The following is a 66,730-nucleotide window of genomic DNA, read 5'->3' on the forward strand; positions in this document are numbered from 1 at the left end:
TGAAGAAGCTCTATAGAGTCAGCAAAAACAATACCGAGAACTGACTATGGCTCCCCCATCAGCTCATTATTGCAAAATTCAGGCTCAAATTGAAGAAAGTAGGGAAAACCACTAGGCCATTCAGGTATGACCTAAATCAAATCCCTCATGACTATACAGGGGAAGTGGGAAATAGATTCAAGGGATTAGATCTGACAGACAGAATGCCTGAAGAACTATGGACAGAGGTTCACAACATTATACAGGAGGTGGTGTCCAAAACCATTCTCAAAAAAAAGAAATATAAGAAGCCAAAGTGGTTGTCTGAGGAGACCTTACAAATAGCTGAGAAAAGATGAGAAATGAAAGGCAAAGAAGAAAAGGAAAGATATAGCCATATGAATGCAGTGTTCTAGATAATAGCAAGGAGAGATAAGGAAGCCTTCCTCAGTGATCAGTACAAAGAAAGAGAGGAAAACAATAGAACTGGAAAGACTAGAGATCTCTTCAAGAAAATTAGACATACCAAGGGAACATTTCATGCAAAGAGGGGCTCAATAAAGGACAGAAATGGTATGGACTTAACAGAAGCAAAAGATATTAAGAAAAGGTGGCACGAATACACAGAACTATACAAAATAGATCTTCATGACCCAGATAACCATGATGGTTCAATCACTCCCCTAGAGTCAGACATCCTGGGGTGCAAAGTCAAGTGGGCCTTAGGAAGCATCACTACGAACAAAGCTAGTGGAGGTGATGGAATTCCAGCTGAGCTATTTTGAATCCTAAAAGATGATGCTGTTGGAGTGCTGCACTCAATATGTCAGCAAATTTGGAAAACTCAGCAGTGGCCACAGGACTGGAAAAGTCAGTTTCCTTCCCAAAGAAAGGCAATGCCACAGAATGTTCAAACCACTGCACAATTGCACTCATCTCACACGCTAGTAAAGTAATGCTTAAAATTCTCCAAGTGAGGCTTCAACAATACATGAACCAAGAACCTCTAGATGTTCAAGCTGGCTTTAGAAAAGGCAGAGGAACCAGAGATCAAATTGTCAATATCCGCTGGATTATAGAAAAAGCAAGAGAGTTCCAGAAAAACATCTATTTCTGCTTCATTGGCTATGCCAAAGCTTTTGACTGTGTGGATCACAACAAACTGTGGAAAATTCTTAAAAGAGATAGGAATATCAGACCACCTTACCTGCCTCATGAGAAATTTGTTTGCAGGTCAGGAAGCAACAGTTAGAACTGGACATGGGACAACAGACTGGTTTCAAATTAGGAAAAGAATATCAAGGCTGTATATTGTCACCCTGTTTATTTAACTTATATGCAGAGTACATCATGAGAAATGCTGGGCTGGATGAAGCACAAGCTAGAATCAAGATTGCCGGGAGAAATATCAATAACCTCAGACATGCAGATGACACCACCCTTATGGCAGAAAGGAAGAAGAACTGAAGAGTCTCTTGATGAAAGTGAAAGAGGAGAGTGAAAAAGCTGGCTCAAAACTCAACATTCAAAAAATGAAGATCATGGCATCCAATCCCATCACTTCATGGCAAAGAGATGGGGAAACAGTGGAAACAGTGACAGACTTTATTTTCTTGTGCTCCAAAGTCACTTCAGATGGTGACTGCAGCTGTGAAATTAAAAGACACTTGCTCCTTGGAAGAAAAGTTATGACAAACCTAGAAAGCATATTAAAAAGCAGAGACATTACTTTACCAACAAAATCCATCTAGTCAAAGCTATGGTTTTTCCAGTAGTCATGTATGGATGTGGGAGTTGGACTATAAAGAAAGCTGAGCACTGAAGAATTGATGCTTTTGAACTGTGTGGTGTAGGAGAAGGCTCTTGAGAATCCCTTGGACTGCAAGGAGATCCAACTAGTCCATCCTAAAGGAAATCAGTCCTGAATATTCACTAGGACTAATGCTGAAGCTGAAGCTCCAGTACTTTGGCCAACTGATGGGAAGAGCTGACTCACTGGAAAAGACTCTGATGCTGGGAAAGACTGAGGGCAAGATGAAAAAAAGGTGACGGAGGATGAGATGGTTGGATGGCATCACTGACTCAGTGGACATGAGTTTGAGCAAACTCAGGGAGATGGTGAAAGGTAGGGGAAACTGGCGTGCTATAGTTGATGGGGTTGCAGAGAATTGGGCACAACTTGGCAACTGAACAAAGACAAAGCAATTGCTATGTAGATAAAATCCAAAAATATAAGAATACATGTTTTATAATTCTAAATAGAAACTTCAAAAGCAGATTAACTTAGATGTTAGAAGTCGAAATATCGGTTAGTTTTAGGGAGAAAAATGGAGTCACAGCGGGGAACATAAGGAAGGCTTCTGAACGCCTGGTGATATTTTGTTTCTTACCTGCTTAGTGGTTATACAACCAAATTCTCTTTGTGAAAATTCATGATTTGAGTATTTTTAGCAATCATAGGTCAGTTAAAATTATTTTTGAAAAATTAACGGTGTCCAAAGCATCCCTAAAAAAGCCAGCTTTATAAAGATAAGGAAAAGCACATTCATAGGATGAATAAACTGCTAGTGCAAAGGCCCTAGGCCGAATAATTCTGAGGAATAGAAGGAAAGCTGCTGTGAGCCTGGGTTGGGGGAGAGGATGTATAAGATAAAGCAGGCAAGATCACCTCTACCAGCGTAAGGAGTTGAGATTTTGTATTAAGCACCATGTTTTCTGTCTCCAGAACCAAGGGTTATATTACTGTACACTTGAGAACCGTAAGACCTTGGAAGGAAATTGAAGTTAAAGGGATTGAGGCTGTGGATGAATTTATGAAAATACAACAAATATTTTATGTTCAGTTACAACAAAATAAAATTGATCAAGAACCAATCCCCCCATGCCAAAAAATTAATGGGTCTTTTTCTTTTCAGGCTTTTGTAATAGAACTGTATCTCATAAAGACCTTATTGTTGTCTCCTGGTTAAAATGATGATCCTAAGAATCTGGTCCAGTTGAGCAGGAAACATAAGCTTAGCTTAATCGTACGACCTTGGTCAAGTCCTAACTTCCTTGAGCTTCAGCTCTCTTTATAAAATGAAGGGGTGGAAGGGGTAGTGTCCAGATGGAGGAGAGGGAGCACATGGAGCCCACATCTCTGCAAAGCCAAGACACTGCCAGACGCTTGTGGGGACTTCAACACCCAGGTGGATGGGATAAATCCTGGAGCAACAGGACAGGACTTTGGGGGGAAGGAGGGGGAATAAGGGGAGGCTGAAGGCGGTCAGGGCCCCTGGGGGAAGCTGGAGGAGGGGAGGTATCCATACACCTGAAGAGGCACACTTACCTTGAGGGGCCAGTGGGGGCAGGAAGGGACCTGGGCATTGGAGGATCAGAGGGGAATGTGGCTCACATCCCCGCACCAACTCGGCCTGGGGGACCTGCTGAGGCCCTGCACCTGATCCACCACCTTCCAAGGCTCCTTCTGCTCACAGAGGAGGAAGAGACAAGCTAGATGGGGAGGGACCTTCAGGGAATAGATATCAGGAGAAGTTACTGGCAGTCCCCCAAGCATTCAGCCCAGAGCAGCCTGTGAAGGACAGAAGCACTTTTTTGTTTTTGTTATCGGGGTTCTGTTTTACCTTCCAGTTGTTTCATATACATATTCTCTAACATATGTTAATATTCTGAATTTATTTGGTATTCTTTGTTACTCTTATTTATTTATTATTTTTTTTCTTTTTGCCACACTGCACAACCTGCAGGATCTTGGTTCTTAGGCCAGAGGTCAGGCCTGAGTTCCTGTACTGGGAGTGCCAAGTCCAAACTACTGGACTAACAGAAAACATCAGAACCCAGGGGATATTAATCAAAGTAAGGTCTCCTGGAGGTCCACATCTCACACTAAGACCCAGCTCTACCCAACTGCCTGCAATTTCCAGTGCTAGAAACTTCAGGCCAAACAACCAGAAGACAGGAATCTATTTAAAAAAAAAAAAAAAAAAGACATGACAAAAAAATATGTTACAGATGAAAGACCAAGGTAAAAATCTATGTGACTAAATACATGAAGAGGAAATAGGCAATCTGCCTGAAAAAGAATGTAGACTGATACTTGTAATGATTGAAAATCTTAGAAATAGAATGGAGGCATAGATTGAGAAAATACAAGAAATGTTTAACAAAGACCTAGAAGAACTAAAGAACAAACAGAGATGAACAGCAAATGGAATGAAAAATACAGTAGAAGTGTTGGGGTCCTTTAATGGATCGGAACCTGGTGGTCCGGAGTCGATGATAAGAAAGTGAAAGAGAGGGCCAGAGGGAGGGAGGGAGAGAGAGAGAAAGAAAGAAAGACATGGGGACCCAAGCTCTGATGGAGCAAAGGTGCTTTAATGATCTTTCTGTGATTATATATAGGCTGTGGTACAAGAAATTTCTTTCGACAATGATAAAGATAAGAAAACCAAATGTATGGCAACTGTTACCTAGTGAACAAGGGATCAATAATGGCCACAAGGTCAGGAGACAATCCACATCTCAAGAAAGAGGATCGAGACTAAGCAGTTTTGTCATAAGGAGAATGTTTACTGAAGGAGATTCAAGCCTGTCTCATCCTATGATCTCAGTCCTGGGAGCGGCTTGCCGTTCCACTAGTTTCTGACAATAGAAACTGATAAGGAATAGAGGATTTATGAGAAATAGCACGTAGGAATCCTCTTGTTAAACATTCCCTGACATAGAAGGAATTAATGGCAGAATAAATGAGAAAGAGGAACAGATAAATGAGTTGGAAAATAGAATGGTGGAAATAACTCCCAAGGAGTGGAATAAAAAAAAAAAAAAAAAGAGGGAAAAAAATTGAAGACTGTCTTAGAGAACTCTGGGGCAACACTAAATGCACTAACATTAGAATTAGAGGAATCCCAGAAGAAGAGAAAAGGAAAGGATATGAGAAACTATTTGAAGATATTATAGAAAAAAATTTCCTAGCATGGGAAAGAAAATAGCAACCCAAGCCCAGGAAGACCAATGAGTCCCATAAAGGATAAACCCTAGGAGAATCACATCAAGACATATATTAATCAAACTAACAAAAATTAATTCAAAATTAAATTCGAAGAAAAAATGCAGCAAGGGAAAAGCAAAAATAATATACAAGGAAATCCCCATAAGCTTCTTTAGAAGCTCTGCAGGAGAGAAGGGGGTAGCAGGCTATATTTAAAGTGATGAAAAGGAAAAACATACAACCAAGATTACTCTACCCAGCAAGGATCTCATTCCGATTTGATAGGGAAATTGAAAGCTTTACAGATAAGCAAAAGCTAAGAGAATTCAACCCAAGCAAATCAGCCTGAAAAAACAATGCTAAAGGAACTTAGGAGAGACATTACTTTGCTGACTAAGGTCTGTCTAGTCAAGGCTATGGTTTTTCCAGTAGTCATATATGGATGTGAGAGTTGGACTGTGAAGAAGGCTGAGCGCTGAAGAATTGATGCTTTTGAACTGTGGTGTTGGAGAAGACTCTTGAGAGTCCCTTGGACTGCAAGGAGATCCAACCAGTCCATTCTGAAGATCAGCCCTGGGATTTCTTTGGAAGGAATGATGCTAAAGCTGAAACTCCAGTACTCTGGCCACCTCATGTGAAGAGTTGACTCATTCGAGAAGACTTTGAGGCTGGGAGGGATTGGGGGCAGGATGAGAAGGGGACGACTGAGGATGAGATGGCTGGATGGCATCACCGACTCAATGGACGCGAGTCTGAGTGAACTCTGGGAGTTGATGATGGACAGGGAAGCCTGGTGTGCTGTGATTCATGGGGTCGCAAAGAGTTAGACACGACTGAGCGAATGAACTGACTGAACTGACTGACTGACTAAAGGAACTTCTCTAGGTAGGAAACACAAAAGAAGAAAAAGAATCATGTAAACAAAACAATTAACAAAATGGAAGTAAGTACATATTAATAATTACCTTATATGTAAACAGATTAAATGCTCCAACCAAAAGAGACACACTGGCTGAATGGATTAAAAAACAAGATCTGTGTATATGCTGCCTAAAAGAGACCCGCATCAGACCTAGGGACACATACAGACTGAAAGTATAGTGATGGAAAACGCTATTCCACGCAAGTGGAAATTAAAAGAAAGCTGGAGTCGTTGTGCAGTTGCTAAGTCGCGTCCAAGTCCTTGTGACCCCGTGGACGGCAGGACACGAGGCTTCTCTGTCTTCTACTGTCTCCCGTAGTTTGTTCAGATTCATGTCCATTGAGTTGGTGATGCTATCTATCTCATCCTCCGCCCCCGCTTCTCCTTTTGCGTTCCATCTTTCCCAGCATCAGGGTTTTTCCAGCGAGTCAGCTGTTTGCAGCAGGTGGCCAAAGTATTGGAGCTTCAGCTTCAGTATCAGTCCTTCCAATGAAAACTTAGGATTGATTTCCTTTAGGATTAATTTACTGGTTTGATCTCCTTGCTCTCCAAGGGACTGCAATCCAAGAAGACACGAAGACACACCAGCATCATAATTTGAAAGTATCAATTCATCTGCACCCAGCCTTCTTTATGGTCCCACTCTCACATCCATACATGACTACTGGGAAAACCATAGCTTTGACTATGCAGACTTTTGTTGGCAAATTGATGTGTCTGCTTTTTAATACACAGTCTAGGTTTGTCATAGACTTCCTTCCAAGAAGCAAGCATCTTTCGGTTTCATGGCTCCAGTCCCTGTCCACAGTGATTTTGGAGTCCAAGAAAATAAAATCTGTCACTGTTCCCACTTTTTTCCCTTCTATTTTCCATGTTGTTGTTTTTTTAATATAGAGTTTCAAGCCAGCTTTTTTACTCTCCCCTTTCACCTTCATCAAGAGGTGATGTTCCTCTTCCCTTTCTGCCATTAAAGTGGTATCGTCTGCATATCTGAGGTTGTTGATATTTCTCCTGAGAATCGTGATTCCAGCTTGTGATTCATCTAGTCTAGCATTTTGCATGATGTACTCTGCGTATAAGTTAAAAATACTGACAATATACAGCCTTGACATACTCCTTTCCCAATCTGGAACCAGTCTGTTGTCCTATGGCCAGTTCTAACTGTTGCTTCTTGACCTGCACACAGGTTTCTCAGCAGGCATGTACGGTGGTCTGGTATTGCCATCTCCCGAAGAATTTTCCAGTTTGTTGTGATCCCCACATTGAAAGGCTTTAGCATAGTCAATGAAGCAGAAGTGAAATTCGCTCAGTCATGTCCGACTTTTTGTGTCCCCATGGACTATACAATCCATGGAATTCTCCAGGCTAGAATACTGGAGTGGGTAGCCTTTCCCTTCTCCAGGGGATGTTCCCAAACCAGGAATTGAACTGGGGTCTCCTGCACTGCAGGTGGATTCTTTAGCAGCTGAGCCACAAGGGAAGCCCAAAACATGTTAGTCATTCAGTCATGTCCAACCCTTTGCAATCTCATGTAATTCCAGAAAAAAAAATTAGAAGAACTGAAGATAGTTACATGGGAAGACAGCTTTGGAGTGGGGATTTCAGTGTACTCTTTCCTATATAAATTATATAAACAAATTACTTTCATAAAAAAAATAAAGATTAAATGAAAAAAGGCAAAAAGTTGAAAATAAACATACCAAAATGTTAACAGAAGTTTGCTTTAGGAAGTTAACTTTCAATTTTTTTATTCTTTCATATTCTCACATTTTCTATGATAATAACTTCTTAAAAATCAAAAAGTAGAAAAACAGAAGGGCCTTTTCTTTCATTTGCGTGCTTGACACTTAACATGGTGTTTTCAGTTCTCTCACCTAATCCTCATAACAACCCTGTGAAGCAGATATTGCAATTTTGAATTTTATCATGAAGAAAATAAGAGTGATGAAACTTACAAAATTCATTTATGCAACTACTGTCACTTTTTTTCCCTACACCATAATAAGTATTGATAATTTAAAAATAAAGAAGAAAGATGTGGATAGAAGAGACGAAATGGTTATTTTTAAAGGTAAATGGAGATAGGTAAAAGGTAAAAGGCAAAATTATCATACATGTAAAGGATACAAATTCGAAGCCATTTATGTACACAATTTAATGTAATTAATGCATATAATTAACATCAATGTAATAAGGATTTGTATATCAGGTTTATAGTATATAAGTTCAAACAGAAAAACTAGATTCTTTTGCAGGAGGTAAGATGGAAGCTGCTGGTGCCCTCTCTTAGTAACTTAGGCAATAGGGAAAGTCAGTCTGCCGAGCATATAATGAATGATTCCTAAATGGCAAGCCACTCCAGTATTCTTGCCTGGGAAATCTCATGGATGGGGAGTCTGGAGGGCTATACAGTCCATGGAGTCACGAAAGAGTTAGTCATGACTTAATGACTAAACAGCAATAATGAAAGCAAAATACTTTTCTAAAATATAAACTCAAAATTATATCTATATCAACTTGAAACTGTGGATTTTTTGTTATTTGATTCTTAGAATGACAAATTAGTCAAATTAAATATGGAATAAAATGAAATCATACACAAAAAGATTTTATAAGCTTTGTTCATCTTTTCTACATAGAGAATACACACTTAATTTTTTTAGCATTTCCTATTCTAGTAATTTTATTTTTTTCAAAACAAGCATTTTATTAAAAAAGTTTTTTTCTCTATTCTTTTCCAAATTCTTTTCCCATCTAGGTTATTATAGAACATTGAGCAGAGTTCCCTGTGCTATCCATCCTAAATATTGCAGTGTATACATGTCAATCTCAAACTCCCAGTCTATTCCTCCCCACCTCATCCTTTCCTTCTGGTAATTGTAAGTCATAGAGAATATATCCTTTAAACGCTGAGATGAAATGCTATCTACTAGGCGTCACTTTCTCTAAACTCTAGAAACAGAATGAATTACTTCCCCCTCCATAACCCTGCTGGAATATTTATCACAATGAATCATAAATAATTATTTACAAGTTTATCTATCCTGTTAGATAATGAGTTTTTTTTATTTTTTAATTTTAGTTTTTTATTTTTTAAATTTTAAAATCTTTAATTCTTACATGCATTCCCAAACACGAACCCCCCTCCCACCTCCCTCCCCATAACATCTTTCTGGGTCATCCCCATGCACCAGCCCCAAGCATGCTGCATCCTGCGTCAGACATAGACTGGCGATTCAATTCACATGATAGTATACATGTTAGAATGTCATTCTCCCAAATCATCCCACCCTCTCCCTCTCCCTCTGAGTCCAAAAGTCCGTTATACACATCTGTGTCTCTTTCCCTGTCTTGCATACAGGGTCGTCATTGCTATCTTCCTAAATTCCATATATATGTGTTAGTATACTGTATTGGTGTTTTTCTTTCTGGCTTACTTCACTTTGTATAATCGGCTCCAGTTTCATCCATCTCATCAGAACTGATTCAAATGAATTCTTTTTAACTGCTGAGTAATACTCCATTGTGTATATGTACCACAGCTTTCTTATCCATTCATCTGCTGATGGACATCTAGGTTGTTTCCATGTCCTGGCTATTATAAACAGTGCTGCGATGAACATTGGGGTACATGTGTCTCTTTCAATTCTGGTTTCCTCGGTGTGTATGCCCAGAAGTGGGATTGCTGGGTCATAAGGTAGTTCTATTTGCAATTTTTTAAGGAATCTCCACACTGTTCTCCATAGTGGCTGTACTAGTTTGCATTCCCACCAACAGTGTAGGAGGGTTCCCTTTTCTCCACACCCTCTCCAGCATTTATTGCTTGCAGATTTTTGGATCGCAGCCATTCTGACTGGTGTGAAGTGGTACCTCATTGTGGTTTTGATTTGCATTTCTCTAATAATGAGTGATGTTGAGCATCTTTTCATGTGTGTGTTAGCCATCCGTATGTAATTGAAAAATAAAAACCATATGATTATCTCAATAGATGCAGAGAAGGCCTTTGACAAAATTCAACATCCATTTATGATAAAAACTCTCCAGAAAGCAGGAATAGAAGGAACATACCTCAACATAATAAAAGCTATCTATGACAAACCCACAGCAAACATTATCCTCAATGGTGAAAAATTGAAAGCATTTCCCCTAAAGTCAGGAACAAGACAAGGGTGTCCACTTTCACCGCTACTATTCAACATAGTTCTGGAAGTTTTGGCCACAGCAATCAGAGCAGAAAAAGAAATAAAAGGAATCCAAATTGGAAAAGAAGAAGTAAAACTCTCACTGTTTGCAGATGATATGATCCTCTACATGGAAAACCCTAAAGACTCCACCAGAAAATTACTAGAGCTAATCAATGAATATAGTAAAGTTGCAGGATATAAAATCAACACAGAAATCCCTTGCATTCCTATACACGAATAATGAGAAAGTAGAAAAAGAAATTAAGGAAACAATTCCATTCACCATTGCAACGAAAAGAATAAAATACTTAGGAATATATCTACCTAAAGAAACTAAAGACCTATATATAGAAAACCATAAAACACTGATGAAAGAAATCAAAGAGGACACTAATAGATGGAGAAATATACCATGTTCATGGATCGGAAGAATCAATATAGTGAAAATGAGTATACTACCCAAAGCAATTTACAAATTCAATGCAATCCCTATCAAGCTACCAGCCACATTTTTCACAGAACTAGAACAAATAATTTCAAGATTTGTATGGAAATACAAAAAACCTCGAATAGCCAAAGCAATCTTGAGAAAGAAGAATGGAACTGGAGGAATCAACTTGCCTGACTTCAGGCTCTACTACAAAGCCACAGTCATCAAGACAGTATGGTACTGGCACAAAGACAGACATATAGATCAATGGAACAAAATAGAAAGCCCAGAGATAAATCCACACACATATGGACACCTTATCTTTGACAAAGGAGGCAAGAATATACAATGGAGTAAAGACAATCTCTTTAACAAGTGGTGCTGGGAAAACTGGTCAACCACTTGTAAAAGAATGAAACTAGATCACTTTCTAACACCGCACACAAAAATAAACTCAAAATGGATTAAAGATCTAAATGTAAGATCAGAAACTATAAAACTCCTAGAGGAGAATATAGGCAAAACACTCTCAGACATAAATCACAGCAGGATCCTCTATGATCCACCTCCCAGAATTCTGGAAATAAAAGCAAAAATAAACAAATGGGATCTAATTAAAATTAAAAGCTTCTGCACAACAAAGGAAAATATAAGCAAGGTGAAAAGACAGCCTTCGGAATGGGAGAAAATAATAGCAAATGAAGCAACTGACAAACAACTAATCTCAAAAATATACAAGCAACTTATGCAGCTCAATTCCAGAAAAATAAACGACCCAATCAAAAAATGGGCCAAAGAACTAAATAGACATTTCTCCAAAGATAATGAGTTTTAAGAGTACAAATGCTGTAGATTACTCATGTTTTGTTCTTACTGCCAAATAAAATTTCTGGTTACAAAATAGGTCCTGGCAAAAACTTGTTTGAATTAATACTAAGTTAACTGAGTTAATACTGAGTTAAAACTGAATTAATACTGAGTTAAAGAAGACAATTCATAAGTACAATGAAAAGGAAATACACTGAAAAGACAGAGTCCATTATTAGATTTATTGTAAATCCTCTGTTTTCTTTTAGACACCATCACCAAAGACATAGTTTTAACATGTAACTTAAATGCTACTTCCACCATTAAGTTTCTCCTGATTTTCTCCAGTTACAAATATCTGTCCCTTTCTCTGCATTTCTAAGCACCTTTCAGTTCTATTAATAGCCTTTCACTTTCCTGTTTTTATTGTTTAAAAATTCTTTGAAGAGACAATATCCCATCTTATTCATCTTTTAATGTACAAGATCTACCTACCATTGGCCTAGCATATAATACACATTCCAGGAATGCGTGCTAATTAACAATTTATTAGACCTGAAAATATTCAAATCATTATAGATAGTCTGCATAATTTCCATTATAACCAAGATGAGGCCAGAGTAGTTTTAGGAGCCTTTGGTCTTCCTGATAAGTCCTTCTATTATGTCCCACTGATCCTTGCTGACCTACCACAAAAAGAAAAAAGTCAATTTAATGAGGTTCTTGAGTGTTTTTAAAGCTTAGTATCCTCACTGTTAATATTGTATTATATTCACAAAAAGGCATTACCTTCCTCAGACTGTTGAATTCCCCTGAAATAAGTACTTCCTCTCCACCATCAAATCTAATTACCTAAAAAATGATAATAAAAGCTGTGAAATTAACTTCTTTTAAAAAGTTTTCTAAACCATTAGCCACTTCTCCCTCCTAACTGATTGGAATATCTCTTTGACACTTTCAATCCAAGCACAAGTTTTAAAGACAAAACTGACAATTAAATCTAAATTGATTTACTCTCTTAAAAATCCTCTTTCCATCATTTCTATGATTTCAAATTCTACCCAGTTTTACAGATCAGCTTAAAGGCATGTCTACCAGAGTTATTTGCATTTAATAAAATTAATTTATTAATGAATCAACTCCATAAGCTTAAACTATATTAGTATTTCTATATTATAAATAACATACTAAATACAGCTAATTAAATAATTTAAATCATATTTACATTCAACATCATCAGGGTTGGTTCTACAATCCACCTCCCCACCCCAAATCCACCTCCCAAAAGTGTTGAGAGAAAAAACTATGCTTACAGCTCCATTAATCCAAGAAGCATAATCACTACAAAGGAAAGCAGCAAGATTTGCGAGTTCTTCCACAGTTCCCAGACGACCACAGGGAATTCTGTCAATCATTTCTTTTTCAAATGCTCCGGTTGGGTCAAGACGGCTAAAGGCACCCTTAGAAGTTAAGAAAATAGTTAGGTTGCTTTTAAAAACAAAAACAAAAAATCCTATTTAAGAACTAAATTTGCAATAAATGGAATATTACTAAGGCAGCCTATTCATATCTTACTGCCTATAAGCAAAAGTTTTGCCAAATTCTTCCACATTCATTTTGCCTAATATTGACCCTTAAAAAACCACTAGAACATATAACCTTTCTACATTAGTTTCTTCATAAGTAAAATGAGGGTGCCTGTCTGAGCTATCTCACAAAATTGTTGCCTTGGAAATGAGAAAATGTATACACAAATACTCTGAAATATGTACAAGTTTAGTGTGACGGAAGCAAGGGGGCTACTGTCATTTGATTTAACACAGAAAAATAAGCCAAGTAGAAAATATTTAAGAGGAAATTCCTTCTCCTCCTTTTTTTCTCAAAATCATAGGAAAGGAAGAAAATCAGTATGTAGTAATATCAAATTCAAGTAGGTCCCAGAGAGAGAAAAACCATAACTAAATCTGCGAAACGATTTCTGCCTTCTGTTAATGACGAAAAGGAGCAGACCAAGATAAAGTTTGCACGCGTGTGCTCGTGAGTGTGTGACAGTTTGCTCATTCGTGTCTGACTCTCTGTGACCCCATGGACTGTAGCCTGCCTAGCTCCTCTGTCCATGAGGATTCTCCAGGAAAGAATGCTGGAGTGGGGTGCCATGCCTCCTCCAGGGGATCTGCCCAACCTAGGGATCGAACCCTCACCTCTTATGTATCCTGCATTGGCAGGTGGGTTTTTATTTTTCACCAGTGGTGCCAGCTGGGAAGCCCAAAGTATGCATGCACATTGATTAATAAAAATCATTGACATTTCCTCCACTAGTGCCTGGAAGTCTGGGTGACAATTCTTTTCAGTAACACAGACATGAGACAGAGCAAGCACACACAGGCTCCTTGTGCGTCCTTCAGCTTTCCCTAGACAGGTATGAAGAAAATCACAGACAAAGGTCTCAAACCTGGTTCTATCAGTGCTGGCTACAGAGTTTCCATACTTTAATTTTCTTTTAATTTCTTTAAAATTATATGCTTGTCATTTGCATAAAACTCATACCTAGATTGCTAGCTAGACTAAAGCTCCTTGACGGCAAGCATTTTGTCATAACTGTTTTTATATCTTTCTCAGCACCTTTGCACACAGAAGGCACTCAGTAAATATACATTAAATAAATAATAAAATGCAGATGACCTTTCCTAGATATTGAGGTCCTAGAATGAAGTTTTGATGACTGTTTAGTCCTTTTCAGACAGTGCTTAACACAGTGATACTCTGAATCAAGTATTTTAATATGTGCATTTGAATTATTTTTCCATTAATTTTATTATATTTTATAATTTAAGTGCCAAACAAATAAGATATTCAGTCAAGTTTCACTTAGGCAGTTTTTCTATGTTCCACCCTTCAAACTACTTAATTAATACAACCATCTTCATGTTAATATTTAACAACCCAGAACCACCATAAGGCAAATGTTCCTTAGCATTATTTTCCATTTATATAACAATACTGGAGTGTGTAGCCACTCCGTTCTCCAGGGGATCTTCCTGATCCAGGGATCAAACCCAGGTCTCCTGCATCGCAGGTGGATTCTTTACTGTTTGAGGCACCAAGGAAGCCCTCTCAGTTTATTAAGTTAAAGTTAGCAAATTTCACCTGGGCCTTCAAAGCAACATTCCAAGTGGGATTAAAAATTCCTGCTTTACATGAAAACAAAAAGATATGAGAATGAAGTTATTTGGGATAATGTGAGAGAACAGAGAACCTGTGAACTTTTTGAGCAATGTCTGTAATAGCATAAGTGATAATATGAATTGCAATGAATATCTGATTACAGGTAGAATGCATGCCATCAGAAGAACTTTTAATCCCAGAGACACAGGAATTAAATGACATGAGTGTTTAAAGTGAAAAGGCACAGATATGACTCAAAGAAAATGCTACCTATTTTCTACATATAAGACCAAGCTTATATGATAAATTTAGAAAGCATCTCTTAAATTTAAAATATAGTTAAATTTCCATGATTTTTTAAAAAAAGGACGTCAAAGTAAGAACCTGTAAAATATAGTAAAAAATAAGAAATATAATAACAGATCATTAAAGCAAATCAGACAAAATGCCAAAATTCAAGGCATAGAAGATCCCAGAAATATTATATTAAGACACTAAAATAGACCTTATGAAGGAGTTGTGTAACTACTATTTTCTTTCCCAGCTCCTTATTTCTTATGTTACTGCTACTGCTGCTACTGCTAAGTTGCTTCAGTCATGTCCGACTCTGTGCGACCCCATAGACGGCAGCCCACCAGGCTCCCCCGTCCCTGGGATTCTCCAGGCAAGAACACTGGAGTGGGTTGCCATTTCCTTCTCTAATGCATGAAAGTGAAAAGTGAAAGTGAAGTCACTCAGTCATGTCTGACTCTTCACCACCCCATGGACTGCAGCCCACCAGGCTCCTCCATTCATGGGATTTTCCAGGTAAGAGTACTGGAGTGGGGTGTCATCACCTTCTCCGATTTCTTATGTTGGATAATAACAAAACCCTCTGCCCTTCTACCAGGGCTCCAAACTCAGGTATCCTTGGAAAATGCTGCATATTTCAGAATGTACCTATTAATCGTCCACTTCTTAATCATTCAAAATGTGATCATAAGCAAACCAAAACTTACTTTGGTTTTTATAGGCCCCGGTTGAATCACATTGAATCTCATTCCATATTTACCCCATTCAGCTGCAAGAGACCTAAAAATTAAAACCAACAGTACAGATTTCTAAAATACTATACTATAAATTACAAATACTATTAACCAAGACTTACGACATGCTTACTACATGCCAGAGACTGCAACTCCAGTAGGTAAGTACTGCTATTATTCCCTCTGTTACAGACAAGGAAACTGAGGCACAGAGAAAATAAATCATTTGCTCTGGGTCATACAGCTAGTGAGTCAACTTCTAGCAGTCCAGCACAAGAATATGTGCCCTTAATCACAGTCTTCTGTACTATATAATATTTACATTTCAGTGTCCTAAGCACTATGCTAGACTACCTACCATTCACATTTTAGTATGAAGACCAGTATCAGTATACATATTTAAAGAGCCTATCATTATTTAGCATAAAGAACTGAGAGAATCATGTCTCTTCCTCTCATTGTCTGGAGTTCAGTCCTGCACTTATAAAGTTCAATGCAACTTTACTTATAGTACATTAGATCACAGTGTCTGCAACATTACAAGCGCTTTCATCGAGTAAAAGATGGAAACTGTGTAATACGTGCCAATATTACTCAGAGGAAGAAGTGCCCGTCTCTACCAGGAGTAAGAGGGAAGGCTTCCTTCAGGAGGTGATAAGTGAGCTGACACTTGAAGAAGGATTAGGAGGATTTTGTGGGAGTAAGGGGGAAAGAGAAGAGGATAGAAGATATTGGAAGGGAGGGTGGAGAAGAGAAGACTGTCCAGGAACATGGGTCAGTGGGTATAAAGGACAAAGGTATAACAACACGCAGTCTCCAGGACTTAAAAGACCTTATGTGGTATGACTGTGTGCTACAAGGTATGGAAGAGGGCTGATGGGAACTCAGGCTGGGGAAGAACATACACAGTTACTGAGCAGCTACTATGTGCAATTCACCGTGAAGTAATATAATATCAAAAAAGCAGCACAGGGTCATGGCCCTTAGAGAACATGAAATTGAAATATCTAATAAGATCACGACAAAACAAATATAGATATTGTACAAATGGTGTAAAAATGGTCACATTCTAAGCTCTTATTTCCAATATCATTTGACCTTAAAAATGGTAATTATCTCTATTCAGACTAAGTTTAAACTGCTGAGTAAAGTACAATTTTGTCTCCCAAAGAAACGTGTATTATTAGTTTACATGTTAAAAAGTACCTTAAAACTACTCAAAAGAGAGAACTGTGTAGTTCAGCAGGAACTGAGCATTGGTTATGTACCAGATCTTGCTGAGCAATGAGCAAGATGAATAAGATCTGCTTTCTTCTCTCACAGTACACAGATCCTAGTGGGGAAGTTATATAACTTTAATAATAAATTAAAAACTGTCTACCATGCCCTTCTCTGTGCACCTTCATTTTAGAATCTACAACACAAGATGGCATTTATTACTGTGTTACTCTTCTCATTAGATTCAAATAAACAACATTTTAAAGCTGCAAAGGGTTATTGTTCAGTCACTAAGTCCTGTCTGACTCTTTGTGACCCCATGGACTGCAGAATGCCAGGCTTTCCTGTCCTTCACTCTCTCTCAGAGTTTGCTCAAATTTATGTCCATTGAGTCGGTGATGCCATCCAACTATCTCATCCTCTGCCACCCTCTTCTCCTTTTGCCTTCAATCTTCCCCTGCATCAGAGTCTCTTCCAATGAGCCAGCTCTTCCCATCAGGTGACCAAAGTATTGGAGTTTCAGCTTCAAAATCAGTCCTCCCAATGAATAGGTGATTATCTTCAGGACTTACTGGTTTGATCTCCACACAGTCCAAGGGACTCTCATGAGTCTTCTCCAGCACCACAGTTTGAAAGCAACAATTCTTTAGTGCTCAGCCTTCTTTATGGTCCAACTCTCACATCTGTACATGACTACTGGAAAAACCATAGCTTTTCTGTATGGACCTAAGTCAGCAAAGTGATGTCTTTGCTTTTTAATACACTGTCTAGGTCTGTCATAGCTTTCCTTCCAAGGAGCAAGGGTCTTTTAATTTTGTGCCTGCAGTCACTGTCTGCAATGATTTTGGAGCCCAAGAAAATAAAGTCTATCACAGCTTCCAATTTTCCCTATTTGTCATGAAGTGATGGGACTGGATGCCATGATCTTTGTATGTTGAATTTCAAGACAGCTTTTTCATTCTCCTCTTTCACCTTCATCAAGAGGCTCTTTAGTTCCTTTTCACTTTCTACCATTAGAGTGGTATCATCTGCATATCTGAGGCTCTTGTTATTTCTTCCAGGGATCTTGATTCCAGCTCCTGATTCATCCAGTCTGACATTTTGCATGAGTACTCTGCATCGAAGTTAAATAAACAGGGTGACAATATATAGCCTTGTCGTACTCCTTTTCCAATTGTAAACCAGTTACTTGTTCCATGTAAGATTCTAACTGTTGGTTCTTGACCCTCATACAGGTTTCTCAGGAGACAAGTAAGGCGGTCTAGTATCCCCATCTCTTTAAGAATTTTCCACAGTTTGTTGTGATCCACACAGTCAAAGGCTTTAACACAGACAATGAAGCAGAAGTAGATGTTTTTCTGGAATTCCCTTGTTTTCTCTATGATCCATCAAATGCTGTCAATTTGATCTCTGGTTGCTCTGCCTTTTCTAAACCCAGCTGTACATCTGGAAGTTCTCAGTTCATGTACTGCTGAAGCCTAGCTTGGAGAATTTTGAGCATCACTTACTACCATGTGAAATGAGTGCAATTGTGCGGTAGTTTGAGCACTCATTGGCATCACCCTTCTTTGGGTTTGGAATGAAAACTGACATTTTCCTGTCCTGTGGCCACTGCTAAGTTTTCCATATTTGCTGATATATTGAGCGTGCTACTTTAACAACATCAACTCAAGGATTTGAAATAGTTCAGCTGGAATTCCATTGCTTCCACCAGCTTTGTTCATAGGAATACTTCCTAAGGCCCATTTGACTTCACACTGCAGGATGTCGAGCTCTACGTGAGTGACACCATCATGGTTATCCCGGCCATTACGACCTTTTTTGTATAGTTCTTCTGTGTATTCTTTCTCCCTCTTCTTATCTCTCCTGCTACTGTTAGGTCCTTACTGTTCCCATCATTTGTCATGCCCAACCTAACACGAAATGTTCCCTTGATATCTCCAATTTTCTTGAAGAGATCTCTAGTCACTTCCATTCTATTGTTTTCCTCATCTACTTCTTTGCATTGTTCATTTAAGAAGGCCTTCTTATTCCTCCTTGCTCTTCTCGAAAACTCGGTATTCAGTTGGGTGTATCTTTCCCCATCTCCCTTGCTTTTTGCTTCTCTTCTTTCCTCAGCTATTTATAAGCCCTCCTCAGACAACCATTTTGCCTTCTTGCATTCTTTTCTTGGGGGATGGTTTTGGTCACTTCATCATGTACAATGTTACAAACCTCTGTCCATAGTTGTTCAGACACGCTGTCTATCAGATCTAGTCCCTCGAATCCATTCATCACCTCCACTGTATAATCATAAATGATTTGATTTAGGTCATACCTGAATGGCCTAGTGGTTTTCCCTACTTTCTTCAATTTAAGTTTGAATTTTGCAATAAGGAGCCGATGATCTGAGCTACAGTCAGCTCCAGGTCTTGTTTTTGCTAACTGCATAGAGCTTCTCCATCTTTGGCTGCAAAGAATATAATCTGATTTTGGTATTGACCATTTGGTAGCATCCATGTGTAGAGTGATCTCTTGTGTTATTGGAAGAGGGTGTTTGCTGTGACCAGTGCGTTCTCTTGACAAAAATTATGTTAGCCTTTGCCCTGCTTCCTTTTGTACTCCAAGGCCAAGCTTGCCTGTTACTCCAAGAAATGAGAAAAACTATCCCAGAAGAGGTGATATGAGAGCCCTGAAGGGAGGTGAAATATATTATAACAAATTCTAACAACAGCACAATCTAGGCATAGCTATGTGAAAGTGCATGATGTGTTTAAGTAAGTATAGAGCACAGAAATATCAGTGATTAAAGCAGAGGAAAAATGGTAAAAGAATACAAGCTCAGGTGAGAATAAGGATTGTTCTGTTTCCATCACTACCATATCCCTCTACCTTGTAGAAGTGCCACGTACACACAAAAGGTACACAATAAATATTGATCTAACAAGCCAGTGAGTACAGAAAGGCCACAGGCAAGTCCGTTTAGAATATTATACTGAGTTTCAGCTTTTATCCCAAAGATGAATAGAAAATGATATAAGGTTTTTACCTAGGGAATTATAACAAGCAGGCATACATTGTTAGAAAGACGAGTCTGGTGGGAACGCGAATAAAAAATAAACTGGGAGCAGAGAAGCATATTATGGGGCTATTGTACTAAGAACGAAAAGCAATAAGAACTTACATTGAAACAAAGACACTGGGGAAGTCCAGTGGGGAATAAACTCAAAAAGCAATCACATGGGGAGGGAGGTGGGAGGGGGGTTCATGTTTGGGAACGCATGTAAGAATTAAAGATTTTAAAATTTAAAAAATAAAAAACTAAAAAAAAAAAATAATAAAAAAATAAAAAATAAAAAAAAAAGCAATCACATACTGCTGAGAAAAAGCCAAAAGCCCTGATAAGTGGTCACTGTCTATGCTAGTTCTACTAATCCTGTATAATAGTATAGCAAGTACAATAAAAGGATGAAAGCATATTTAAGGGAGGTCAGAGGGGGTACTAGTAGAGACACATGGACACTCCAGTCTAAGTTCCTATCTGCTCTTTCCTCAAACTTTATAATACAGTCGTACTAGATAAGTGAAAAAATTAAGTAATAATTAGTTTCTCAGTCGCAGTAACCACAATGCAAGGGTTCAATGGCCACTTGTAGCTACTGGATAGTACAGATCTGCAGAATAGTTTAATCACTACAGAGAATTCTAATGGACAGTGCAGCTATAGAAAAATAAGACCTATTCACGAGACATGATGTCTCCTGGGAAATCCAAATTAGTCATTGTTTTCGTTTTCTCTGGAAAGAAACAAGAAAGCAGGAATTTAGTTACACAGGCTTTCAAAGCACATCATCTTCAGGGACAAGAGTAACTGAGAGTACTTATTAGATTATTATATACACAGTAATATAAGATTAACAAGATAGTACTCACTTGTTCAAGGCCTCCACTCCTGCCTTGGCAGAAGCACTTGGTACCACAAAACCTGATCCAGTCTCAGCATAGATGGTTGTAATAGCAAGAAATGATGCTCCTAATATTTTAAAATGATACAGTAATTAACAGCTAATTAACAGTAATTAACAGTAATTCACATCAGGAAAACATTTAAAATAACGGGATCTGATTCAAAAGAGTATAACAAAAACTGAAGAATTTTTTGTAAAACCTTTACTAAAGCTAAATTAATGAAACAGCAATCTAATAAAAGTGCCTCATCTTTCTTTGCTAGTAATCTTGCTGTCATTCAGGATGGCCCAATCTTAATCAAAACTCTATACTAGGTGAGTCAATACCTAGGCTCAAATCTCAGAGGCCCTGCATAATCAGCTGGATAGAATTTCCATTAGCTATCCACCCATTTAAACAAGAATAAATCAGAACTAAAACTAAATTAGCAGGGACTTCTGCCTTCAGCACCATGGACTTGCCTTCCTCCTATAAACATAAAGAAACTGCAGAAATATGATACAACTATTTTCAGAAACTGTTTAGCAGGGAGGGAAGACAGCAATTTCTGAGAGAAGAAAAACAAATGAAATGAGCCCTAAGATCACATTTTACATAAAGGTACTACGCATATACTACAGTATGTACTCTATATATATATATACATATTATAGTGTATATTACAGTCTATATAGTATATATCCTATATATATATGTCATATAGACTGTGGCATGCTGCTGCTGCTAAGTCGCTTTAGTCGTGTCCGACTCTGTGCGACCCCATAGACAGCAGCCCACCAGGCTCCCCTGTCCCTGGGATCCTCCAGGCAAGAACACTGGAGTGGGTTGTCATTTCCTTCTCCAGTGCATGAAAGTGAAAAGTGAAAGTGAAGTCTCTTAGTTGTGTCCAACTCTTCCTGACCCCATGGACTGCAGCCCACCAGGCTCCTCCATCCATGGGATTAGCCAGGCAAGAGTACTAGAGTGAGGTGCCATTGCCTTCTCCAGACTGTGGCATAAGGAGTGGGAAAACAGTAAAATATTGCATTATCACTGTGTTTAGGAGACAGATGGGATTTGGGGAGAATAAGGAAGTTTGAATTTGTGAGGAGATCTATGTCAAAGAGAAAAGTATGTAAAGATAGAGCCTCATAAATCTGCATAGTCTATCTTTGAGTCTGGTCAGACACCAAAATGTACTTGTTAGGAATAAGAGTCCATAAAGCCAGGCAAAGAGTAGCTTCCTGGGAGTCATAAGCTGAACAATTCCCATAGTACACATAGGGCTGGGAGATAAGTTTGTTCAAGTAGGCTTGTTGAGTATTGGGGCTTTCAGTGGAAAGTTCAGAAGGGCTGTGCATCAGTAGGAGGGTGTTTGTTGTTCAGCTGCTAAGTTGTGTCCAATTCTTTGCAACCCCATGGACTACAGCACCCCAGGCTTCCCTGTCCTTTACCAACTCCTAGAGTCTGCTCAAATTCATGTCCATTGAGGCAGTGACACCATCCAACCATCTCATTCTCTGTTGCCCCCTTCTCCTGCCTGCAGTTCTTCCCACCATCAGGATCTTTTCCAATGAGTTGCCTCTTCATATCAGGTGGCCAAAGTAGGAGGATTTAATTAGCCCAAAGTAAAGTCCACTCTAGACTCACCCAAATAAAGCCTAAAAGTGAACCTGAACTAATGGACCTGATCCACAAGCTTTTAATTCAAAAGGAAATGAAAATGCATACACATATGGGGACATACCACATACATACACACACATGCACACACCTCAATGACATAAAATTTATAGCAGGCAACCAAAAATTACTACTCATGAAAAGACACAGAAACAACCAGGAAAAAAATCAGATAATAGAAAGTCTCTCAGAAATGACACAAAAGACAGAATCAGCAGATGAAGACCTTTCAGATGATATTGTACACTGGACAGCTACATGCAAAAAAAGATTAGAACGTATCCTCATATTGTATACAAAAATAAACCAAAAATGAATTAAAGGCCTAAATGTAAGACCTAAAACTATAACAGTCCTAGAAGAGAATAAGGCAGAACACTCTCTGACATAAATCATAGCAATATTTTTGTAGATCTGTTTCCTTAGACAAAAGAATAAAGGCCAAAATTAGCAAATGGGACATAATTTAACTTAAAAGCTTTTATACAACAGAGAAAACCATGAACAAAATGAAAAAAAAAAGCCTACTAAATGGGAAAAAATACTGACAAATAAGATAAGCAATAAGGGGCTAATAACCAAAATATATAAATAACACATACAACACAATATTAAATAAACCAAACAGCTCAATTAAAGAATGAGCAAAAGGCCTGAATAATCTGTTTCCAAAGAAGATATACAGACGTCCAGCAAGCATAAGAAAAATGCTCAACATTACTAATCATCAGTTCAGTTCAGTTTAGTCGCTCAGTCGTGTCCAACTCTTTGCGACCCCATGAATTGCAGCACACCAGGCCTCCCTGTCCATTACCAACTCCCAGAGTTCACTCAGACTCACGTTCATCGAGTCCGTGGTGCCATCCAGCCATCTCATCCTCTGTCGTCCCCTTCTCCTCCTGCCCCCAATCCCTCCCAACATCAGAGTCTTTTTCAGTGAGTCAACTCTTCTCATGAGGTGGCCAAAGTACTGGAGTTTCAGCTTTAGCATCATTCCTTCCAAAAGAAATCCCAGGGCTGATCTCCTTCAGAATGGACTGGTTGGATCTCCTTGCAGTCCAAGGGACTCTCAAGAGTCTTCTCCAACACCACAGTTCAAAAGCATCAATTCTTCAGTGCTCAGCTTTCTTCATAGTCCAACTCTCACATCCATTCATGACTACTGGAAAAACCATAGCCTTGATGAGATGGAGCTTAGTTGGCAAAGTAATGTCTCTACTTTTGAATATACTACCTAGGTTGGTCATAACTTTCCTTCCAAGGAGTAAGCGTCTTTTAATTTCATGGCTGCAGTCACCATCTGCAGTGATTTTGGAGCCCCAAAAAATAAAATCTGACACTGTTTCCACTGTTTCCCCATCTATTTCCTGCCTGGGGCCAGGGTAAGGAATCCTGCCTGTGACAAGGTCATGCAGAAGGAAGCCTGACAAAATGCAAGGACGTGATCAGGCTTCAGGGGTTCCCCCTGAGCATCCACACCCCCAAGACCACAGTCTGCCTGCTTTACTGTGTTATGCTTTCCACCTACTCTTCTGTCATTAACAGGGGGCTGAGCCCCCACCACCTTTTTCTGGAAAAAATTAGAGCTCTGATGGCTTTCTAGCCTGCCTGCCGGACTCATACAGCTGCGCATGTGATTGTTTGAGGCCTCTGACCGCGGGAGGCACAGGAAGCTTAAAACATCCTAGGAATGTAGGGGCTTCCGAGGAGTCAAAATCATTAGAATAGGACTGATTAAAGGTTTCATTTGTTGAGCCAATACTGCTGCCAAATTTTCATATCTTTTATTTGTAGAGATAGTTGATATATAGAAAAACAGGCAGTAGACCTGGTATTAGCAACATTAGATCTTTGAGTTAAGTACTTTTTTTGTTATAACCCACTGCACCTTTGTTCTACAGGAATGTAACTTTATTTATTACTTTGAAGGTGATGCAGAGTAAAGAAAAAACACTTCTAGGGAAAAGGAGTTTTCTGGTTGATAAACAATTATCCAGGAAGAGAGCCATAAAAATGTTAACAGGCCTCTTGGCCAGAAGATAATGTAAACCACCTGAGACTTTTTGTGTACGGGAGGGTATGCAAACAGAAAGCCTGGTCTCAATTAGGGTCAGGATTGCTGCCCCTGCATAACTCTGCATATTCCATTATTTCTTTATGTACAACTTGGGGTATATAAGCTGATTTTGAAAAATAGTTTTTGGAGTCTTGCACCGATGCTGGGCTTCCCCAAGTTGTTCTTTTCTCCCCTTTCTCGGCTGAATTCCCATCTGGAGTGTGGAGGCTCACCACGTCTACTTACTTGCCCTGGCTGCTAAGATCCACGCGAAAGGGAGCCTAAAGTGGGGCACCCTTCGATATTCAAGTGGACACTGGTGGTCTAACATAGATGGGGTAAACCTCTTGTCTTGAGGTTTTATTGGTTTTCCCCATAAACCAAGTTATTCAGCATTTTTTCTCCACCTAAATTCCCTACTATACTATTTCTTCCTAATCTAATCTTATATCTCTAAATAAATAAGTTTTCCTCGCCTATCTGTCTCCCCCTTTGAATCACCCTGGATCCACCGGGGCTGGACCCCAGCAATTTCCCATGAAGTGATGGGACCAGATGCCATGATCTTCATTTTCTGAATGTTGAGCTTTAAGCCAACTTTTTCGCTTTCCTCTTTCACTTTCATCAAGAGGCTTTTAGCTCCTCTTCACTTTCTGCCATAAAGGTGGTGTCATCTGCTTATCTGAGGTTATTGATATTTCTTCCGGCAATCTTGATTCCAGCTTGATATAAATCAAAATCACAATGAGATATCACCTCACACCTGTAAGAATGGCTATCACCAAAAGTCTACAAATAACAAATGTTGGCGAGGATGTAGAGAAAAGGAAATCCTAATATGTTGTTGATGGAACTGTAAATTGGGGCAGCCATTATTGAAAACAGTATGGAGTCCTCAAAAATTAAAAGTAGACTTACCACACGATCCAGTAATTCCATTGCTGGAAAGAAATGAATGAAGAAAAGAAATATACTAATTAGAAAAGATACCAGCACCCCAATGTTCATAGTGGCATTATTTACAATTGCCAAGATATGGATGCAATCTTAAGCATCCATCAACAGATGAATGAATAAAGAAAATGTGATTTATACATACACAATGGAATATCACTCAGCCATAAAAAAGATGAAATTGTGACATTTGCAACAAAATGGTCCAAAAGAGTATCGTGCTTAAGGAAATAAGTCAGAGAAAGGCAAACGCTATAGGTTATCGCATATATTTGGAACCTAAAATCTAAAATGTACCGTACTCTGTGCTCAGTCATGTCTGATTCTCTGCAACCCCATGGACTGACACCCACCAGGCTCCCCTGTCCATGGAATTTTCCAGGCAAGAATCCTAGAGTGGGTTGCCATTTCCCTCTCCAAAATCTAAAATAAATCTAAAACAGAAGCAGGCCCATGGATATAGAGACCAAACTAGTGGTCACCAGTGAGGCAAAAAAAGAAGGGAGTGGTGAGACAGGAATACAGGATTGAGACACAAACTGCTGTGTATAAAATAAGCGATGAGGATACACTGTAATGCACAGGAAAACACAGCCACTATTTTGTAGTAACTTTAAATGGAGTATAACCCATAAAAACATTGAATCACTATGTTATACACCTGAAGCTAACATAATATTTTAAATCAACTATCCTTCACAATTTTTTAAAAAAGATAATAGAAAAGACTTCTTCAAGACGTCAGAATAGAAGTATGTGCGCTCATCTCCTCCTGCGAGACCACCATAATCACAACTAGCTATTGCACAACCACCAACAGAAGAACAATGGAACCCACCAGAGAAAGATACTCCAAAGTATCTTCTTTGTCCAAAGACAAAGAAGAAGCTGCAGGGAGATGGTAGGAGGGGCACAATCATGATAAAATCAAATCACAATCCCACTGGATGGGCAACCCAGAAACTGGAGAAAAATAATACCAAAGAAGTTCTCCCACTGTAGTGACGGTTCTAAACCCCACGTCAGGCTTCCAACCTGGGGGTCCAACAAAGGGACTGGGAATCCCCAGGGAATCTGACCTTGAAGGCCAGTGGGATCTGATGACAAGACTTCCACAGGACTGGGAGAAATGGAGCCTCCAGTCTTGAAGGTCACAAACAAAATCTTGTGTCAACCAAGACTCAGAGGAAAGCAGCAGTAACCCCCACACCCCCAACCACAGGAGACTGAAGCAAAACTACCCACTAGTGTCGGCGGGTCTCCTGTGTAGGTGTGGGCCAGCAGAAGCTCTCTACAGGAGGCGGGGGAGAGGCAGCGGCAGCCTCAGAAGGTCCCCCTTGACGTAAACCCTCTTGAAGCTCACCAGTAACCAGACCAAGAGCCCATAGACCCAAAAGTTCAGTTCAGTCACTCAGTCGTGTCTGACTCTTTGCAACCCCATGAGTCGCAGCACGCCAGGCCTCCCTGTCCATCACCATCTCCCGGAGTTCACGCAAATTCATGTCCATCGAGTCGGTGATGCCATCCAGCCATCTCATCCTCTGTCGTCCCCTTCTCCTCCTGCCCCCAATCCCTCCCAGCACCAGAATCTTTTCCAATGAGTCAACTCTTCGCATGAGGTAGTCAAAGTACTGGAGTTTCAGCTTTAGCATCATTCCTTCCAAAGAAATTCCAGGGCTGATCTCCTTCAGAATGGACTGGTTGGATCTCCTTGCAGTCCAAGGGACTCTCAAGAGTCTTCTCCAACACCACAGTTCAAAAGCATCAATTCTTCGGCGCTCAGCCCTCTTCACAGTCCAACTCTCACATCCATACATGACCACTGGAAAAACCATAGCCTTGACTAGGCGGACCTTTGTTGGCAAAGTAATGTCTCTGCTTTTGAATATGCTATCTAGGTTGGTCTAACTTTTCTTCCAAGGAGTAAGCATCTTTTAATTTCATGGCTGCATTCACCATCTGCAGTGATTTTGGAGCCCAAAATAATAAAGTAGGACACTGTTTCCACTAATTCCCCATCTATTTCCCATGAAGTGATGGGACCAGATGCCATGATCTTCGTTTTCTGAATGTTGAGTTTTAAGCCAACTTTTTCACTGTCCTCTTTCACCTTCATCAAGAGGCTTTTTAGTTCCTCTTCACTTTCTGCCATAAGGGTGGTGTCATCTGCATATCTGAGGTTATTGATATTTCTCCCGGCAATCTTGATTCTAGCTTGTGTTTCTTCCAGCCCAGCGTTTCTCAGGATGTACTCTGCATAGAAGTTAAATAAGCAGGGTGACAGTATACAGCCTTGACATACTCCTTTTCCTATTTGGAACCAGTCTGTTGCTCCATGTCCAGTTCTAACTGTTGCTTCCTGACCTGCATATAGGTTTCTCAAGAGGAAGGTCAGGTGGTCTGGTGTTCCCATCTCTTTCAGAATTTTCCACAGCTTATTGTGATCCACACAGTCAAAGGCTTTGGCATAGGCAATAAAGCAGAAATAGATGTTTTTTCTGGAACTCTCTTGCTTTTTTGATGATGCAGCAGATGTTGGTAATTTGATCTCTGGTTCCTCTGCCTTTTCTAAAACCAGCTTGAACATCTGGAAGTTCATGGTTCATGTAGTGCTGAAGCCTGGCTTGGAGAATTTGAGCATTACTTTACTAGCATGTGAGATGAGTGCAAATGTGTGGTAGTTTGAGCATTATTTGGCATTGCCTTTCTTTGGGATTGGAATGAAAACTGACCTTTTCCAGTCCTGTGGCCACTGCTGAGTTTTCCAAATTTGCTGGCATGTTGAATGCAGCACTTTCACAGCATCATCTTTCAGGATTTGAAATAGTTCAACTGGAATGCCATCACCTCCACTAGCTTTGTTCATAGTGATGCTTTCCAAGGCCCACTTGACTTCACATCCCAGGATGTTTGGCTTTAGGTGAGTGATCACACCATCGTGATTATCTTGGTCTTGAAGATGGAGAAAAGGAAAGATATAAGCATCTGAATGCAGAGTTCCAAAGAATAGCATGAAGAGATAAGAAAGCCTTCCTCAGCAATCAATGCAAAGAAATAGAGGAAAACAACAGAATGGGAAAGACTAGAGATCTCTTCAAGGGAACATTTCAGGCAAAGATGGGCTCAAAAAAGGACAGAAATGGTATGGACCTAACAGATACCATGGGAATATTTCATGCAAAGATGGGCTCAAAAAAGGACAGAAATGGTATGGACCTAACAGAAGCAGAAGATATTAAGAAGAGGTGGCAAGAATACACAGAAGAACTGTACAAAAAAGATCTTCAAGACCAAAAAAAGAGACCTTTAGGACAACATTAAACACATCAACATTTGCATTACAGGAGTCCCAGAAGACGAGAGAGAAAAAGGATCTAAGAAAATATTTGAAGAGCTAATAGCTGAAAACTTCTCTAACATGGGAAAAGAAACAGTCAACCAAGTCCAGGAAGCACAGAAAATCCCAGGCAGGATAAACCCCAGGAGAAACACACCAAGACACATAGTAATCAAACTGACAAAAATTAAAGACAGAGATAAAATGTTAAAAGCAACAAGGGGGAAATGACAAGTAACTTACAAGGGAACTCCCATTAGGCTATCAGCTGATTTCTTAACTAAACCTGTAAATCAGAAGAGAGTGGCATGATATATTTAAACTGATGAAAGGGAAGCAACTACAATCAGGAATACTCTACCAAGCAAAACTTTCCTTTGGGTTTGACGGAGAAATCAGAAGCTTTCCAGAAAAGCAAAAGTTAAGAGAACTCAGCATCACCAAACGAACTTTACAACAAATGCTAAAGGAACTTGTCTAGGCAGAAAACAAGAGAAAGAAAATATCTACTTATAGAAAATAAACCCAAAACAAGAAAACAGTAATAGGATCATATATATTGATAATTAACTTAAATGTAAATGGATTAAATGTGTCAACCAAAAGACACAGACTGGCTGAGCCGATGAAAACATGTGCATGTATGCACTTCCACTTACCACATCACTCGGCTTGATCCCCCAAATTGTATGTAATTATTTTATATTGTTAGGTTAATCATGTTCCCATTATGGCTTGCAACAGTAATTATCTTTCATTTTTCGTCTGGCTATTGATTGTGAAAACTGATCAACATCTTTTACTACTGTGACTCTGTAACCATTACTCACTTAGTACGGTGGTATCATGACTGGTCAACAGAAAATAGAAATCTGTATCACCAAAAGTAGCATTTAATAGAAAAACCTGTAATCATTTTTAAAAATCCAGATGCATATCAGTAGTACCTTGGAATTCTTTGAAAAATACAAATGTCCAGGTGTTACTTGTTTTTTATAGGTCAGAGTTTCAGATATGTTGCTAATGAGCAGCCATGTTTAAAAACAACTGGACTCTATGAGGATCTTTTACTTTCATCCGGCTTGGTTCACATTTTCTATTTTACATTCGGTGCTCCCATTTCATTTAGTTGATGTTTTCCAGTTTCTCCACCTTCTCTTTTTTTTTCTAATGTTCTTTCTCAAGCCTTTAACAAGCATAGTAGAAAATCTTTTGTATACATATATATAAATAATATAGGGCTTCCCTGATAGCTCAGTTGGTAAAGAATCCACCTGCAATGCAGGAGACCCTGGTTCAATTCCTGGGTCGGGAAGATCCCCCTGGAGAAGGGAAAGGCTACCCACTCCAGTATTCTGGCCTGGAGAACTCCACGGATTATATAGTCCATGGGGTAGCAGAGTCAGACACAACTGAGTGACTTTTCACTTTCACATATAAATACTATGGATAATATATATATTTGAAGATTTATCAATTTTTGCCTAACTAAAAAATTTATGACATTTTGATTTCACCTGATTGACTTAGTATGAATAGAACGCTAGATTTCTAACTTTAAAAATAGATGTGCAACAAGCAACAAAGGTTTACTATGTAGCACAGGGAACAAAGTCAATATCTTATTATAACCTGTAATGGAAAATAATTTCTAAAATAATATATGTGTATATGTATAACTGAATCACACAAGAAAAGAATTCTACTTCTTGAAATTTAGTAATGTTTACCTTTTTGTCAGTTTTTCTAAATGTCTTATGGAAACCAAATAACAAATGAGTTACAAAATTTTAAATATAGCTCTGTAGGATATAAGATTAACATAAATATAAAACTATTATATTTAAATTATTAATGACATCATTCAAGACACATCTATTCTTATTTTTTCTGCAATTGAAAAAATATTCTTAGAAAAATATTAATATGTCTCACTATGATTATATATTTTTTCCTTTTCCCTTACATTTCTTCTCATCTTTGCTTTATGCATCTTTGTTTCTCTGTTGTTAGGTGTGTAATGGTTTATGATGTCTATCTCCTTTATGAATTGTACCTTTTATCACTAAAAATATCATCTTTGTTTATAAAAACAAAAGATGGAAGAAAAAAGATATTGTAAGTATTCTAAAATATTTCAAGGAAAACATGAGTATAATTAGAAATATAAAAGTAGAACCAAATAGAACTTCTAATGCTAAAAACCATCTGAAATGAAAAATCAAATAAATGGTCTTAGTTGCAGAAGAAAAGATCCACACTCTTGAAGACATCACAAATATCAAGCATGGAAAATAAAGGACAAAGAAGGGATAAAAATTGAGGGGGAAAAAAGGCAGAATACCAATAAGCTGTGGAAGTATCTAGCATGTTAACATATATATAATTGAAGTCCCAGAATAAAGGAACAGAAAAATCATTTGGAGAAATAAAGACTGCAAATGTACTATATTTGATAAAAACTACAACCTCTAGAGACCAAACAGAGAAGGCAATGGCATCCCACTCCAGTACTCTTGCCTGGACAATCCCGTGGATGGAGGAGCCTGGTAGGCTGCAGTCCATGAAGTCGCTAAGAGTTGGACACGACTGAGCGACTTCACTTTCACTTTTCACTTTCATGTATTGGAGAAGGAAATGGCAACCCACTCCAGTGTTCTTGCCTGGAGAATCCCAGGGATGGGGGAGCCTGGTAGGCTGCTGTCTATGGTGTCACACAGAGTCAGACATGACTGAAGCAACTTAGCAGCAGCAGCAGCAGCTAGAGACCAGATAACCTACTCCTTTATTGTTACTTCTGTTATTACCTAGAAAGGGTCTATGATCCTTTGGATCATAGAAAAAGCCAGAAAATTCCAAAAAACATCTACTTCTGCTTCACTGACTATGCTAACACCTTTGACTGTGGATCATGACAAACTGGAAAATTCTGAAAGAGATAGGAATACCAGACCATCTTAACTGTCTCCTGAGAAACCTGTATGTGGGGCCAGAAGCAGCAGTTAGAACAAGACATGGAACAATGGACTGGCTTGAAATTGAGAAAGGAGTACATCAAGACCATATATTGTCACCCTGCTTATTTCACCTATATGCTGGGTTCATCATGCCAAATGCTGGGCTGTATACTCACAAGCTGGAATCAAGATTGCTGGGCCAAATAGCAACAACCTCAGATAAGCAGATGATACCACTTTAATGGTAGAAAGTGAAGAGGAACTAAAGTGTTTCTTCATGAAGGTGAAACAGGAGAGTGATAAAGCTGGCTTAAAAACTCAGCTTTTAAAAAATGAAGACCATGGCATCTGGTCCCCTCGCATCATGGCAAATAGATGGGGGAAAATTGGAAACAGTGAAAGATTTTATTTTCTTGAGCTTCAAAATCACCATGGACAGTGACTGCAGCAACAAAATTAAAAGATGCTTGCTGCTTGGAATAAAAGCTATTAAAAAACCTAGACAGCATATTAAAAAGCAGAGACACTACTTTGCCAACAAAGGTCCCTATTGTCAAAGCTATGGTTTTTCCAGTAGTCATGTACAAATATAAGAGTTGGACTATAAAGAAGGCTGAGAGCCACAGAACTGATGTTTTTGAACTGTGGTGTTGGAGAAGACTCTTGAGAGTCCCTTGGACTGCAAGGAGATCAAACCAATCAATCCTAAAGGAGATCAACCTTGAATATTCATTGGAAGGACTGATGCTGAAGCTGAAGCTCCAGTACTTTGGTCACCTAATGTGAAGAGTGACTCATTGGAAAAGACCCTGATGCAGAGAAAGATTGAGGGCAAAAGCAGAAAGGGGTGACAGAGGATGAGATGGTTGGATGGTATCACTGACTCAATGGACATGACTTTGAGCAAACTCCAGGAGATAGTGAAGGACAGGGAAGCCTGGCATTCTGCAGTTAATGGGGTTGCAAAGTGTCAGACACAATTCAGTGACTGAACGACAGCAGACTAGGAGGAGATATTCTAAATACACACTATATCTCACAAAGCACTCAGCTCAGAGTCTATGAAAAATCTCTACAAATCAACAATAAAAAGGTAGAACAAAATGGAACAACAGACTGGTTCCAAATAGGAAAAGGAGTACGTCAAGGCTGTATATTGTCACCCTGCTTATTTAACTTCTATGCAGAGTACATCATGAGAAACGCTGGGCTGGAACAAGCACAAGCTGGAATCAAGATTGCCAGGAGAAATACCAATAACCTCAGATATGCAGATAACACCACCCTTATGGCAGAAAGTGAAGAAGAACTAAAGAGCTTCTTGATGAAAGTGAAAGAGGAGAGTGAAAAAGTTGGCTTAAAGCTCAACATTCAGAAAACTAAGATCATGGCATCCAGTCCCATCTGTTCAGCTCAGTTCAGTTGCTCAGTCGTGTCTGACTGACTCTTTGCAACCCCATGCAGCACTCCAGGCCTCCCTCTCCATCACCAACTCCCGGAGTTCACTCAGACTCACATCCATCGAGTCAGTGATGCCATCCAGCCATCTCGTCCTCTGTCGTACCCTTCTCCTCCTGCCCCCAATCCCTCCCAGCATCAGAGTCTTTTCCAATGAGTCAGCTCTTCGCATGAGGTGGTCAAAGTACTGGAGTTTCAGCTTCAGCATCATTCCTTCCAAAGAACACCCAGGGCTGATCTCCTTTAGGATAGACCGGTTGGATCTCCTTGCAGTCCAAGGGACTCTCAAGAGTCTTCTCCAACACCACGGTTCAAAAGCATCAATCCTTTGGCACTCAGCTTCCTTTATAGTTCAACTCTCACATACATACTTGACCACTGGAAAAACCATAGCCTTGACTAGACGGACCGGTCCCATCACTTCATGGCAAATAGATGGGGAAACAGTGTCAGACTTTATTATTTTGGGCTCCAAAATCACTGCAGATGGTGACTGCAGCCATGAAATTAAAAGATGCTTACTCCTTGGAAGGAAAGTTATGACCAACCTAGACAGCAGGATTGGGAACACGTGTACACCCATGGCGGATTCATGGTGATGTATGGCAAAACCAATACAGTATTGTAAAGTAAAATAGAGTTAAAAAAAAAAAAAGCAGACATTACTTTGCCAACAAAGGTCCATCTAGTCAAGGCTATGGTTCTTCCAGTAGTCATGTATGGATGTGAGAGTTGGACTGTAAAGAAAGCTGAGTGCAGAAGAATTGATGCTTTTGAACTGTGGTGCTGGAGAAGACTCTTGAGAGTCCCTTGGACTACAAGGAGATCCAACCAATCCATCCTAAAGGAGATCAGTCCTGGATGTTCATTGGAAGGACTGAAGCTGAAGCTGAAACTCCAATACTTTGGCCACCTCATGCGAAGAGTTGACTCATTGGAAAAGACTCCAAAGCTGGGAAAGATTGAAGGCAGGAGGAGAATGGGGTGACAGAGGATGAGATGGTTGGATGGTATCATTGACTCGATGGACATGAGTTTGAGTGAACTCCAGGAGTTGGTGATGGACAGGGAGGCCTGGCGTGCTGCAGTCCATGGGGTCACAAAGAGTAGGACACGACTGAGCGACTGAACTGAACTGAACTGAAAACTGTCAGGTTACAGCATCTATAACTGACAGGAATTTTGGCAGAAAAAAACTGGCTCCATCTTTTAAGAAGCCTGAGCTAATATAATTTTAATGAAGTCCATAGAATTTTAATTTTAATCCAATGTGATGAGTAAAAATAGATCAAAGTCTATATTACAAAGAAGACAATAATGAGAAAAGGAAGGAGAGTCAGATAGAAATCAAGAATAACAAAGACGGGCAGGGGATGAAATAAAACAGACAAGACAGGGAAATACCAAGTGATGAGAGAGACCAAGATGAAGAAATAAACAGGGAAACAAAAGAGAAGAGTTGATAGAGAGTGAGAGTGAGACAGACATATGGAGAGCAACAGAGAAATGAGTAAGAGGTATGAAGAGAGAAAACCAGACACAGTGTGGATAATTCTCAAATACACTTGAAAAAGGATACAGTAAGAAGAGATACAGAAGAGATACAAGGATCCTGGGAGAGAGAAGAGAGAGAAGTCAGCCCACATGGAAAGAGTTGACTCATTGGAAAAGACTCCAAAGCTGGGAAAGATTGAAGGCAGGAGGAGAATGGGGTGACAGAGAATGAGATGGTTGGATGGCATCACTGACTCGATGGACATGAGTCTGAGTGAACTCCAGGAGCTGGGGATGGACAGGGAGGCAACTCTTCTCTGTCTCCCCACTCATTCATCCCTCTTAAAAACTTTTTTAAAAAAAGCAAATTCCCTATCTCAATCATATTCACTTTGCTATAACAGAAATTGAAACATAGGACTTCAACTTCAATAAGAGAATGGGGAAAAGATGGAAATTGTTAGCACATGTGTAGAAAAAAAGCTAATGCCCCTCTAGAATCCTTCTGTCTGTTCCTATATCCTTTCTCAAGCTGATTTGAGAATTATCCACACTGTACAGAAGAAGAAATTGAAGTTAATGAGACAAAAGCTTTGAACCAACGGAAGGAAACTGATCAGCTCCATGCCACTCCCCTCAAGCCCCAAAGGACATCCTTCAAGTAACACAAGGATAATTTCTCCTTGTTCTGGTTCAGAATACTCTATCACCTCTCTGAGAAAATACCTGCACCCTTCAAGTCCCAACCACAGCCTGATCAGGGACAGTGTCTTATTCACCTCTGTCATTTGGGCATGCAGCACAGGGTATGGTACACAAAAGTCATCAGTAAGTGTTAAGTGAATAACTGTACACTGATTCTAGACATACTGGTTTTTCCTGTAGTCATGTATGGATGTGAGAGGTGGACTATAAAGAAAGCTGAGCGCCAAAGAATTGATGCTTTTGAACTGTGGTGTTGGAGAAGGCTCCTGAGAGTCCCTTGGACTGCAAGGAGATCCAACCAGTTCATCCTAAAGGAAATCAGTCCTGAACGTTCATTGGAAGGACTGATGCTGAAGCTGAAACTCCAATACTCTGGCTACCTGAGGCGAAGAACTGACTCACTGGAAAAGACCCTGATGCTGGGAGGGATTGGAGGCAGGAGGAGAAGGGGATGACCGAGGATGAGATGACTGGATGGCATCACTGACTTGATGAACGTGAGGCTGAGAGTTGGTGATGAACAGGGAGGCCTGGCGTGCTGTGGTTCATGGGGTCGCAAAGAGTTGGACACGACTGAGCGACTGAACTGAATTGAACTGACTATACAAGTACAGACATTGCATCACTGAGTATCCCAGGGCTTAGCACAGAACCTGTACACAGTAGGGAGCCAATTAATATGTGAAGAATAAATACACATACCTTTCTGTGCTTTGATTAGTTCCTTCCCAATTGCTAGAGTCACAAAGGCTGTGCCGTTCAGAACTATGTCAGTTATTGTCTTCCAAGCATTAGGAGACAGTCTTTCGGAGGGAGAAATAAAATTCCCTGCTGCATTGTTTATCACAATCTAATAAGTGAATAAGGCAAGTTATAGAAACTTAGATGAGGAAGAATATTTTTCCTAAAAGGCTTTTATTTCTGAAACTTATCCAAATAATATAGTAAATCTAAAGTTCATAGTCTGTTATGAACCAATACCATGAGATTTGGTTCAGTTTTACCTTCTGTGAGCCTTTGAAAATTTCCTATTATTGTTTACCAAATTTTGGAATTCTAATCCCTGTCTCAAAATTAGGGTAGAGTCTATTACTAAAAATATACATATCGATTAAGCATGTCTAGGATGTGATTATTTATTTCAAGGAATCTCAATTAAAGTGCCTTTAATTTCTGGTATCATTTTGGCTTAATTTAGCTAATGAAATTCTTGGTTGATGACCTGCTTCTTCAATAACAATAAAAATTCCCTTAGTTCTACAGTAGACATTGATTTGTCCAAAAATATTTTTAACATAGAAAAGTGCTATCTTTGAGACTACTGGAGAAATGGCTTCTTTCCAATATGTGAACCAAACAAAAGCAAAACATCCATGTATATCTCAAGTCTTATAAGGAGAAATCTGGAGCTATTTTGTAGGTTTCCTTGTTTGTATTATTTTCCTCCATGGACAGAGATAATCCAAAATTATAAAGAAAAGCAAAGAGCATGAATCATTTAAACTAAATATTGTGCTCTTGGATAGCTTACTCTTATTTATTTATTCTTATTAAATAAAGTGAAATAAAGTTTGTTCTATATGATTATAAATGTATTTTTAAAGTATTCCTGAAAGGAAATAGTATAGCAGTCTACCTACTCTACTCCCTGGCAAAAAGAGCTGGCTTTTTGCTAGCAAAGGAAAACAGGGGCTTCTTAACACAGCACTTGCTCAGCATCAATATTTTATTTCATTAATACACCTTGGTAGGTGCTATCAACATCAAACACCTCATACTGTCGCCTCATCACCATCACACTTACATCAGGATGTCCAAAGACTTTGATCGTTTCTGACACAGCATTTTGTACCATGTCAGGGTCCCTCACATCACACTGAATTGCATGGACCTGCAAAACAACAAAAAGAAAAAAAGAATTTTACATTTTTTCAGACTTCTTAATCCATAAGCATGAGTTACTTACTTAAGCATGTTATAATTCCTAAATCTGATTTAAATAACTTTTTAATGTACCTTATTTCCAGTTTGAGAAGATATCTGCTCTGCAGTTGCTTTCAAAACATCAATTTTTCTAGAAATAAACACATGGTACTTTGCATGAGTTCTGAAATAATTTCATGTTATAATTTTCTTTTTAATTTCATACATTAAAAAAGAATTTACAGCTTAAAAACATGTATTTTGAGGACAATAGAAAAGCTAAATCTATAAACAAGTTAGTTTGAGTGCATTTATTTTCCAGAAGTTAAATTTAAGCAATTTTCATATATCTGACATTAATTGATAGAATTACTTTTAAGCCAGTTAAATTTTAAATTATTTCCTTAATTATATTCTTTTCTATGTGTTTGCTTGCCCAGGCATGCTTTAGAAGGAAAATACATTCCTGGAATGATGTAAGCTTAGGTTAAACTATTTTTTAAAAATCTGTGTTATATATAAAATCTGTGTTACCAGATTTTATACCAAATTGATGGGTTTGGACAATCTAGATGTATTCAGAATCTTACACTCTTCAGAAAAACACACACACACAAAAGCAATGTAAATCACCTAGCATTACAAAGAAAATAATATATTAACACACTTGAAAACATTTGCAACATAAAAAAAATGTTCTGGCCAATTTGCATTAAAAGAAACATCTGAAAGAAAGTCCTTTGGGCCCTTATAAATTACATAGTGACTTATCATTCAGACTATTACTTATCCTATCTAAAAATTTTACAGTATTCCAAACTGAAAGAAGGGATAGATTTTTTGGCCAGTCTCTAAACCTCTAACTTGAATAGCTATAAGATACCAGGACATGCCTAAGTAAATTCTTTCCACAAGGCCTCCCCCCTCCTATATTCATCACAATAGATGTTTTGAAATATTTGCCCATCTTATAGGAAATGGAAGCATTCTATCCATTATCCTGGTGCAAGGTTAACTATCTACTGAATCAGTAATTATAATCACTGATACTGAAAACAAAGGAGCCTCAATACAGTACTTTATTACTTCATACACAGAAAAAATTTTGTTACTGAATTTGTGTATGTTATTGAATTTAAGTATATTATCAGTTCCATCATCAATCATTACTTCTATCATCACAAATAATAACTGACTTTTTCCAAGGAAAAGTTATTATTATTATTTTTAAATAATCTAAAGACTATTTCATAGAGATTAAGATGCAAATCAAACAAATCTGGCAAAAAAGTGTTTTCAACGTTGTAGCACAGACTTATTCCATCAATAGACTCTTGCCAGGCAACGTACTAAGACTCACTTACCGGCTGGCTATCACACACTGTGCACCCAGGCTGGACAGATAAGTTGTCATTCCTTTTCCAAGGCCAGTGCCTCCCCCGGTAATAAATGCTACTTTTCCTTGAAAACTATTGGGTGGTAGCATCACTTTTGGAAAAGGTGGAAAGAATTTAGACTGCAAAGCTTCATTGTTTTGATATAATATTTTTGTTCCATAACTGAAAAACTAATAGAAGAAAAATGAATTGAAATATGCATACTTGTATCCCCATAAAAGATATGAGTTTTTAAACTTATTCTTTAATATTAGTCAAATTCTTGGATTCACACAAACACTGTAAACAGGTTAGCACTATATTTAATCAATTTTTATACTTTTTCTGTTGGAATGTTAAGTAACACAGTAGAATGGTTTAAAGCATGGGCTTTGGAGCTAGACTACACAGGAGAGAACTTTCTCCCTAGTCATACAATCTTCAGTAAGTTATTTAATCTCTATTTGCCTCAATTTCTTCTGCAGTTGGAAATAATGACAGAACCTTCCTCACAGGTCATTATAAGGGTTTCATGAGACAATATAAACAATAAACTTAGAAAATTGGATAGCACATAGAAAACACTCTATAAATGCTGGCATTGTTAGTTTCTGTGTTTAGCTTAAATTTAACTTTAAAAAAGCTTAAAGCATGTTTGTCTTTTAACAAGAACAACTTGGAAGAAAATCACATTCCATCTTTTGACTCACTTAAGAACATTATAAAAGTCCTTTATAAGGTTTATCAAATCAAATGCCTCTTCTCATGTTGTCTTCGAATAATAAATTTAGAACGGGGAAAAATAATTAAATGTTATAATTAAAATGGGGGAAACAATAAAACCATTTTCAACTAAAAAAGTATTTGGACTGCCTATCTTGTACTTTACTGCTTACCTTCATATTACTTATCTAAAACACTGCCATTCTCTCATTTTTAATTATGAAAACAAACTTTTAAGTGTTAAACACAGTAACAAATAAAGAGCTAACAATATTCATTAGGTGTTTACCACGTATCAGGATTAAAAACTAATTGTCACCACCCCATGAAATAGGTATTAATTTTACCCCATTGTACAGGAGGGGCCCAGAGGAGTTAAATATGTTGCCCAAGTTGCAAAACCAAGATCATAAAACCTTGCATGTTGTCTCTCTATATTCACTGAGATCCTACTGAGTTTAATGATCATACTATTCGGGTATCTGATATTCCCCATCAGGTCATGGCTGTAAGATTAAAACTTCAGAATACATAATTTCCCACTAGAGCATTCTTATACAGTAAATGGGCTGTCATTATTTGCCTTAAGATATCTAGAAATTTACTGTAAGGAAATAGAAATGTAGTCAATAGCTTAGGATAAGGCTATTCACAAGTAGAAATTGAACAAGAAAATGCTTATAATATGATGTAAAAAAAAGAGAGAGAGAAAATATACAGGATGTCCTGAACTATAAATAAAAATACATGCTTAGAAAAATGACTAGAAGGAAATAACAGTAAGTAGTGGATTCAATATTTGCCAAGTGCCAGGTCTACTTAGGACTTTCTACAACCCTATAAGGTAAACTGTATTGTTCCAATAGAATGGGAAAGACTAGAGATCTCTTCAAGAAAATTGCAGATATCAAAGGTACATTTCATGGATGATCATGATAAAGGACAGAAACAGCAGGGACCTAACAGAAGCAGAAGAGATTAAGAAGTGTAAAGAATACAGAAAAAAGAATTATACTAAAAAGGTCTTAATGACCCAGATAACTATGATGGTGTGGTCATTCACCTAGAGTCATACATCCTAGAATGTGAAGTCAAGTTGGCCTTATCCTAAAAGATGATGCAGTTACAGTGCTGCATTCAGTATGTCAGCGAACTTGGAAAACTCAGCAGTAGCCACACAGCTGGAAAAGGTCAGTTCTCACTGCAATCCCAAAGAAGGGCAATGCCAAAGAATGTTCAAACTATTGTACAATTTCACATGTTAGTAAGGTTAAGGTCAAAATCCTTCAAGCTAGGCGTCAGCAGTACGTGAACCAAGAACTTCCAGATGTACAAGCTGGTTTAGAAAGGCAGAAGAACCAGAGATCAAATTGACAATATTTGCTGGATTATGGAGAAAGCAAGGGAATTCCAGAAAAACATCTACTTCTGCTTCATTGACTATGCCAAAGGACGGACTGGATCACAACAAACTGTAGAAAATTCTTAAAGAGATGGGAATACCAACTATCTTACCTAACCCATGAGAAAACTGTATGCGGGTCAAGAAGCTATAGTTAGAACTGGGCATGAAACAACTGACTGGTTCATGGAGTTCTCTGCTGGTTCAATGCAGAAAGGAGTATGACAAGGCTGTATATTGTCACTCTACTTATTTAAATCTATGCAGAGTACATCATGAGAAATGCCAGGCTGGATGAATCACAAGCTGCAATCAAGATCTCCAGGAGAAATAACAACAATCTGAGATATGCAGACCATAACACTCTAAAAAGAGGAACTAAAGAGCCTCTTGATAAGGGTGAAAGAGGAGAGTGAAAAAGCTGGCTTGAAACTCAACATTCAAAAAACTAAGATCATGGCATCCAGTCCCACCACTTCACGGCAAATACAAGGAGAAAAAGTGGACGCAATGACAGATTTTATTTTCTTGGGCTCCAAAATCACCAGAGATAGTGACTGCAGCCATGAAATGAAAAGTCACTTGCTCCTTAGAATGGAAGTTATGCCAAACCTAGACAGTGTATTAAAAAGCAGAGACATTACTTTGCTGACAAAGGTTCATATAGTCAAAGCTACGGTTTTTCCAGTAGTCATGTATGAATGTGACAGTTGGACCATAAAGAAAGCTGAGAGTCAAAGAACTGATGTTTTTGAATTGTGGTCCTAGAGAAGGCTCTTGAGAATCTCTTGGACTGCAAGGAGATCAAATTAGTCAATCCTAAAGGAGATCAACCATGAATATTTGTTGGAAGGACTGATACTTAAGCTGAAGCTCCAATACTTTGGCCACCTGATGTACAGAGATTGGAAAAGATGTTGATCCTGGGAAGGACTGAAGGCAAAAGGAGATGTGGGCAACCGAGGATGAGATGGTTAGATAGCATCACCAACTCAATGGCCATGAATTTGAGCAAATTTCAAGGGATAATTGAGGACAGAGAAGCTTGGCATGCTGCAGTTCATGGGGTCACAAAGAGTTGGAGACCACTTAGGGGCCAAAAACAATAACAACACTGTTACTCCAATTTTATAGATGAGAAAACTGAAGGACACAGGTAGGTCAAGTAACTAACCTTTAGAGGCAAATAATGAAAGTCGTAAAGATTCAAATCTAAGATCTGACTTCATTCATTACCTTTCAGTCATTATGTATGACTAGGTGAAGGGATAATAGAAGATTCTTTGTTCTTTTTGTTAGGTTGGTTGATTTTGAGTAATTTCAAATTTTATTCAATAAATATTAATATGATTTGATTTTTAAACCAGGGGGGAAAAGTTACTGAAGTATAAAATTTGAAAATGTGTATAAATGATAAAGAAAAATTTGCAGATCTGGCCATCTTCCAAGCTGGTCATTATATTCCCTTTAGTTTCATGTTGACAAAGCCTTGAAGGACTTCTTATCTCTCCTTGTTATTCTCTGGACTTCTTATCTCTCCTTGTTATTCTCTGGAACTCTGCATCCTTTGCCTCTCGCTTCTCTTTTTTTCTCAGCTATTTGTTAAGGCCTCCTCAGACAACCACTTTGCCCTCTTGCATTTCTTTTTCTTGGGGATGGTTTTGGTCATCACCTCCTGTACAATGTTACAAACCTCTGTCCATAGTTCTTCAGCCACTCTGTCTACCAGATCTAGTCCCCTGAATCTATTCGTCACCTCCACTGTATAATCATAAGCAATTTGAATGTCCTAATGGCTTTCCCTACTTTCTTCAAATTGAGTCTGAATTTTACAATAAGGAGCTGATGATCTGAGCCACAGTCAGCTCCAGGTCTTGTTTTGCTGACTCTATAGAGCTTCTCCATTTTGGCTATAAAGAATATAATCAACCTGATTTCGGTATTGACCATCTGGTGATGTCTATGTGAAGAGTCTTCTCTTGTGTCATTGGAAAAGGGTGTTTACTATGACAAGTGTGTTTTCTTGGCAAAACTCTGTTAGCCTATGCCCTGCTTCATTTTGTACTCCAAGGCCAAACTTGCCTGTTACTCCAGGTATCTCTTTACTTTTTTCTATCTTTTTCTACTTTTGTATCCCAGTCCCCTATGATGAAAAGGACTTTTTTTTTTTTTTTTTTTTGGTGTTAGTTCCAGGAGATCTTGTAGGTCTTCAAAGAACCATTCAACTTCAGCTTCTTCAGCATTAGTGGTTGGGGCATAGACTTGGATTACTGTGATGTTGAATGGTTTGCCTTGGAAACAAACAGAGATCATTCTGTCATTTTTGAGACTGCATTCAAGTACTGCATTTTGAACTCTTTTGTTGACTATGATGGCTACTCCATTCCAAGATTCTTGCCCATAGTAGTAGATATAATGGTCACCTGAATTAAATTCTCCCATTCCAGTCCATTTTGTTCACTGATTCCTAAAATACTGATGTTCACTCTTGCCATCTCCTATTTGACCACATCCAGTTTACCTTGATTAGCATGCATGCACACAAAAGATGGAGTAAGGTAACACCTGAGTCTGAGTTGACTCAACACTGCCCACAACAGGTCCAGAGGCCTTGCTACAAATATTGGATGACTTTCTGAGCAGGGAGATAGACTGAAGAAAACTGTGTGGAGAGGAAAATGGAGGAATCACAAGGATATTCTTCATACTGCCACTGTCTCTGTATTTTTCTCTTTTTTCTCATATGTTCTTATGTTGTCCTTTCTTTACTATTCCCTTAACTTTCACTTTTCAACCTACTTTTTCCAGTTTTAAAACATCTTATTTTTTAAAAAATTCATTTCAGTTTTTCCCTGTTTTTAGGGTACTATGTAGTTATATTGCATTTTCCCCCATGGTTTCATTTTGCATTTTTGCTAGTCATGTTTTCACTATACACTTTCACTTAGGGGCTTGTTTATTGGCTTGATTGCTCTCTTCTGTTTTGACTCTAGTTTTTATCCTTTTCTCTGTTTTCTCTCTTTTTATAAGTGTGTGTGTGAGTTTCTTTGGGTGTTATTGGCTACTGAGTGTTGCTTTCACCATTAGTCTTGGAATTTTGTCTTTGTCTGGAGAAGGAAATGGCAGTGCACTCCAGTATTCTTGCCTGGAAAATCCCATGGACGGTGGAACCTGGTAGGCTGTAGTCCATGGGGTCACAAAGAGTCGGACACGACTGAGCAATTTCACTTTCACTTTTTCACTTTGTCTTTTGTGCTGCATGGCCTATGAAGTCTTGCTGCTACCATTAGGGGTCAAGCCTGAGCCCCCTAGGTGGGAGACCCGAGTCTAGGACTTGGGACCACCAGAGAACTCCCAGCTTCATGGAACATTAATTGATGAGAGCTCTCCCAAAGGCCTCCCATCTCAACACTAAGACCAAGCCCACCGAAAAGCCAGCAAGTTCCAGTGTCATGCCAGCACTCTAGCAAAACAGGAACACAACTTTGTTCATTAGCAGAAAGGCTGCCCAAAGCCTCACCAAGGCACAGACACCCAAAAACACATGACTGGAAACGGCACTACCCTTCAGAGAGACAAGATCCAGCTCCATGCACCAGAACACAGACACACATTCCCCCAGCCAACAGACTTTCACAAGGCACTGGTCCAACTCCACCCATGAGGGGTAGACTTCACAACTGAGATGAACTATGACCTACCACCAGGCAGAAAGGAGACTCCAAACTCAGTAAGTTAAATAAAATGACAGAGAGACATGCAGCAGATTTAAGGGCCATGGTAAAAAAAAAAAAACAACAACAACAACAACAACAGAAAAACGAGGCCAAATGAGGAGGAAATAAACAGCTTACCTGAAAAAGAATTCAGAGTAATGAAAGTAAAGATGATCCAAAATCTTGGAAATAAAATGAAAGCACAGATAAATAGATTGGAGGCATGGATCAAGCAGATACAAGAAAAAGTTAACGAGGACCTAGAAAAATTAAAGAATAGACAATCAGCAATGAACAACACAATAACTGAGATGAAAAATGCACTAGCAGGAACCAACAGCAGAATACAGTCAGAGGCAGAAGAACAGACAAGTGAACCAGAAAGCAGAATGGTAAAAATAGGTGAAGCGAAGCAGAATAAAGGGAAAAGAATAAAAAGAAACAAAGAAATCTCAGAGACATCTGGGACAACATTAAGTGGACCAACATTCGAGTTATAGGGGTCCCAGAAGAAGAAGAAGAAGAAAGAAAAGAAAAGGCATGAAAAAAATATTTAGATTAGAGTTGAAAACTTCCCTAACATTGGAAAGGAACTAGCGTACCAAGACCAGGAAGCCCAGGCAGTCCATACAGGTTAAACCCAAGACACATATTAATCGAACTAACGAAAATTAAATACAAAGAACAAGTATTAAAAGCAGCAAGGGAGAAGCAACAAATAACTTACAAGGGGATCCTCCTAAGGCTAACAGTTGATTTTTCAACAGAAACTCTGCGGGCTAGAAGGGAATGGGAGGCTATACTTAAAGTGATAAAAGGGAAAAAACCCCACAACCAAGACTACTCTTTTTAGCAAAGATCTCATTCAGATTTGAAGGAGAAAGCAAAAGCTTTACAGCCAAGCCAAAGTTAAGAAAATATAGCACCACCAAACCAACGTTAACAACAACTGCTCAAGGAACTTTTCTAGACAGGAAATACAAGAGAAAGAAAAAGTCTACAAAAACAAATAACACAATACAGTAAGTGGTAATAGGATCATGGACGTGCATGCCCAGTCACTTCAGTCATGCCTGACTCTTCGCAACCCTGTGGACTGTAGCCTGCCAGGCTTCTCTATCTGTGGGATTCTCCAGGCAAGAATACTGGAGTGGGTACCCCATGCCCTCCTACAGGAGATCCTCCCAACCCAGGGACCAAACCCATGTCTCCTGCATCTCTTGCTCTGCAGGCAGATTCTTTACTGCTCATTCACCAGGGGAGCACAGACATAACAATAATTATCTTAAATGTAAATGGACTAAATGCTCCAACCAAAAGACACAGACTGGCTAAATGGATACAAAAAACAAGACCCCTATATATGCTATCTACAAGAGATCCACATTAGACCTAAGCACAAATACAGACTGAAAGCAAAGGGCTAGAAAAAGATATTTCATGCAAACAGAAATCAAAAGAAAGCAGGTGCAGCAACACTCGTATCATAAAATAGATTCATGTTGATGTATGGCAGAAACCAACACAATACAGTAGAGCCATTATCCTGCAATTAAAAATAAATAATTCTTTAAATGTCAATTTGGTGAAGACCAAACAATCTTATTTTTCAAGAAACTTTGAAAAGTTCACACTTTTGCATTTCTAAAGGAATTCATATAGCGCATGAACAGAGTAAGCCTGCGATAACTACTTTGCAATTTATTTTATCCAGTTGCTAGAAGGCATAAGTTTGTGACATGCATGGATTCTTTTCAGTGCCCAGACCCTACTGTCACTTCCGCATAACTGACATGGTTCATAGTGTCTGGGAATATAAGGAGCAGACAGGACATTATTCCCTGCAGAATAAAAAGATCATCTCACCTGCTAATGCCAATAGTGTCAGTATACTACAAACTTTAACAAAATTGAAGAGCCCAAATTCTACCCATTCCATTCTTGCCACTGCTGCTGCTGCTAAGTCACTTCAGTCGTGCTCAACTCTGTGTGACCCCATAGACGGCAGCCCAGCAGGCTCCCCCGTCCCTGGGATTCTCCAGGCAAGAACACTGGAGTGGGTTGCCATTTCCTTCTCTAGTGCATGAAAGTGAAAAGTGAAAGTGAAGTCGCTCAGTCGTGTCCGACTCTTTGTGACCCCATGGACTGCAGCCTACCAGGCTCCCCAGTCCATGGGATTTTCCAGGCAAGAGTACTGGAGTGGGGTGCCATCGCCTTCTCCGATTCTTGCCACAGGCTTTATTAAACTCAAACTCCACACCTGTGTGGTTTGCTTGAGCACCTCTACCTGCTCCTTCACTTAAACCAGGCACTGCACAGAGGACTCTGATATTCTAAGCTTCTGCAGAACACAGATCTCATTGCCACAGCAACATGAAGGTAAGGCTAAGCAAATATAAAAGAAAGTTAGCTGACTCCAAGCTTCAGTGGCTAGGCTGAATTATGTGGTTGTTACCAGTAACAAAACAAAACTTACATTTTTGAGTGATGTACGTTTCATAGCAATGAACATCAGTCCTTGAAAAAGTAGTTGCTCTATGTTACAGGGTGTACTTGCTAATTTTTATTACAGTTCTTATCTGTATGCAATTAGATGTAGACTAAATAGATGCTTCACCAAAACTATGCAATCAAGGAAGATGAAATCAAAGAGATAAATTAATAGGCAATTTGAAATTTTCAAGTGGAGTTTTCACTCTTGCTTGCCTCTCATTCAAGTCATCTCCTCTTGGTCCCTATCACATTAGCCAAAACTAATATGACTAACTTTTTTGAACCAAGAAATAGAAACCCTGTGCTTGAAAGAGATTTGTTTTGATTTGGGAATTTGCTTCTGCGAAAAAGTACTAGAGACAAATATGATATTATAATTAGGTATACTGTTAACTCATTTTGTTTTTAGCAAGTTTTTACTGAGCATATGCTATGCCCAAGACACTCTTCCAACCAACGGCAATATAGTGGTGAGCAAAACAGATACGATATTCCACCCACAGAGAGATTATCTTTGGGATGAGGGCAGATGAATTAAGTGAAATATATAGTACAGTAAAAGCTAATGTGTTGCTGTGAGGGAAAATAAGGCATAGAATATGGGTAGAGTGTTGCTATTTTAAATAGAGTGGTCAGCAAAGGTCTCACTGAGGTGACATCTGAACAAAGACCCAAGGGGAGTGAGGGGATGAGTCATGTGGTTCTTTCAGGCAGAGGAAAAGCTAAAGGCAAAGCCCCTGAGAAGGAAGCCTACCGAGCACATGAGGAGTCAGAGGGCCAGCATGGCTGAGGAAGACGGAGGAAGCAGAAAGAAGGACGGAGGCGAAGTCAGTGAGGCATAGAGGCCGGGATCACAAAGGCTGAGTCAGCCACGACATGGACTGACATTCTTACTCAAGTTGTGTGGGAAACTCTCCAAAGTTTTGAGCACAGGACTGTCATGATCTGCCTTAGGTTTGTAGAGACTTGTTCTGGTTACTAAATTGAGAAGAAAAGGTAGCAGGCAAAATTGAAAGCAGGGAGAGTAGGTATAATGTTTTGTAGCAGGCCAGACAAGAGATGATGACCTTGACTGAACACCACCATAGAAGGAGTGTGAAGTTGGCAAATAAAATTACTTGCGGGTGAGAAGGTCCCAGAAAAAGAAGATGCAGTGAATTACTATTTCCTCTTGCCTTAAAGTCCAACCTCAGCACACCTTGACCTATATCACTAAAAGAAGACAAAGAGGTCTCTCTCTTTAATCAAGGCTATTTGGTGGACCGAAACTTTTCCACTTCTCTCACCTTCATCTCAGTATCTGAAGCTACTTTGTGCAATCCCTTTGTGTTTTAGAAAGAATAAGATTTAACGGTAAACTAGAAGGAAATGGAGACGAGTCAGACAAAAGTCATTAGTCTGGGTGAGAAATAATGAGGACAGCAGAAATCAAGGCAAGACAATACTTTCCACACGTTTAACACGTTGGTTAGCCTGAACTCAGAAGCCAGCCAACTGGAAATGGTAAGCAAGAAGGGGAGAGCTGAGGATGACAGAGTTTAAATAGTATAAATAGCAGTACCTAAATGACTCGGTTGATCTGAGAAGACTCAAGTTGGAGAATTGAAAATAATCAGTTCTATATCAGAAATGTTTCACCTGGAATGCCTGTGGAATATTCAGCTGGAGATATCTAATCTGGAGTTAAAAATATAATTTTAAAGCATAAGTAAAATAAATCAGGGCTAAAGGTGAATGGCAACATCATTTCACAAATTGTGAAAGCCTACAGTTCTATCACAGCTTTCGATGCAAGATAGCATGGGAGTTTTCCCATTCTGGAAGGGATCACAGTACAGTTGTCCCCTTACTCTTAACTTACTTAACTTACCCAGGCATTTCTACTGTCAAAGTAAGTTATCATTTTAGGAAGAGAATATAGGACAGTTAAGTTTGCAATTATTTTCCACCTGGAATTTTCTTTACAAACTAAGGGCTGGGTTTCCCTGGTGGCTCAGTGGTAAAGAGTCTGCCTGCCAATGCAGGAGACACAGCTTCGATCCCTGGCCCAGGAAGAGCCCACATGCCAGGGAGCAGCTAAACCCATGTGCCATGACTATTGAGCCTGGGCTCTGGAGCCCAGGAGCCACGACTCCTGAGTCCATGTGCCGCAGCTACTGGCCCCCATGCACCCTAGAACCGGTCCTCTGTAATGAGAAGCCACTGCAAGGGGAAGCCTGAGCACCTTAACAAGGAGTAGCCCCTGCTCTCTGCAACTAGAGAAAGGCTGCATTCAGCAATGAAGATCCAGTGCAGCCACAAACAAATAAATACAACTAAAAGAAAAAAGAAAACACTAAGGGTTGCCAAGCATTAATGAAATGCCTTCTAATATGGGCACCTAATATATTCCATCCCTGTCCAAATTGCCTGTATTCTACCTGCCTAGTCAGTATCTTTCCTCTCTGCCTACTGTCTGACTTCAAAGACTCCCATCTTCCACCATTCACAAATACTGTGGGTCTGAGCTACATCGTCTCTTACGTGGTCTCTGTCCTCCAGTCTCCCTTTATCCCAGCACATCTGCAATACTGCTCTCCAGAGTACTGCAAACCTGCCTGTAGCACTTCTCTCTTTGACCTCCTTCAGGGATTCCCTGCATAAAGTTCAGATTCCTTAGCTTCACCCAGCACAGCAAGTCATCATGATCTGGCTCTTCTCCATCTATCCAGCCTAGATCCCTTTGCTTTCCCCTCCTTAAAATTTATACTCAGATAAACAAAATATGCAGGGTTCCCCAAATACCAACTGTGTCCACCTCCCTATCTTTATACAAATGGATCCCCACCAACACTCAACATGCACCATTCAAAGGCTAAGGTCTTCGTTAACACTCCCGACAGACTTATCGTTCTCCCCACCACCTCTACAACTTAGTCAAATCACCTGTACACCAGTTTATAAGTCCTAGAGGCCACCCTTAGGGCAGAAAGTGAAGAAGAACTAAAGAGCCTCTTCATGAACGTGAAAGAGGAGAGTGAAAAAGTTGGCTTAAAGCTCAACATTCAGAAAAATAAGACCATGGCATCCGGTCCCATCAGTTCATGGGAAATAGATGGGGAAACAGTGGAAACAGTGGCAGACTTTACTTTTTTAGGCTCCAAAATCACTGCAGATGGTGATTGCAGCCATGAAATTAAAAGACGCTTCTCCTTGGAAGGAAAGTTATGATCAAACTAGACAGCATATTAAAAAGCAGAGACATTACTTTGCCAACAAAGGTCCGTCTAGTCAAGGCTATGGCTTTTCCAGTGGTCATGTATGGATGTGGACTATAAAGAAAGCTGAGCGCCAAAGAATTGATGATGTTGAACTGGTGTTGGAGAAGACTCTTGAGAGTCCCTTGGACTGCAAGGAGATCCAACCAGTCCATCCTAAAAGAGATCAGTCCTGGGTGTTCATTGGAAGGACTGATGTTGAAGCTGAAACTCTAATATTCTGGCCACCTGATACAAAGCACTAACTCATTTGAAAAGACCCTGATGATGGGAAAGATTGAGAGTGGGAGGAGAAGGGGATGACAGAAGATAAGATGGTTGGATGGCATCACCAACTCAATGGACATGGGTTTGGCTGAACTCCAGGAGCTGGTGATGGACAGGGAGGCCTGGCGTGCTATGGTTCATGGGGTCATAAAGAGTCAAACACCACTGAGGAACTGAAATGAACTGAGAGGTCATTTAACATTTTCAAGATACATCATTTACCCCCTCTCTTCTCTCTGGCTCCCTCTTGTAAATCCTCTCAGAGAGGAACATTTTCCTTAGCTCAGAGGCCAACGATAGAAATCAGGACTTCATCTCACACCACGCACCCAATCCACTGAGTTCATTTTAGTTCTAAATAGCTACAAAAACTGCCCTTAGCTCAGACCCCTGTCACTTTTACTTACACTCTCGGATCCCTATCTCAAGTCCCACCTGATGGCATTACTTTCCTGCTTCCACTTCTGATGGTGCCATTTGCCTCCTCAGCCTGGTCCCGTCTTCCTTTCTCACCTCCTACCATGGACCAAGCAGCAAGGACTCTCCATTTACCACTTGAATATCACCAGACTTCAAGCCTCTCACATACGGCCATTCCCCGCTTGAGGCCACCATGGTCTCTTATCCAGAGAGAGTCTTGCCCAAGTTGCCTCCATTCTCACCCTGCTCTCAGGCCTTCAGGACAAAGCTCTGACTTCTTCCTGGGGCTCACTGGCCTCCCCAGTCTGTCTCTCACAACCCACCTCCTTATTTGGGACCTATAACTCTAGTCTGGGCCTTCACTAAGGTCACTCTGCTGCCTAGAACTTTCTTACTGTTACTCTTCCCGCTGGCTAACTTCCACTGATCCTTCAGGTCCTAGTTTAAATGTAAAACCCCAAAATGATACTCCTTAAAATTGTACACTTCTCCCACTGTGAGTGGGAACATCTTCTTCCCCAGTCCTGATGCTTCACTTCCCCCCAGGAGGGAAGATGTCTTAGTTTAACTCGAGGTTTCTTTTGCCCCTTTAGTCACCCTGTCCCCCTACAAATCGTTTAGCTCACTAGAAAATTTTGAGAGAATAATTGGGCATGAGTAGTCCTTCTTAAACCTTCTCCCTCTTGAAACCAGAATTGAAAGAGACAGGTTCAGAATTGATGTGACTCAGCACTCACGCGCGCCAGGTTGGTATTAATCTTTGAACAACAAACAGGTGAACGAATTTCTTCGTTTAAAAAAAGGACTCCAGCTAAGTCCAGTGTTTCCTCTGGGCCCCGCTCCCCACCCCTCCCTCTCCCCCTCCTCACCAGGCTGGCAGGTGTGTGCAGGGTCCTTCTCTCTATTTACATACAACTTGGACTCTTTGCGACCTCATGGACTATACAGTCCATGGAATTCTGCAGGCCAGAATACTGGAGTGGGTAGCCTTTCCCTTCTCCAGGGGATCTTCCCAAGCTAGGGATGGAAACCAGGTCTCCCGCATTGCAGGCGGATTCTTCACCAGCTGAGCCACAGGGAAGCCCGACTTTCACTGGAAACTCACAAGAATGTGCAACTTGTGAGAACCACGCAGGCGCTCAACGTGCCCCTCCACAGGGGCACAAAGGTACCCCAGGGCTTCTCCCGAGGGCAGCTTGGACGTGACCGCCCCGCTTCATCCCAGTCCGGGGAAGCCGCAGCCCCCCCCGCCCCGACCCGGCGTCTGCAGGACCCCCGCGCCTCGCTCCCCGCTCGGGGACCGGGGGGCCCACGGCGCTCCTCCCCGCGCCCGGGACGCCGGGTCTGCGCTCCGCGCGCCCCCTGGACGGGGCACTTGCAGGAGACACGCAGGGCCCCCAACCCTTTCGGAGCTGCCTTACCCGCCGGGGCCCGCGGCCCCAAGAAAAGAGAAGCGGACTTAGCACCGCCATGTCTGGCCTCCCCAGGTCTGGCCGGAAATGCGCGCGCGAAGGGAGGCGGGTCAGAGAGCCCCAAGTTGGCAGGACTGGACTGCCCCGGGAGCCGACCCGCCTAGGCGGCTGGGGCTCCCAGCCCCCACGGGTCAGAGCCCAGGCCTCTCCTGTGCTTTTTCGTGCTCTAATTACCTTTGTTTTCCCCATTGTTGTTGTTATTTTAATACGGTCTTTAATGGAGGTTCATCTGTCCCTCTGAGTGCACGACTTACTGTGCCAGAAAAGTCTGGAGATTGCAGACATGCATGACATGGACACACGTGTAGTTTAGCTGCTGAGCCCTCTCTGCCTCTTCGGCATCCCCATGGACTGTGGTGGTAGGGTAAGGGAGTTAGAGAAGGCGAGGTTCGGAAAAAAGAACCAGACCGGCACTTTACAAGAACAGATCACCTTTAATGAGGCGAGAAGGGGCAACTTGGTTGCAATTTCAAAAAGGAAAGAATGGTCTCAGTTCATTTTTAAGGCAAACCATTCAATATCACAGTAAATCAAGTCTATACCCCAACCACTAAGGCCGCAGAAGCTAAAACATAATTATTCTTAACAGAGTTTATCTAAAAACTCTCATCTCATTTACATTTTCTTTCCTTAAACATTTCTTCACATCGAAAGTTTCCTTGCTGACAAATTTGTAACAGATACAACAAGATTTTATTTAGCTTATATTAAACCTAGGCAGAATGAAAATATTATGCTTAATATTAATGACTCTTAGACATGTCTATAATAATTAGATCAACAAACATTAATACCAGGTATAATTTAATACTGAACACTTCCCAGTTCATGTGAACCTGAAAATCATTAATTATGACTTCAGTAATTGATAATTGCTTAATTTCTCTTGTATTTATAATTGTTTCATTTGTAAGTGCTTACTTTTTTTTAGGCCAATTAGATTAAAGCTCATTTACAAATCAACCCCCAGTAACATTATCCAAAGACAAAGACACATACTGAGGCATACATATATCCAAACAGACACAGGGACAGATCTAGCTTCATTTTCTAAAGTTAGTCATGAATCAGATATCACAATATTAAACTCACTAATTTGTAAGTTAGTAAGCCTCTTGATGTAAGTGAAAGTGGAGAGTGAAAGAGTTGGCTTAAAGCTTAACATTTAGAAAACTACATTCATAGCATCCGGTCCTATCATTTCATGGCAAAGAGATGGGGAAACAATAGAAACGGTTACAGAATGTGGTTCACTGGAGAAGGGAATGGCAACCACTTCAGTATTCTTGCTTTGAGAACCCCATGAACAGTATGAAAAGGCAAAATGATAGGATACTGAAAGGGGAAGTCCCTGGGTTGGTAGGTGCCCAATATGCTACTGGAGATCAGTAGAGAAATAACTCCAGAAAGAATGAAGGGATGGAGCCAAAGCAAAAACAATACCCAGCTGTGGATGTGACTGGTGATAGAAGCAAGATCCAATGCTGTAAAGAGCAATACTGCATAGGAACCTGGAATGTCAGGTCCATGAATTGATCCAATTTGTCAGGCAAATTGGAAGTGGTCTAACAGGAGATGGCAAGAGTGAACGTCAACATTCTAGGAATCAGCGAACTAAAATGGACTGGAATGGGTAAATTTAACTCAGATGACCATTATATCTTCTACTGTGGGCAGGAATCCCTCAGAAGAAATGGAGTAGCCATCATGGTCAACAAAAGAGTCCAAAATGCAGTACTTGGATGCAATCTCAAAAACAACAGAATGATCTCTGTTCGTTTCCAAGGCAAACTATTCAATATCACAGTAATCCAAGCCTATGCTCCAACCAGTAATGCTGAAGAAGCTGAAGTTAAATGGTTCTATGAAGACCTACAAGACCTTTCAGAATTAACACCCAAACAAGATGTCCTTTTCATTATAGAAGACTGGAATGCAAAAGTAGGAAGTCAAGAAACACCTGGAGTAACAGGCAAATTTGGCCTTGGAATGTGGAATGAAGCAGGGCAAAGACTAATAGAGTTTTGTCAAGAGAACACACTGGTCATAACAAACACTCTCTTCCACAACACAAGAGAAGACTCTATACATGGATATCACCAGATGGTCAACACCAAAATCAGATTGATTATATTCTTTGCAGGCAAAGATGGAGAAGCTCTATACAGTCAGCCAAAACAAGACCGGGAGCTGACTGTGGCTCAGATCATGAACTCCTTATTGCCAAATTCAGACTTAAATTGAAGAAAGTAGGGAAAACCACTAGACCATGCAGGTATGACCTAAATCAAATCCTTTATGATTATACAGTGAAAGTGAGAAATATATTTAAGGGACTGGATCTGATAGACAGAATGCCTGATAAACTATGGACAGAGGTTCGTGACATTGTACAGGAGATAGAGATCAAGACCATCCCCATGGAAAAGAAATGCAAAAAAGCACAATGGCTGTCTGGGGAGGCCTTACAAATAGCTGTGAAAAGAAGAGAAGCGAAAAGCAAAGGAGAAAAGAAAAAATATAAGCGTCTGAATGCAGAGTTCCAAAGAATAGCAAGGAGAGATAAGAAAGCCTTCCTCAGTGATCAATGCAAAGAAATAGAGGAAAACAACAGAATGGGAAAGGCTAGAGATCTCTTCAAGAAAATTAGAGATACCAAGGGAACATTCATGCAAAGATGGGCTCGATAAAGGACAGAATGGTATGGACCGAACAGAAGCAGAAGATATTAAGAAGAGGTGGCAAGAATACACAGAAGAACTGTACAAAAGAAAGCTGCATGACCCAGATAATCACGATGGTGTGATGACTCACCTAGAGCCAGACATCCTGGAATGTGAAGTCAAGTGGGCCTTAGAAAGCATCACTATGAACAAAGCTAGTGGAAGTGATGGCATTCCAGTTGAGCTCTTACAAATCCTGAAAGATGATGCTGTGAAAGTGCTGCACTCAATATGCCAGCATATTTGGAAAACTCAGCAGTGGCCACAGGACCGGAAAAGGTCAGTTTTCATTCCAGTCCCAAAGAAAGGCAATGCCAAAGAATGCTCAAGCAACCACACAGTTGTGCTCATTTCACACGCTAGTAAGGTAATGCTCAAAATTCTCCAAGCCAGGCTTCAGCGCTACGTGAACCGTGAACTTCCAGATGTTCAAGCTGCTTTTAGGAAAGGCAGAGGAACCAGAGATCAACTTGCCAACATCCGCTGGATCATGGAAAAAGCAAGAGAGTTCCAGAAAAACATCTATTTCTGCTTTATTTACTATGCCAAAGCCTTTGACTGTGTGGATCACAATGAACTGTGGAAAATTCTGAAAGAAATGGGAATACCAGACCACCTGTCCTGCCTCTTGAGAAATCTGTATGCAGGTCAGGAAGCAACAGTTAGAACTGGACATGGAACAACAGACTGGTTCCAAATAGGAAAAGGAGTACGTCAAGGCTGTATATTGTCACCCTGCTTATTTAACTTATATGCAGAGTACATCATGAGAAATGCTGGGCTGGAAGAAACACAAGCTGGAATCAAGATTGCTGGGAGAAATATCAATAACCTCAGATATGCAGATGACACCACCCTTATGGCAGAAAGTGAAGAGGAATTAAAGAGCCTCTTGATGAAAGTGAAAGTAGAGAGTGAAAAAGTTGGCTTAAAGCTCAACATTCAGAAAATGAAGATCATGGTATCCGGTTCCATTACGTCATGGGAAATAGATGGGGAATCAGTGGAAACAGTGTCAGATTTTATGTTTCTGGGCTCTGAAATCACTGCAGATGGTGACTGCAGCCATGAAATTGAAAGACGCTTACTCCTTGGAAGGAAAGTTATGACCAACCTAGATAGTGTATTGAAAAGCAGAGATATTACTTTGCCAACAAAGGTCCATCTAGTCAAGGCTATGATTTTTCCAGTAGTCATGCATGGATGTGAGAGTTGGACTGTGAAGAAAGCTGAGCACTGAAGAATTGATGCTTTTGAACTGTGGTGTTGGAGAAGACTCTTGAGAGTCCCTTGGACTGCAAGGAGATTCAGCCAGTCCATTCTAAAGATCAGTCCTGGGTGTTCATTGGAAGGACTGATGCTGAAGCTGAAACTCCAATACTTTTTCCACCTGACATGAAGAATAGACTCAATGGAAAAGACTCTGATGCTGGGAGGGATTGGGGGCAGGAGGAGAAGGGACGACAGAGGATGAGATGGTTGGATGGCATCACCGACTCAATGCACATGAGTTTGAGCAAGCTCTGGGAGTTGGTGATGGACAGGGAAGCCTGGCATGTTGCAGTCCATGGGACACAAAGAGTTGGACACTACTGCGCGATTGAACTGAACTGAACTTAATTCTAAATAAAATTAAAATAAGATAATTTTAAGAGTTTGTTTCTCCCCTCATTGCCTCATTTTCAGGAATTAGATATGGTCTAGATAAGGTAATTAGATATATAAAAGTGATTTATACAGTAGAGACACAAAAATGATTTAGACACAGCCCCTACACTTAGGAACTAGAAAGGATGGAAAAAAAAAAAGGAAACTAATATTTGTTCAACACCTACTATACATAGTATGGTATCTCATTTAATGCTAACAGTAATACCTCAAGATAGTTATTATTTAAACCCTATTATATGTCAGAGGAGACTGGGCTATCTTTGTTAGTCTATGATCTGGAGACAGTTAAATCCTAGCTCTATTAAACCTATGCTCTAGCTTAACACTAGTTAGAAAATAATGGCAGATTAATGGAATTTTTGGAGAAGACAAGATGGTCTCTTAAATACTTAAGGTAAGGTGAAGGAAACAAAGAAAGAAATTGAAGATAGATTGGAAAAAGAGGTAATTCATAAAGCAAAACCTTAGTGGGAAAGAGAGGAGATGGGCTTGAGAACAAATGTAGGATTTGATTCCAAACCAAATTGTCAAATCATACCATGAAACCAAATATAAGAAGGCTAGAATAAGGAACTTCCTTAGTGGTCCAGTGCTTAAGACTTTCCCCTTTCAATGCAGGGGGTATGGGTTTGATCCCTGGTTAGGAAACTAAGATTCTACATGCCACACAGCACAGCCAAAACTTTTTAAAAGAAGACAAAAGTGAGGTATAGGTATAGATTTTAAAAGAAAAGAAATGTGTCTTATGATATGGATAGATGTAGAGTAGGGTCAGAAATTGAAAGGAAGTCCTTGTATCAATTTCCCCAGTAAGATATGATGCTGTGTTCTTAGAAGGAAGTTTGGAGATGACTAGATCCGAGGAGATTGGCAAAGGTGTGGAATAACTCTTTTGTTTCATAGAGAATGATTTTTTTTTTTTAAGAGGAAATTTCGTTGATGAATAGTGCTCTGTAGTTCAACTGATACTAGAATTTATGAGCTTGCATTCATTTTATATTTTCAAAGATAGGCAGATTTTATCCAGAAGCCTCAGTATAGAAGGTAGTCATGACACTCATGACTGAAGGGTTGGTTGGGCTCATAGAAAAGTGAGCTATAGAGCTAAAAATGAGAGCTGAAAGCTCTGAAAATAAAATTTATTCTGAGAGCTAGTCTTAGCCCTGAGAGATGAGCTAAAATAAAAGTCGTTCCAGCTACAGATCCTGATGTCTATTCTGCACACGATGAGGATAGAAGGATGCTGATAATCTGCATAAAGTGGAGGACTCAAGTGGCTGGATATCCAGAAGAAGCCAAACAGCAGGTGTAGTAGGAATAAGTTCCAGTCAGAAAGGAAGATATTAAGGTTCTGGTGATGTAAACTGTGACCATCAAACAGGTAGCATGTGTGAAACAGAAATGAAACAGAAATGAAAGTAACAGGAGTTGAAAGTCAAAGAAATGTGAGCCTAGCTGGCACATTGTCCAGGTGTTTCTTACAATTACTTGAGAATGACAGCAGGAATTGGGATGAAGAAGAAAATCCTCACATAGATGGTCCTCAGTTGTTGTTGTTCAGTCACTGAGTCATGTCCGACTTTTTGGTAACCCCATGGACTGCAGCCCTCCAGCCTTTCCTGTCCTTCACCATCTCCTGGAGTTTGCACAAACTCACGTCCATTGAGTCAGCAATGCCATCCATCCATCTCATCCTCTGTTGCCATGTTCTATTCCTACCCTCAATCTTTCTGAGTATCAGGGTCTTTTCCGGTGAGTTGGCTCTTTGCATCAGATGGCCAAAGTATTGGCGCTTCAGGATCAGGGCTGCTTTCCCTTAGGATTGACTGGTTTGATCTCCTTGGCATCCAAGGGACTCTCAAGAGTCTTTTTCTCCAGCACTACAGTTGACAGTAACTACAACTTTATAATACATCTTGATAGTTGCTAGTTGTAAGTACTCCAGCTTTATTCTTCTTCAAAATTTCCTTGGCTATTGAATTTCAGTCTTTGAATTTCCATATAGATTTTAGAAACTGCTTTTTGATTTCCACTCAAAAATTACCTGGGACATTGTATTAAATTTCATTGAATCTAAACATCAGCTTGGGGAGAAATGGCATCTTAGTGTCAGGGGAGTGTGTAATTTCCTTGGTTCTGTCCCATCACAACAAAACTTGAAGCAATGGACGTTAATGCCCTTGGCATGTCACAGCTCTCAGATAGACCGTGTTATAGCTCTCAGACAGATCAGTGTTACAGCTCCGTGTTACTGCTCAGTTTTATTTAGAAAATAAAAGGAAAATACAGGCGTGAGGGCATGCCGACCCAAAAGACACGAAGAGGAGAGAGAGAGAGAGCATGCGCACGTGGGAGAGAGACCCTAGGCCCTTTGGCTCCTCTTTTTATATGTTGCCCCTCCTTCCCCTGGGCCTGCCCTATGTAAACTGGGCTAGCCAGGAGTGTTGTTTCCTGTACCTGAGGTCCTCACTCTGGTCCTTGGACCTTCCTTTGTTCTAGTTTTGCGGGCTTTTCCCTTCCTTGTCTTTTTAGCCACCACCATTCTGGACTCCATTTTCCTATTCTAACTACTTAACGTTAGCAATCCATGAACATGGTATATTAACTGGCATTTATTTAGGACTTATTTTAATTTGTCAGTAATTTTTTTGTAGTCAATAATGTTTTGTATCATCTTTTGATTGGTTTCTTATGAGGTATTTGATGACTGTTGGTGCTATCATAATTATCTATTTAAATGTCATTTTCTATTTATTTTCTGGAATACAGGTATACAACTGAATTTTTTAGACATTGTGTTCAGTGACCTTATTAAACATACTTTCCAGTTCTTTTAGGTTTTCAATATACATGAGTATGCCATTTGTGAATAATGACTGTCATTTCTTCCTTCCCAATTCATATGCCTTTTCTTTTCCCCGTTTACTGTGTTGGTTAGAGCATCCAAAGCCACATTTAAAACAAGTGGTATCAGCAAATATGTCCTTATTTCATTCTTGATATCAGGGGGAAACATTAAATACTTTACCTTAAGTATAATGTAAGTGGCAGTTTTTTTGCTGGTACTTAGGCAACTACTGGAGTATTAAGGGAGCTTCCCAAGTGGTCCTAGTGAGAGAGTTAAAACTTAGGCAGTCCAGGGGCCTTTAAGGAGTAGGTGAAATTTCTCACTCAAGCTTTCCTTAAGCTTTGTGCAAAAATGTATCTTGCCCAAGAACTGGCCTTTCTTTAGGAGCTAATGATGACACAGTCTTACTCAAGGAAATGATTTTCTTAGACACTATATTAATGATTATAATTGTAAAAAATCTTGCTTGGGAGCCTGTTCCTCTGCAACAATATATCTCCCCCAAAATCATGTTGCATAGAACATGTTCCTTCTAGCTAATCTTGTACTGAAATTATTTCAGGATGTGTGGCTTGGGAAAGGGTCCAGTGGAATTTGTAGTCTTGAAGTGTTCTTTTTATCTATTTTCTGCAGCCAGTTGAAAAGTATATAATGCCCTAGCCACTTCCAGGGCCTTTTGCTGCAGGAGTTTTCTATCTTTTCACTTTAATAAAACTTTGCTGCACAAAAGACTGAGACTGTGTCTTTGCCTCCGGAGTGAAATTTTCTCCTTCAGAGACCACAAACTCGACGCCAACCACTGTAAATTATCACTAGTGTTAAAAAAAAAAAAAAAAAAAAAAGCCTGCCAATGCAAAAGACACAAGAGATGTGGGTTCTATCCTAGAGTCAGGAAGATCTCCTGGAGGTGGGCATGGTAAGCCACTCCAGTATTCTTGCTTGGAGACACCTATGGATAGAAGAGCCTGTGAGAGAGTTAGGAAGAAAGGCCAGGAGTCTCCAAACGGAGGAAATAGGCTGCAAGTGTCAGACATTTTTAATTTCTCTTAAGCGGCAGGAGGAAACAAAATAGCGTTATATTTTCCCCCTTCTCTCAGTTCAGTTCAGTTTAGTCGCTCAGTCGTTTCCAACTCTTTGCGACCCCATGAACCGCAGCACACGCGGCCTCCCTGTCCATCACCAACTCCTGGAGTTTACTCATACTCAAGTCCATACACATTTAAAAAGAGTTTCTCTTAAAATTCTGTATTGTCATAATGACACCTGGTTCTACCTGAACTTAACTTTTCTCAAACCTGGAACTAACCAATGTATTTTTCTTATGGAAATGTTTGTTTTAGGCTATGTTAATGTACTATGCATTTACCCTAGACTCTGTCTTCAAGTAGGTTCGCCTAAAGGCTCAGAACCAACTTGACAAACCAGTATGCTATACATTGTTCTCTTAATCTATGTTAATGAAACTATATATTTGTATGGAAATCTGCCTATCTTCAAGATTTATGTCAATCGTGTTATGGCCTGGGATGACTCACCTGATGCCAATGTTATCTCAAAATGCATGTTGTGGGTGAGGGGTCTGGTGCCATTCTCTGAGTTTTGACACATTTCCTTTCTCTAATTAGCCAACTGCTAGGCAACCCCACTCCAGTACTCTTGCCTGGCAAATCCCATGGATGGAGGAGCCTGGTAGGCTGCAGTCTATGGGGTCGCTAGAAGTCAGACATGACTGAGTGACTTCATTTTCACTTTTCACTTTCACGCATTGGAGAAGGAAATGGCAACCCACTTCAGTGTTCTTGCCTGGAGAATCCCAGGGACGCAGGAGCCCGGTGGGCTGCCATCTCTGGGGTCTCACAGAGTCGGACACGACTGAAGTGACTTAGCAGCAGCAGCAATAGCTATGTAACATCTGGCTAAAGACTAGCAGGGGGGCACTCTTTCTGCCCCCTTCTGATGCCTATGTCAGAGCTTTTCTGTCTCTTTTATACTTCAGTATAACTTTATTACGCAAAAGCCCTGCACAGTCAAGCCTTGTCTTTGGCCCCGGTTTGAGTTGTTCTCCTCCGGAGGCCAAGAATCCCGGAGTCTTTCGTGGCTCAGCAATAACCTTTCACCTGGAGGGCTACAGTCCATAGAGTTGCAAAGAGTTGGACATGACTGAAGCAACTTAGCAGGCACGCAAGGAGTATTAAGAAAAGAGCTTGTACCAGCATGGTACAAGTAGAACTGGACAGGATGGATAGACTCCCCAGTATTTAACTCCTGATTAGATGACAGTGCTGCCCAGGTGGAGCAGTGGTAAGTAATCTGGCTGCCAATGCAGGAGGAAACAGACAGAACAGGCTCCGTCTTGAAAGCAGGACTCCATCTTGGGCCAGACTGTGGACTTTGAGCTATATGCCCACCATCTATGGAAAGACACACCAACTGGAAAACCAGACCCCCCAGAAGGAAAGCCCCAGGGCTCGCACCTAGACTCTCCTGGTCGCCTAAAAGAATATCCTAATTATCTGTGTAACTGAATAGAATCATAAATTCCATTATGCTTATTGGGGTATGACCACAGGCCTATGGATAATCGTCCACTGTTAGGTACCTAGGCTTAAGGCATATGAATCACAGGTTAACTTTGATGGTATCTTTCTTTTTCTTTGATCCTTTGTGTAAAGTTTTCACAAAAACTGGTCAGAGTCCTCGGCTAAGAGGAGACTCTGCCTTGGGTAATAAACTGCACTCCACCATCTGCATTGTCCTTCTGAGTGAGTTTGTTTCCCAGAATGCGTGGCTACAAAATTTGCTGCATTGGCCAGGAAACTCCTCACTTTGAGGAGACAAGTCCCATTTGGGACTACTCCAAGGCCTTGTGGCTTGAATCTTCTAGAGGGGGTAAGGCGCCTCGCCCTTCTGGAAGGATTCTGTTTCTCAATGCCCAGACCTTTCACGTTAGCAGGTGGTGGATGGCAGCAGGGGAACTGAGCGCTCAGGTGAGGAGGAACCTACCTGGCAGGGTAGAAGAGGGGGTCTGATCACCTCCCTGGGAGGGACTAGAAGGAGCAGGACCCACAGGAGCCTGGAATAGGCTGGCGGCGATTGCTTGGTACACAGGTCGATGAGTGTGTTAGGGCTTACGAAGGAAATGTGAGAAGGTCATAGGAGGTGGTGTCCACGCCTTTGTGGGGAAAATTATTACCAAGCAATTGCCAGGGGATTGTTAGAAGAAGAAACTTGGTCTTTGTGCGCTCGTATTCTGCCCCCCCCAAGGAGGTGTCCCATCTGCTGTGAAATTCTTGACCCCCTCGGAATTGTCAGGCTAGAAGAAGGGGGGTACATAAGTGAGCACGAATTGGCTTTTCTGGAGACGGCCTGGGACGTGGGATATTTAACACATCTGTGTTTTCATCTGCACCTGATAAAGCCCACTAAGGCAGATGGACTTTAAAAGTCAAGGAAGAAACAGTCTTGGGCCATGTGGTGTTCTGGTTTGGCCATGCCAACTGGCAGGTGAAGACACGCCAGTCCCCCTTCTCCCTCTGGGATCTGGGAGGTAAGGCTCTTCTTAGCCCAATTAGGAAGGAGGTGGAATGGCAATTTAAGTGGAAATTATATTTCCACTCCTTTCATTGAGTGGAAATATCAGAAGTACATAGGGTACCAAGAGCTTCGTAGACAGAACGAAAAGGAAAAGTAGAAGAAGGTCCAAGAAGGTAAGAAAGATGGGAGAAAATTAATCTAAGGCAACTGCATTGGAGTGCATGATTAAAATTTAAGGAAGAGACTTGGAGGAGGCTATGGGGTGAAGATGATGCCTAACCACCTCCACACACTCTGTGAGGTCAAATGGCCCCCTGTGGAAGTAGGGTGGCCACCAGAGGACACCATGAACTTAAAAATACTGGAAGCAGTCTATACGGTAGTCACAGGAGGGCTGGGACACCTGGATCCATATCCGTATATGGGCTCATGGCTAGGCTTAGCTCAAGACCCTCCTCCTTGGACGAGCTTCTGTAACCAGAAGGGAAAGAGAAAAATATTAATGGCATGAAAATTGAAAGATGATAAAAAAGAAGTTCTACAGGATTTGGACGAGGATGACTTGCCCCCTCCCCCATACTGGATGATGACATGCCTACCGCCCAGTGCCCCATCAGGACCAGAGGCCACCTTACTGCCCGATCCAGGGCCAAGTGAAGCTCCTGCAGCAGCTGCTGCTCTGCTGCCAGCTCGCCTGGAGATCATAGAGCCGTTTCAGTAGGCTCTGATCCCAGCGATGGAGACCTCTGGTCAACGCCCCCAGGATTCCACCTCAGCTGGACCTCCTAGATTGTATCCACCTCTCCCGTAAGTACTGATGAGAAGGGGGAAGAAAACACAGGAATTAGACAGAGGCAGCGTTCCACCAAGGAGCAGGGGGAAAGAACCCCACTACAGATGCCCCTCAGAGAGCTACAACAGCCTCTGTTTCAGGACGCATGTGGGCACTACCATCAGCCCCCTGTAGCCTATTATTGAAGTGAAGTGAAGTGAAGTCGCTCAGTCATGTCCAACTCTTTGCGACCCCATGGACTGTAGCCTACCAGGCTTTTCCGTCCATGGGATTTTCCAGGCAAGAATACTGGCGTGGCTTACCATTTCCTTCTCCAGGGGATCTTCCCGACCCAGGGATCAAACCTGGGTCTCTCGCATTGGAGGCAGGTGCTTTAACCTCTAAGCCACCAGGGAAGCCCCATTATTACCAGCCATTTTTCTCCACGGATATATTAAACTAGCAGAGTCACACTCCACTATACTTGGGGAAGCCACAATCCATGATTAGGCTAATAGAGACTATTTTTCCAACGCACTGCCCTACATGGGATGACATAATCCAACTAACTACTAGTCTCCTTTTTCAACACAGCGTCCTAACTGAGGCCAGAAAATGGTGAACAGAAACGGCACCTGAGGGTACTGCAAACCCGCGGTGGTGGGCAGAACCAGCCACCCCTGATGAGAGGCCCAATTGGGACTGTAACACGGAGGGAGGGAGGGGCCACCTGGAGAGATATCCCGGCTATTTTACAAGGCCCCAAGAGCGGGGCCGGAAACCTATGAGTATGGCAAAACCCTCCGAAGTGATTCAAAGGGAAACTGAATCACCCTCTGAGTTCTATGACTATGCGAGGCCTATAGACTTTCTACGCCAATAGATCCAGAGGCCGCTGGGTCTCAGATGCTGATAAATGCAGCCTTTGTTCCTCAAGCCTGCCCCGAAAATGTCAGATGGGCATCAGGTGACTCATGAATTTTTATACACCCCTAAATGCCCAGTACCTTTGTTGGGAAGATACTTACTGTCTTAATTGGGGGCACAAGTGACCTTCCCCCCACCCCCCATGAAAGACTCACTCTTTGAGTGGGCTCAACCACCTATTTACTCTCCTTCTCAGTAACCCCTCAAGATGAATGGAGGTTGCACCATCTCCTGGAAGGGAAACTAGACTGGCTAAACAGTAGAGAGAGAGAGAGAGAGACAGAGATAACTCAACAATTCCCTGAGGTCTAGGCAGAAGACAACCCCCCTAGGCTTGCAAAACAACAAGTCCCAGTGGTAACAGAACTCAAACCCGACACAATTACATCAGCACTCGCCTTGGGCCTGCCAGACCTTGATAAGCCGTTTACTCTTCACGTGACTGAAAAGGACAAAGGTGGCTATGGGAGCGTTGACCCAGACTATGGGGGCATGGGACAGACCAGTGGCTTATCTCCTGAAACGGCTGGACAATGTTGCCACTGGGTGGCTGGGATGCTTATGGGCAGTTGCTGCGGTTGCCTTACTGGTCCGGGAGGCAACCAAGCTGACTTTGGGCCAAGACTTGATCATAAAAGTCCCACATGAGGTCAACACTCTCCTGCGAGGGGACCCCCATAAATGGCTGTTGACATCCTGGATTACTCAGTACCAGGGACTATTACCCCGTTACTGTTGAGCCTTGTCAGGCTCTGAATCCAGCCACTCTCCTTCCTGTGGGTGAAGGTGTGCCTTCACAGGACTGCAAGGAAATCCTAGAAGAAGTTTATGCTAGCAGACTTTTCTTGAGAGACCTGCCAATCCCGGACCCAGATTGGGTCCTGGACACCAATGGCACCAGCCTGGTGAAACAAAGACCGTGACTGTTGGGATATGCAGTAGTCATGGAAGAAACCATCGTTGAGGCTAGCTCTCTGCCGTCACACTGGTCTGCTCAATGGGCTGAACTATACGCTCTAATCCGGGCCCTCCAGCTGTCAAAAGGTAAGAAGACAAACGTTTACACAGACTCCAGGTATGCTTTTGCCACACTACAAGTACACAGGGCTCTGTATAAGGAGAGAGGCTTTTTGACAGTTAGTGAAAAAGATATTAAAAATAAGGAAGAAATGCTGACCCTATTAGATGCTGTCTGGGAACCAGGAAGGGTCGCAGTCATACACTGCCGAGGACATAAAAAAGAAGATGCCTCCCAGGCTCGGGGAAACAGACTGGCAGATAAGACCACTAAACCAGCAGCTGAGGGCTTGGGGGTGACAAGTGAAGCCCCTATTAGAGCTCTCATATTGGCAGAGCTGCCTGAGCTAACAGCGGACTCTCCAAAATACGCTGAAGCCCAAAACCAACTAGCCAAAGCAGAAGGGGCCATTGAGACTGAAAAGGGATGGTCGGAATTGCCAAGTGGTAAATTACTGGCACCGGAGGAGCTGGCACCCACTCTCTAAACCAAACACACCACGCGACCCACCTAGGCCCTGATAAACTGGAAGAGCTAATTTGAAAATATTTCTTGGTTCCCCGCCTCCCTTCCCTATGCAGGACAGAATCTCAGAACTGCACTACCTGCTCACAGGTCAATGCTACCTCTTGGCACGGATGGAAACCTCCGGGGATTCAGCTGAAAGGCACACTACCCTTTGAACCTGGAAGTGGACTTCACTGAAATGAAACCTCACCGAAACTACCGTTACCTGCTGGTCATGGCATATACGTTCTCGGGATGGGTAGAAGCTTTTCCTACCCAGACTGAAAGAGCATTAGAAGTAGCCTGGCACCTGCTTAGAAAGATAGTTCCCAGATTTGGATTTCCCACCAGCATTGAATCGGACAAGGGCCCGGCTTTTGCAGCTGATTT

General features: G+C 40.5%; 1 protein-coding gene across 4 annotated transcripts; it reads right to left on the reverse strand.

Moving 5' to 3' along the window:
• Positions 1–11,540: 11,540 nt before the first annotated feature.
• On the reverse strand, positions 11,541–52,371 carry DECR1 (2,4-dienoyl-CoA reductase 1). Of its 4 annotated transcripts, none has more exons than XM_004011847.4 (10): positions 52,290–52,371; positions 38,579–38,781; positions 37,308–37,365; positions 37,096–37,182; positions 35,994–36,141; positions 20,633–20,732; positions 15,476–15,548; positions 12,626–12,772; positions 12,102–12,164; positions 11,541–11,998 (listed from the first exon to the last, which is right to left on the reverse strand). In XM_004011847.4, the coding sequence occupies exons 1-10, from the start codon at positions 52,338–52,340 to the stop codon at positions 11,939–11,941; spliced, it is 990 nt and encodes a 329-aa protein (XP_004011896.3). In that variant the 5' UTR covers positions 52,341–52,371; the 3' UTR covers positions 11,541–11,938. The 4 variants fall into 4 exon arrangements, with proteins under 4 accessions (XP_004011896.3, XP_060249511.1, XP_060249509.1 ...); XM_060393528.1 differs by adding an exon at positions 42,798–43,006 and having other exon boundaries at positions 11,541–12,164; XM_060393526.1 differs by adding an exon at positions 51,738–51,961 and having other exon boundaries at positions 11,541–12,164.
• Positions 52,372–66,730: the final 14,359 nt, after the last annotated feature.

This window comes from Ovis aries, chromosome 9, assembly GCF_016772045.2.
Source record: "Ovis aries strain OAR_USU_Benz2616 breed Rambouillet chromosome 9, ARS-UI_Ramb_v3.0, whole genome shotgun sequence".
Classification (NCBI taxonomy): domain Eukaryota; kingdom Metazoa; phylum Chordata; class Mammalia; order Artiodactyla; family Bovidae; genus Ovis; species Ovis aries.

Coding starts and splice junctions, on each gene's coding strand:
- DECR1 (XM_004011847.4), bottom strand. CDS start 52,340: ATGGCGGTGCTAAGTCCGCTTCTCTTTTCTTGGGGCCGCGGGCCCCGG. Junction 38,782..52,289: donor GGGGCCGCGGGCCCCGGCGG/GTAAGGCAGCTC, acceptor TTCTTCTATTAG/TTTTTCAGTTATGGAACAAA. Junction 15,549..20,632: donor GGAGTGGAGGCCTTGAACAA/GTGAGTACTATC, acceptor TTTAATTTTTAG/GTCTCTTGCAGCTGAATGGG.